At 47.5% G+C, this 71,287-nt stretch overlaps 1 protein-coding gene across 6 annotated transcripts; it reads left to right on the top strand.

Annotated features, from left to right (window-relative positions):
• Nucleotides 1–10,824: 10,824 nt before the first annotated feature.
• On the top strand, nucleotides 10,825–31,608 carry SEC22C (SEC22 homolog C, vesicle trafficking protein). Of its 6 annotated transcripts, none has more exons than XM_084859448.1 (7): nucleotides 10,825–10,929; nucleotides 13,651–13,860; nucleotides 15,211–15,374; nucleotides 17,157–17,336; nucleotides 17,913–18,031; nucleotides 24,966–25,031; nucleotides 25,525–31,608. In XM_084859448.1, exons 2-7 carry the CDS (start codon nucleotides 13,679–13,681, stop codon nucleotides 25,726–25,728), a joined length of 915 nt encoding a protein of 304 aa, XP_084715574.1. In that variant the 5' UTR covers nucleotides 10,825–10,929; nucleotides 13,651–13,678; the 3' UTR covers nucleotides 25,729–31,608. The 6 variants fall into 6 exon arrangements, with proteins under 6 accessions (XP_084715574.1, XP_084715573.1, XP_084715577.1 ...); XM_084859447.1 differs by having other exon boundaries at nucleotides 10,825–10,939; XM_084859446.1 differs by having other exon boundaries at nucleotides 10,826–10,934.
• Nucleotides 31,609–71,287: the final 39,679 nt, after the last annotated feature.

Below are 71,287 nucleotides of genomic sequence, written 5' to 3'. Positions count from 1 at the left end.
AGGCTGAATGGGCCTTAAGAAGCATTGCTAATAACAAAGCAGCAGGAGATGACGGTATCCCAGCTGAACTGTTTAAAATCTTGCAAGATGATGCTGTCAAGGTGATGCATGCCATATGCCAGCAAATTTGGAAAACACAAGAATGACCAACAGATTGGAAAAAATCAACCTATACCCCCATACCAAAAAAGGGAAGCACCAAAGAATGTTCAAACTATTGAACAGTGGCACTTATTTCACATGCCAGTAAGGTAATGCTCAAGATCTTGCAAGGTAGATTCCAGCAATTCATGGAACGAGAATTGCCAGATGTACAAGCTGGGTTTAGAAAAGGCAGAGGAACGAGAGACCAAATTGCCAATATCCGCTGGATAATGGAGAAAGCCAGGGAGTTTCAGAAAAACCTCTATTTCTGTTTTATTGACTATTCTAAAGCCTTTGACTGTGTGGATCATAACAAATTGTGGCAAGTTCTTGGTGGTATGGGGATACCAAGTCCTCTTGTCTGCCTTCTGAGGAATCTGTATAACGACCAAGTAGCAACGGTAAGAACAGACCACGGAACAACGGACTGGTTTAAGATTGGGAAAGGAGTACGGCAGGGTTGTATACTCTCCCCCTACCTATTCAACCTGTACACAGAACACATCATGTGATGTGCTGGGCTTGATGAAGCCAAGGCTGGAGTTAAAATCGCTGGAAGAAACATTAACAATCTAAGATATGCAGATGATACCACTTTGATGGCTGAAAGCGAGGAGGAGCTGAGGAACTTTATGACGAAGGTGAAAGAAGAAAGTGCAAAAGCTGGGTTGCAGTTAAACATCAAAAAAAACAAGATTATGGCAACCAGCTTGATTGAGAACTGGCAAATAGAGGGAGAAAATGTGGAGGCAGTGACAGACTTTGTCTTTCTAGGCGCAAAGATTACTGCAGACGCTGACTGCAGCCAGGAAATCAGATGACGTTTACTTCTTGGGAGGACAGCAATGACAAATCTTGATAAAATAGTGAAGAGCAGAGACATCACACTGACAACAAAGGTCCACATAGTGAAAGCAATGGTCTTCCCCGTAGTAACCTATGGCTGCGAGAGCTGGACCATAAGGAAGGCTGAGCGAAGGAAGATAGATGCTTTTGAACTGTGGTGCTGGAGGAAAATTCTGAGAGTGCCTTGGACTGCAAGAAGATCAAACTCCAGGAAATAAAGCCAGACTGTTCACTTGAGGGAATGATGTTAAAGGCGAAACTGAAGTACTTTGGCCACATCATGAGCAGACAGGATACCCTGGAGAAGATGCTGATGCTAGGGAAAGTGGAAGGCAAAAGGAAGAGGGGCCGACCAAGGGCAAGGTGGATGGATGATATTCTGGAGGTGACGGACTCGACCTTGGGGGAGCTGGGGGTGGCGACGGCCGACAGGAAGCTCTGGCGTGGGCTGGTCCATGAAGTCATGAAGAGTCGGAAGTGACTGACCGAATAAACAACAACAACAAAGTAAAGAATAAGGTTTTTGAGCGGAATCCCCGGACAGTGGACAAATTAAAAGAGTTTATCTCGGAAGCATTTATGGACATTGATGTGGACCGTAATTTGTGTTATACTGAGTGTCACAGTGTTCTGGACAGGCTCGAGAAATGTTGCAACATTGATGGAATACATTTCAAGCACGAGATTAAACAGTGTTAAACAAACGTAAATGTAATAAACAATGTAATAAAATGCAAATAAACTATACTGTATACCTACTTTTGGGCCATTCTGTATATAACCAGCAAAAGGCAATCTTGCCTCCAGCTAGCACTTCCCTTGCTGCGTGGACAATGTTTTCCTGGGCGTCACGGGCCCCAAGCAAATAGTACCTGTAACATCGCTAGCTATAGCTAACACAACTGCCCTCCCCTATGATTGGACCATCTTGTGTACCTTCTAGAAGTTGTATATCATTTTTAAAAAGCTTTTCCTTGTACACATTCAGTGCTAACTCCAGGTTTATGAGGGCCCTTGGGCAAGGCACCCTCGATGGGTCCCCTCCCTCAGTGAGTTTACCTTCTGACTGCCACTGTCACCAGCTTCTATTGCTCCTCATACTTTTCCTCCTTGTTGCTACCACCGGCTTGCTTGACAGGCAGAGAGCCTGTGAGCAAGGAGGCCATGGTATCTGCTGCTCCTCCTTCTCAACACCACCATTGTTTGGGCCAGTGCAAGAGGCAGGTGAACTGACAGGTTGCAATGGGGATGAGGAGCAAGTCCAGGGGGCTCTTGTCAGTGGGCCCCTGCTGGGGAGTAGGGCCTTGGCAGGTGCCCGACCAGGCCTACCCTCGATGCTGGCCCTGCGCACATTGGAGCAAGGCCTCTCCCGTGCCCTACCACTTAAGCAGGGAGCATTCCTCCTCTAACCGTTTAAAGAACAAAGTGGAGCATAGGTGTCCCAGCCAAGTTGTTACTGGAAGAAGTAGCAGCAAGCTTTTTGAAGATTCCCTCTTTACTAGGCTGACCATACATACCGTTTTAAACGGGACAGTACCGTTTTTTTTTTTCATATTTCCCAACTGTCCTGTCATTTTAATATAAATGTCAATTTTGTCCCGTTTTTAATTTTTTGTAAAAAACGGAACGCGCGTATCATAAGGCTCTATGCTAATCAATGTGTGCAGTAAAACTACTAGTGTGACGAAAGAGGAAGTTCCGTTTACTTTATCCAGTCAGGGCCAGGCTTCTTGAGCTAGCGATGATCAGGCGCCACCCCCTGTCTTGTCTGCAGTGGCGGGGAATTCAAGAGGCGGTCGCTAAGCCCCATTCAGCGTGTGGGAGCCAGGAGGGTGAGTCTTACTGTTATTTCTACCATCATTCTGCTCATAGAGATTCTTTCTGCCTTACATTCCATTTGATCTGTCCCGTTTTTGTCATTCCAATATTCCGTTTTTGTCTCAAGAAAATATGGCCAGCCTACTCTTTACATACAGGCATGTCCCCCTCCTGTTCTTGGCACGCATGCAGGTTGCATGTACAAAAGCAGCAAAGGGATTACTTATGAGGAAGCATCTCAGTGTGGACCCACTCTGAGGAAAGGCACTGGCTTGCTGGTTTGCAAAGCAAGGTCTAGTGCTTTATGGCACGTGGATCCTTAGATCAAGGTGCACAAGCTGCGGGCTGCCAAGTAGTTTCATGCGGCCCGCAATGATCCCTTCCCAATGCTGCAGCCCCTGAACCTGTTCTTGATTTGTTGACAGGATTGCTGTTCACCCCAGTAACACCGAAGCAGCCAGGATTGCTGTTTTAGTACTACTGTTAATGGCAGCAATAAAGTGGTAACTGGAGTCACTAGGGCAGGGAGGAGGCTAAAGCCTACCCCAGCGACCCCAAAGCTTTGTGTGTGGGTGTCTGTGTGCATGCACGCATCCCCTGGGCCCCAGCTGACACCTGATGCAACCGAAAAGGTTGTGCACCCCTGCATTTGAGAGGATGGATGAGAAGTGCTTTGGACGTTTGAGATAAGCTACATCAATGCTATGTATTATTACTACCGCTCTGAGAACAGATGGAGAAGGATTAATGTCATATCAAGTGACACTTGGTGGGAGCCAAGAGAAACAATCTTGCAATCCAGGAACAGAGATTAACACGGATTGTTCCCAATGAAGGCTTTCATATATGTTATCTAACAGTGTCACAGGAGACTTTGGAAAGCTTTTGAAGGTCGTTGCCTTCCCCTTTTAATGACTGCATTGTCCTATACAGATAGGAAAGTAAGCAGTTGACTTAAGTCTACGTGGCATCCCCACATCTACCTTACTACTTTGCAGCTGCTCAGTGGGGGCAGGCGGAACAGAGTCAGACAATGGATTTCTTTGGGGAAGACCTAATTCCAAATATCTTTTGAGGTGCATACATTTGGATATTGAAGTATTGTCCAGGAATCTTCTATGAACATTCTTCCATGAAGGCCACTTTACAAACACGGGACCAACACAGGAGAATTCTAATTTCTGGCCCCTCTCGGGTAGAACAGTTCACATTTCATCCCACCTTTATCCTGAAAGTTGAACAGAGCTGCTTTGTACCATGGCTTTCCAATGGTTTTAGTCGATTTGTGGATCTGATAGGAAACGAGTGTTTCAAACCATACGATAAAATTCAAGTGGACAATAATGGGTGTTGGATAACTCTTTTACTTTATTTTTAAAACCCTTTTAAAAAATGTAGCTTCCTTCAGAAGGAGCTTGGAGCAAGTCTCACAATCACTTACATCAGCCTTTGTCAACTGGTGCCTTGCAGATGCATTGGACTGCAGTTCCCACAATTCCCAGCCAGCATGGCCAGTCCCATAATTCCTTGCCAGCATGCTGGCTGGGGAATGCTTGGAGTTGTAGGCCATTTTTCTGTCTAAACAGGCATAGGATTGCGCCCTTATAAGTAGTATTTTCAACTGTTACTAGTCCTGTATCCTAAGGATTCTCAGTTCAGGGCTCCATCTGCATGAGCTGTTTACTTCAGGGCTACTGTGATTTGAGGACCTCTGGGACATACAACGTAGTCGCCACTTCACAGTCAAACCATGGTTTTCACAGGGAAAATCCACAGAGGCGTTTTGCTGTGAATTTTTTTTAGCTTGCTGCAGGTTTATTGTGCTTGCTGAGCTGTCTGTCCCTTCCTTGAACTGACTTCGCAGTTTGCAGTGGGCATGGGGTAGGTGTGCTTAGTGGTTGCGTCAGAGGGATCCATTTTGGAATGATGGGTTGGCATGCACCTCTCACGCAGGCATGCCCCTTTGCATCACTAGAGTGTGGGGCTGGAGGACCGCCATTGTGATTGCGTAGAAACAGTTGGCATGGTAACGAAGGAGCAGACTGCCCACATCTTACCACAGAAGAACAGACAGACGCTAAAAACCCAAAAGTGTCGCACCCCCAACCTCACGTGGCAGTGCAGCTGCGCATTTAAATATAATAGTAAAAAAAAAGAGCAGGGCGACTGCCACAGTTTACTTCGCTTTAACGGCCATGTGTCAGGGCAGAGCGGATTTTTCCATTGGAGAAGTCTGCAGTAAATTGCGCGTGTACTGCCGCAGAAGCCAATTTGCAGCTGCACTGCTGCGCAGTTATGACGGAGTGAATGTTGAAAGCGGTGCCGTGTAGACGGCTCCTGAGACAACTGAGTGGTTTGAGGGACAAAATGTACTGTTGATACACTGACCAGGTTTGCACAATTGACGAAGCCCACCGTGGCTTATTTCAGCCACAGTGGGTTGCGGTGTGCACCGGCAGCCATGTTGAATATGCAACCCCCAGCGGGGGGCTGCAATGGTTTGCCGTGTCGTCCCAACCTGGGTGGCAGGGGTTGACGGAGGGGGAAACAACCCTACAATATCCCGTGGGTGTGATAGCAAGGGAGAAAGTATTTTCTGTTGCAGTGTCCTGAGTGTGGAACACCCTCCCTGTAGAGGTGTGACTGGCAGCGACATCATATTGTTTTGGGCCCAAGGTCAAACCCTATTTGTTTGCACAGGCAGTTCAAACTGGTTTATTAAGCTGGTTGACGAGAGCTGTTGGTTTGAGGCATTTCCTGCCTTTTATTGCTCTAGTTGACGTTTTATTGCTTTTATTTTTGTATATTGTATTAGGATTTTTAAATTGAATGTTGGACTAGCAAATGGACCTGGCTTCATACAGGCTGGGATAGTGGTTAGTTTGATACAGTGAAGCCTTCAAGCAAACCTGCATAGCTGTCAGAGCTGGATGCATTGTGCCCACCTTGTCTTGAGTGAAGCCACACCCTTGAGGGAGGTCTGTCCACTCCCTTCCCCCCCTGGGAGGGGGGCACTGCCCCACAGCAGTGGGGAAGTAGAAGCCATAATGGACTGTAAAACTCTGTGCTCGTTAGGGAAGTCTGCCTCTAGTCTTTGAAGATGTTACTGTAGGCTTCAACCACATGGACACATTTAAATTAATTAGGGCACAATCCTAGAATAATAGGGTTGGAAGGGGCCTACAAGACCATCAAGTCATAGAATCATAGAATAGAATAGAAGGGTTGGAAGGGGCCTACAAGGCCATCGAGTCCAACCCCCTGCTCAATGCAGGAATCCAAGTCAGAGCATCCCTGACAAATGGCTGTCCAGCCTCGTCTTAAAGGCCTCCAGTGTGGGAGAGCCCACCACCTCCCCAGGTAATTGGTTCCATTGCCGTATTGCTCTGACACTCAGGAAGTTTTTCCTGATGTTCAGCCGGAATCTGGCTTCCTGTAACTTGAGCCCATTATTCCGTGTCCTGCACTCTGGGATGATCAAGAAGAGATCCTGGCCTTCTTCTCTGTGACAACCTTTCAAGTACTTGAAGAGTGCTATCCTATCTCCCCTCAGTCTTCTCTTCTCAAGGCTAAACATGCCCAGTTCTTTCAGTCTCTCTTCATAGGGCTTTGTTTCCAGTCCCCTGATCATCTTTGTTGCCCTCCTTTGAACCCTCTCCAGCTTGTCTGCATCCTTCTTAAAGTGTGGTGCCCAGAACTGGACACAGTACTCCAGATGAGGCCTAACCAGTGCTGAGTAGAGGGGAACTAGTACTTCTCGGGATTTGGAAGCGATGCTTCTATTAATGCAGCCCAAAATAGCATTTGCCTTTTTTGCAGCCACATCACATTGTTGGCTCATATTCAGCTTGTGATCGACGACAATTCCAAGATCCTTCTCGCTCGTAGTGTGGTTGAGCCACGTATCCCCCATCTTGTAACTGTGCATTTGGTTTCTTTTTCCTAGGTGCAGAACTTGGCATTTGTCCCTATTAAATGCTATTCTGTTGTTTTCTGCCCAGCACTCCAGTCTATCCAGATCACTTTGAATTTTGTTTCTGTCTTCCAAAGTATTAGCTATCCCTCCCAATTTTGTGTCATCTGCAAATTTGATCAGCATTCCCTGCACCTCCTCCTCCAAGTCATTAATAAAAATGTTGAAGAGCACTGGGCCCAGGACTGAGCCCTGCGGTACCCCACTCGTTACCTCTCCCCAGCTTGAGAAGGTCCCATTGAGAAGCACTCTTTGAGTCCGATTCTGTAGCCAGCTGTGGATCCACCGGATCGTTGTTTCATCTAGCCCACTTCGAGCAAGTTTGCTCATCAGGATATCATGGGGCACTTTGTCGAAAGCTTTGCTGAAGTCGAGGTATATGACGTCTACAGCATTCCCACGGTCTACAAGGGAGGTGACTTGATCAAAAAATGAGATCAGATTTGTCTGGCAGGACTTGTTTTTGACAAATCCATGTTGGCTTCGAGTAATCACGGCATTGTTGTCAAGGTGCTTCCAGATGGATTGCTTTATGATCTGCTCCAGAATTTTCCCAGGGATTGATGTCAGACTGACTGGTCTGTAGTTCCCAGGTTCCTCCTTTTTACCCTTTTTGAAGATAGGGACAACGTTAGCCCTCCTCCAGTCATCTGGCACTTCCCCCGTCCTCCATGATTTCTCAAAGAGAATAGACAGCGGTTCTGAGAGTTCTTCTGCCAGTTCCTTTATGACTCTAGAATGCAGTTCATCTGGCCCTGGAGATTTGAACTCATTCAAAGTAATGAGGTGTTCCTTGACCATATGCCTGTCGATCTCAAGCTGCAATCCTGCCCCTTCAGCCTGTACTTTGCCTTTGCCAGGGGGGTCATAGACCCTCTTTTGGGAGAAGACTGAGCCAAAGTAGGAATTGAGCACCTCTGCCTTTTCTTTGTCATCTGTTATCGTTTTGCCATCCTTATTTAATAGCTGAACAACCATTTCTTTCCTCTGCCTTTTACTATGCACGTAGCTGAAGAAAGCCTTTTTGTTGTTTTTAGCATCCCTCGCTAACCTCACCTCGTTCTCCGCTTTAGCCTTCCTGACGCCATCCCTGCAATTCTGTGCTACCTGCCTGTACTCTTCCTTTGTTACTTGGCCTTCTTTCCACTTCCTATATGTGTCCTTTTTTGTTTTCAGGTCATCCCTAAGCTTTTTGTGAAGCCACATTGGCTTCTTCTGTTGTCTTCCACCTTTTCTTCTTGTTGGAATTGTTTGTGATTGTGCCTTGAGAATTTCCTTTTTTAAAAGTTCCCACCCATCTTGGACTCCTTTTCTCGCTAGCATTGTTTGCCATGGGACCTTACTGATCATTGTTCTGAGTTTATTAAAATCAGCTTTCCTAAAATCCAGGGTACGCGTTTGAGTACACTCGGCTTTTGCTTCCCTTAGAACCAAGAACTCAAGTACAACATGGTCGCTTTCCCCCAGACTTCCTGTAACTGCTACTTTATCCACTAAGTCATCTCTGTTGGTTAGGATCAAGTCAAGGATAGCCGATCCTCTAGTTCCTTCCTCTACTTTCTGTAGGAGGAAGTTATCCGCCACACAAGTCAGGAATTTCCTGGAGGGGCCATGTTTTGCAGAATTTGTCTCCCAACAAATATCGGGGAAATCCCCCATTACTACTACATCATGCTTCCTTAAAACATTGGCTATTTGCTTTTCAAAAGTTTCATCCTTGGCTTCTCCTCGATTGGGTGGCCGGTAGTAGACTCCGACCACCAGGTTCCTTTTATTCTTTGCTCCATTTATTTCAACCCAGATGCTCTCGATGGGGCTACCAAGCTCCTCCTCCTGTATTTCTGTGCAGAGATATGTATTTTTCACATACAGTGCAACCCCGCCTCCCTTTCTGTTCCTCCTGTTCTTTTTGAACAAGTTATATCCTTCAACTGCTGTATTCCAGTCATGAGAGTCATCCCACCAAGTCTCAGTTATACCTATCAAGTCATAATTTCCCTCCTGTATTAAGAGTTCAAGTTCGTTCTGTTTGTTTCCCATACTCTGGGCATTAGTATATAGACATCGAAGACCATGTGCTTCATAGTCTGGCTTTCTTCCTAGTTTCTTCCTTTCTTTCAAGTCCACCCCCTGCTCAATGCAAGAATCCAAGTCTGGATGCAATTCTTGCTCAATGCAAGAATCCAAGTCTGACCCCCGACATGGCTGCTACAAGAGCATCCCTGACAGATGGCTGTCCAGCCTTGCCTTGAATGCCTCCAGTGTGGGAGAGCCCAGTACCTCCTAAGCATGTTTAGACATGCATCCTATGCATGTTTAGACAGAAAAAAGTCCTACAACTCCCGGCATTCCCCAGCCAGCACAGCTGGGAATGCTGGGAGTTGTAGGACTTTTTTTCTGTCTAAACATGCATTGTATTGTGCCCTTAATGTGTTTTTTTTAAAAAATGACCCTGAAATGCACACCCTTAGGATCCCCTTAGTATGCATGTTAAGTTTCTGATGTCTAGGTTTCAGGGTTGTGGCGCTATGGACAAATTACAGACAGACACACATCGTCTTTTATGATGCATACAGCCCTGGTATCTTAAGATGAAAGGTAGTCTAAAATATTTTTAATAAGTAATGTTGTTGTTGTTCAGTTGTTAAGTCGTGTCCGACTCTTCGTGACCCCATGGACCATAGCACGCCAGGCCTTCCTGTCCTCCGCTCTCTCCCGGAGTGTGCTCAAGTTCATGAAACATCTGTGCCAGACCATAAAAAACTATCCAAAGGATAAAACTTTCTTGCAGGTGTCCACCTGCAGAGTTAAGTTGGATGGGTGATGGTTTCTCTGGGGGCTTGCCCAAAAGGCATATGGATCTGTATTCCAAGGCCCCCGAAGGCTTCTCCTTTCCAGTAGCAGCAGCAGCAGCGACTGTCCATGGCAACCAGTGGAAAAGGTGCTTAAGGGTGCAATCCTCTGCATGTGTGAACAGAGAAAAGTCCTATAACTCCCAGCATTCCCCAGCCAGCGTGGCTTGCTGGGAACTGTTGGACTTTTGTCTGAACATGCACAGGCTTGCACCCTAAGAGTGGGATATGCTGGATAGGGAGTAGAGCTCTGTTCCAGGTGTGCTGGTGTCCCTGGAACTCTGCCCATGAGGCAGACGTCAGGTGAGTTTACGACTCAAAACCTGTGAGATAACTAGATGCATGAACCAGTGGGAGGAAGATGTAGGATCAAGAATAGGCTATGCAGACATGGGGGCCTGCACCACTCCTATTCCTCTTTCTGCAGCATATAGGGACCGCACGTTGAAGGTCCTGTCATATTTGGTATTTGATTCCTCAGAGACAAAATGTGCAATCCTATGGAAGTTTAGACAGAAAAAAAAAAGTCCCACATCTGCTGGCTGGGGAATGCTGGGGGTTGTAGGCCTTTTCTCTGTCTAAACATGCATAGGGTTGCACCCTTAAAGACTGTAATCGCACTTGCATAAGATCAAGCCCCATGGGTCCATTGAAATCAGAAGGACTTACATTTGCCTAGACATGTATAGGGCTGCAACGTGGGTCACACTGAAATCAAGGTAAAAAGTTAGTGATGACTAACAAGCCCCGCTGATTTCAATGGACCCAACTGGCCACCTTCGCCCCCATCACAGAAGAACTCCCGCGCCCCTTCGCAGCCTCTCCCGTGTCGCGCCCCTGTAAGAATCCCTTCCCCGCCCATCTGGACCTGGGCAGAGGGGCCCAGTCCCACGGGGGCTCTCGCCTACACTTCCGGCATTAGATTGATACGGCTTCCTCCCTTCTACCGCCTTTCAGCCTAGAGATGCCCCGCCGGCGCGGGTCAGGGCGACGCCCCTCCCGGCTTCTACAGACTCGCCTGCGCGGCGCCAGTGGCGGCCTTCGGTTCAGGACCGGAAGCGGGGGGATGCGAGTGTGACTTCTACCTCTAGGGGAAGCGGCCCGAGGCTTACGCGCTGGGAAGACGCGCGCGCGCGGCGCTCTTTCGGCACCTCTATGGCTGCTGCCTGTGCCGCTCCGGCCGGCCCCGTCTCCGTAGCCGGAAGTGGGCGGGCCAGACGCGTTTGTTGTGGTGGCGGCCGCTTCCTCCGCCGCCTGCCCGGCCGCTGTGACGGGGAGGCCCGGGGGCGAGGCGAGGCGAGGCGAGGCGAGGCCTGGGCGGGCGAAGGGCCGGGGCCTTCGGGGCGGGGCCGGGGGCTGAGGGGCCTGTTGGTCACGCCGTGGAGGTGGCCGCCGCCGGGGGCGGGCGGGCGGGCGGCCGGGCCCGGAGGGAGGGGCGCGGCGCGGCGGCCTTCTGGGCGGGGCTGCTGCGGGGTCTTCGCGGGGCGCCTCCCTAGTTCGGCCCGCGGGGCGTCGCGGCTCGCCCGCCACCCTTGGCCCCGGGTTCAAGCCCCCGCTCAGCCAGGAGGGGCTGTGAGCCAGGCACTCTCCCTCAGCCGTCCCCGGCCTGGTGCCCGCCAAACGTCTTGGGCGACAACCCCAGCATCCCCAGCCGGATGGAGGGCGCCAGGTTGGGGAAGGATGGCCGAGCCTACCTCGAAGGGCTGTTGCGGGGAGAGCCCTGAGCTTCTGGGAGGAGCGAGTGGCGGGGCGGGGGGGGGTCAGCGCAGTTGTCAGCACTGTGCGCGTAGGGAATGCGCCTCCTTGCACAACGCCGAGCACACCAGTCCTCAGGAAATCAGAGGAAGCGTGGAGGGGCAGCAGGGGGAGGCCGCGGGAGGCATCCCTAGTGGAGAGTGAGGCCCATTTCATCAGATGGGAAAGGGGTTATGGGGCTTTCGGCAGAAGGGTCCCCCCCCCCCAGTGGGGAGTTACTGGCTCATTGTCGAGTCTAAATTAGATCTGTGTAACCATGGTCAGGGAAGAATGTTGGGATGGCTGAATAGATGCAGACAGAACAAGGTAGAGTGACTGTCAGGCTCATCTGGCTAAATATTTTTTTAAAGGCTGATGGAAGGGGAATTGTGGATTTGGGGGGAGCTGTGTGAAAAGTGCCAGTTTAACAGGGTAGGCTGGGGAGGCTGCTGAAAGTGAGACTTGGGGCGCAATCATGCGTATTTAGACAGAAAAAAGTCCTGGCTGGCTGGGGAATGCTGGAGATTGGATGCCTTTTTTTTGTATCTAAACATGCATAGGATTGCACCCTTAGAGAAACTTGAGTCTAGTAGTAGCTGAGGAGTAGGGAATTCTTCCAACTTTCTTCTGTCTCTTAACATGTTTTAGTTTATTTGTTTATTTTACTCTTAGGAACATAGAGGTAGAAGGAACCTCAAAGCTCATTTAGTCCAGCTCCCTGCTAATGCAGGAAATTTTGTTTTTGTAAGTCATCCTGAATGCTTTTCTGAAAGGTGGTGTATCATTCTTCTAAATTAATGTATGTGGAGTGGTGAGGTATGAGGACAAAGCTGTGGATAGGGTGTTTAGTTGGACTTGTAGTGCAGATCGGGAAAAGCTTGGTTAAAATGAAATGAAATGGCTTGTTTAAGGTACAGATTAGGTTGTTCTAGATGAGGTGCATGCAGAAAACCAGCTTGATTAGGGAGCTTGTAGACACCCCCCCCCCCATTGGTGCTAAATGGCTGTTGCTTTGGGAGGAGGGGAGGATAGACAGTGGTCTATTACCTGTAAGTCCTAGTGTTAATAATAATGGGCAGAATCCAGTGGGACACTTATGCCCTTGCTGATTCTCTTCCACCCCGCCAGTTCCCTTCCGAAGTAGGGGGTCCCGCTGATTCCATTGTACAAGTGGGATCCATTACTTACACAAGGGAGATTTAGCACTTCCTAGAGGAAGCCCCCAAACAAACGGAAACACTTGTTTCTGGTAGGAGGCAGATAGACAGAACTCCCTTATTAGAGCTCTGTTGACCTGCATTTCCGCTTATTTCAGGTTGTCCTGGAAGTGCTAAATTAACATTGCACCAGTGGTGGGGCTGCTTGTGCAGTTGCTGGATACTGTCTGGTGTGTTCGACACCCATTTATAACAAGCTATATACATGAATCTGCAGGACTTAGATGCATTTCAGGGTCTAAGAATGCTAGATGGTGAAGTTGATAGGAAAGGTGTGCATCTTAGATACAAGGCTGCAAACAACTGAGGTTCATTCAGGAAAGTTTGCGGTTGGAATGATACTTTGGAATGTGGCTGAAGTCTTGTGCAACGTGGTGCATTTTTTATCTTATAGGATTAGATAGGGATGCGGCTATGTTCCAGCTTCGTAGACTTTACAATGTAGGCATTGTAAGGGACAACGATGGGGTTATGTGTGCTGTCGTTCATGCTATCATGTGTTTAAAGGCTGTGGTTTTCTTTTTCCAAGAGATGAAAAACCTCAGCCCTTCCACTCCCCATGTTACCTGTATTCGTAAGCCTTAGGACAGTTGGCAAATGGACTAAGTAGTTCTCATTTAGAGAGCTTAATTGGACACTAAAAACACACACCCGTGCCTGAAGTCAGTATACTTTAGGAGAAGGCAGTCCTTTGCGAACTTGCCAGATTAAGATCTTCCTGTGAGACCATTCTTTGGGTCCTTCTACCTCCTCAAGTGAAGGTGGCAGTGGCCTATAATAGGGTCTTCTCAGTCATGGCACCATGACCCTGGAGAGCTCTCTCCAGAGTGGCTTGCCTGGGGCTGATATTTTGCAGCACTTGATGAAACCTTCTTACTTGCCTGGGCTCTTTAAGATGTGGAACTCTGAGTTTTAATTTGGCTTTATTTTCTTTTCTCCACTGCCTATGCTGGCTTATATTGTGTTTGTGTATTTAACTTTTATTTTTAATTTCATTAACCACTCCTGGAGGTTTTATCCAAAGAGTGGCATAGAAATCTGTTAAATAAATAATATTTATTTCCAGGCTGCCCCCATGAGTTCTCCTGGGGAGGATGTCCATGATCCTCTTTGCCTGCGTGGTGCGGGTGAGGGATGGACTTCCACTCTCTGCCTCCACAGACTTCCACCTAGATCAGGACTTCTTGGAATGCAGGAAGAGACTGAAGGCCTTGTCATCCACTCTACCACGTTATCCAAATCGTGGTACAGCCAAAGAACGTGACCTCAGTATACAGTAAGCTACATTTCAGCTTGAGACAAATGTTGCCTCTACCTGATATTGCCTTAAGTGGTGTCTTCATGAGCATTCCTTTGATAGGAACATGTTCTTGTCCTAGTCTTGACAAGAGACAAATCTGAAGACGACGCCAGTGAAAAAGTCAAGGCAGGATGTGATTGGAGCCTTAACATGGTGGAAGTGTGGCCCACAGTTTAACTTTCATGTAGAAACTTTTTCTATGCTATCATTTAAGTCAGGGTTACTTATTCTCTGTTTAAAAAGATTTTTTTAAAAACCCAGATCTACTCCAAAGTAATTAAGTTCTATACCAAGGAAAGCTGAATTCTATGCTCTAAATAAACCATGAACAGTTGTAAGTATCAGCCTGTTCTGTATAACTGCTGCTAGTCTTTGGGGGAGGTAAGGAGCTATGCTGAGCACAAAAATTACAAGTGGGAAGCTTTGCTAAGGCCTCTCTGACTTTGCATTGTTCCCTGTCCACATATTTACGTTTCCCTTCGCAGCAAAGGACTAGAAATCTTGTTTTTAACATTTTGAATCTTTTGAAAAAAAAATAGGTTCAGGAATTGAAAGTCAAAGGAAAAGGAACAAAGCAATTTTATGTATGTCTACTCAGGAAGTCCTGTTAAATTCAATGGGACTTGCTCCCGGGTAATTGTGTGAAGGATTACAGCCTTCACCATCATATGGTCAATGCAGTGTCCCTTCCACCAAAACACCAGTGCCTGTCATTTCAACTCAAAACCGGGTTAACATGTATTTACAGACAATTAAATTCTTGTACGATCCATACTATAGAGGGAAGGTAGGGGAACCATCTAAGGTGTAAAGGTGAAGTGAGAGTGTTTCTTCATGTTATATCTCTTTAATGCACTCCAGCATCTCTGTCCAGAAGCTGTGAATTCTGGTGCTTGCTTCTCTTACTGAAAATTAGAAGCTCCTTAATGAGAAAGTCAAGTAGGTTGTTGGTCCAAGTCGCTTGGTAACACCTCTCTGCTTATATCCTTATCCCTGGTTGCTCCCCATTTTCTGAGAGTGGCAGTAACAGTCAAGACAGTTTACAACTCTGGAGAGCAGCCTACCTGCTGCGTATTGAGAGGCCTGCTTTAAAAACAGTGAGAGCTAATTTCACAGATTAGCATGTTTCAGGCAAGGTATCCAGTTCAGTGCTCAAGCAGCAAAGAGCCCTGGCCCCTGTAGAGTCAAGATTTCAAGAACAGCTTTGATTGCAGCAGTTGGACTTCTTTCATCAGTGCTCCTTGCTTTGTTCTATTTTGTTCAGTGTGTGGATGCATGTGCGTCTGTGCGTAGCTTTTGATGAATCCTGGATATTTTTCTTCTCAGCTTCCATTCTTCCGGAGACGTTGCCTGCATGGGCATCTGCAGCGGCACTTACCCAGCTGTCATGGCGTTTTGCTTTCTGGACGAGCTCCAGTGGGAATTTGCCACTTCCTATGATGCTACAAGCGTGGGCCTGGCTTCCAGACCGTATGCTTTTCTTGAATTTGGTGTGTAGCATGCTTGCTCTGTCTACCTCTTCCACCTCCTTAGGAACTTTTTAGGCAGTAATGCCATTCAAATAAATTAAGTAGCATGGATAACATTGCTCCTTATACTTCCGTATGTATCTTAATTCCCCTTATTTCCTGATGTTATCTAGCCAGAAGGAAAGTATACAGGGGCTGTAGCTGAGTGGTAGAGTGTATGATCTGCATGCAAAAGGTCCCAGCTTCAATCCCTGGTGTGGCCAGGTAGGACTGGGAAAGACCCTGTCTGAAACCCTTGAGAGCCACTGCCAGTCGGTGTCGAGAATACCGAACTAGATGGACCAGTGGTCTCACTTGGTCCAATGGAGCTTCCTGTGTTTCTAAGCATAGGATTAACAATCCTGCCCAAACTGTGAAATAGCCTCTTACTGGTGAAAATTTGTTTGGTTGCTCTGCTAAAGGTGGAATCCCATGTGTGTTTAGACAGAAAAAAAAGTCCTACAACTCCCAGCATTCCCCAGCCAGCTGGTTGGGAAATGCTCGGAGTTGTAGGACTTTTTTCTGCCTAAACATGCATAGGATTGCCCCCTAAATGTAAAAAATAGGAGGGGTTGAAAATTTTGCTCAGGTCCGAGGTGCTGGAATACTGAACCTGGTCACGTAGAATTTAAGCCAGCTGTTGCCAGAACCAACTGAGGTTGCTTCAACCTGCACCTGTCTGATGTGAGTCAAGCTGCTTTTTCAGTGAAGCATTTCTTTGTAGAAGCATTCTGTGTGTCCTGCCCCACTGCAAACAAACTTCTTCCCCAGGGATTTCTAGTAGGTGTATTTTGTAGCTGAAGTAGCCCATCTGATCTCTATATCAGTAGTTCTGTGGTTTTTCAGCCACTGAGAGAGCACCTTTGTTGCTTTCTCTGTGTTAAAAAGGCATATTCCATGGTAGGGATCATTAGGAAAGGGATCAAAAATAAAACTGCCAATATTGTCATGCCTCTCTACAAAGCTATGGTGCAATTACACTTGGAATACTGTGTACATTTCTGCTGCCATTACTCCCCAAAAATTGTAAAGCTGGAGAAGGTGCAGAAAAGGATAATCAAAATGATTAAGGGGCTGGAGTGACTCCCCTATGAAGAAAGGTTACAATGTTTGGGGCTATTTTGTGCAGAAAAAAGGCAAGTAAGTGGTGATGGGGACATGATAGTGGTGTATAAAGTTATACTTGGTGCATAGAAAATGGATAAGGAGATGATCTTCTTCCTCTTCCATGAACTTGGGATCATCCCATAAAAGTGAATGGTAAGAGATTCAGGACAGCCAATAGGAAGTACATCTTCACGCTGTACATAGTTAACCTATGGAATTTGCTTTCCTAAGATGTGATGGCCACCGACTTAGATGGCATTAAAGGGTTTGGACGGATTTATGGAGGATAAAGCCAGAAGTCATGAAGGCTATATACTACCTGCAGCTTGTCTCTCCACACCACTTGTTAATACAAGCAGAAGGATGCTATGCTATTGCACTCGTGTCTTGTGGGCTTTCCACAGACCCCTGGCTGGCCAGTGTAGAAATGGAAGGCTGGATTAGATAGGCCTTTGGTCTGATCCAGAAGGGTCCGTCTTGCGTTCTTAATTCCCCTGTCGAAGCTGTGGGTCATCTGCTTGTGCTGCTAAATAAAAATTCTGTACAAATTCTGCACTAAGAGAAGCGGAATTCCATGGCTTGTAGATGCTACATAAATGAAGCATATTTGCATATGTCTTACTTTCGGTGATAGCTTTTCTTGCTTCACTGCTGCAGACAATGTCATTCAGAAAGTCAAAAGCCGTTTCAATTACACAAACTGCTCCCAGACGAAGTTCAACCTGGAAAAAATCCAAGAAGAGCTTCGCTTGCAGCCTCCTGCGCTTGTGAAATTGGAAGATGTGGAGCTGATGAACGGGATGGTGAACGGCCACTCAGAGCTCCATGTTGAGTCTGGTAAGCCGCGTTACCCAAAGGTGAATTCTTTGTACCTGGGGTCCGGTTAGACACGCCTAGCGCTGGTTAATTTTAGAACCAATTACTAACACCTTTAACCAAAGGCCATAGCAGTAGCTAAATGCAAGTACAAAATAACATATTAACATGGATGCATAACAATTCTCAAACAAGCATCCCCTTAATACGTGGAGCCTGTTGAAGATACAAGAACAGATAAGAGTTCACAAAGGCATCTTGTTAACATCTACGAACTCCAGCCATATTAATTGGATACTCTAATACGTAGCATTTTATGTAGCACTTAAAACACACTAAAAGTGTTTCGCATACTGTGATCTCTACAGCAGTCCTTGTAAGGATAATATCAGTTATCCCTTTGCCCTGTTCTCTGTGCTCCAAGAAGAACTGTGAGAATAAGTGGTCTGCAAAAGATGATCTACAGAAGCTGTCTAAGCTGGAAAGTAGTTCAGACAGCACAGTATGCAAGAAGCATGAGAAGGCTGTAAAACTCCTAGTGGTGCTCACCAGTCTCTCCCTTGTTTCCTTTCCTTTCCTTCTTGAATTGGCCTGAAGCCCCAGCGTACAGAATGCAACCTGTGTCTGCCTTGGGAATCTTATCTCTTGTCCTCAATATAATGTGTGGGGCGTTGAATCTCATTCGAGGCGTTCATCTTGCAGAGTATTCATTTCAGGTAACTGGGGAGATAACATGGGGGCCAAGGATACTGGGGATGGGAATTCCTTTGGTACCAATGGTTAAGGCTCGACTTCCACAACCGTGTTTGACATTTATTTATTATTATATTTATTATAGTTATTAATTAAATTATTTTATTTATTTATTAAATTTATTAATCGCCCATCTGGCTGGTCACTCAGCCACTCTGGGCGATGTACAAACCATATCGGCCCCAAATAAAATCTCCCTCATCCATGATTTGATTGTGGATGAGCGGGCTGACCTGGCATGTATTACTGAGACCTGGGTGGGGGAACTGGGAGGGGTCACTCTCTCCCAGCTGTGCCCTCCTGGGTACTCGGTGCAGCACCAACACCGACTTGAGGGTCGGGAAGGGGGGGTTGCCGTGGTCTATAGGAATTCAATCTCCCTCTCCAGGCTTCCTGCTCATTCAAGTGCAGATCTTGAGTTTTTGTACCTTGTGTTGGGTACCTGGGACAGATTAGGGATTCTGTTGGTGTACTGCCCACCCCACTGCCCATCAGACTCCCTGCCTGAGCTGACGGAGGTGGTCTCAGACTTGGTGTTGAGGACCCCTAGGATGATGGTCCTGGGGGATCTCAACTTCCATGCCGAGGCCGCTGTATCCGGTGCGGCTCAGGACTTCATGGCCGCCATGACAACCATGGGGCTGTCCCAACATGTCATCGGCCCAACGCATATAAAAGGACACATGCTTGATCTGGTTTTCTCGACTGGGCAGGAGGATGGTGATCTGAAAGTGGAGGAATTAACATCTGTCCCTTTGTCATGGTCAGATTACTTCCTGCTGAGGTTTAGACTCCTGGTGGCCTTTCCCCTCTGCAAGGGTGGGGGACCTATTAAAATGGTCCGCCCCCGGAGATTAATGGATTCCGATGGATTCCAGAGGGCTCTGGGGGATTTTCCTGCTGGTATGGCTGGTGCTCCTGTTGAAGCCCAGGTCGCTTTGTGGAATGCAGAGATGACTCGGGCGGTTGATACGATTGCGTCCAAGCGCCCTCTCCCTCTGAGCAGAGCCCAGCCAGTTCCTTGGTATACACCTGAGCTGAGGGCAATGAAGCAAGAGGGGAGACGGCTAGAACGCAGGTGGAGGAAAACTTGTGCTGAGTCTGACCGAACACAGGTAAGAGCCCACTATTGAGCCTACTCTGTGGCAGTGAGGGTGGCAAAGAGACAGTTCTTTTCCACCAGCATTGCATCTTCTCAGTGTCGTCCAGCGGAGCTTTTCCGAGTGGTTCGCGGCCTGTTACATTCTGGGCCAAGGAGAGAGACGGTGGAACCCTCGGTAGCACGCTGTGACAAGTTTGCACGGCACTTTGAGGATAAGGTCGCTCAGATTTGTCATGAATTGGACACCACCATTAATGCAGTTCCATTGGTAGAGGCGTTCAGAGCACCGTCTGGTCCAGTTTTATTGGATGAGTTTCAGTTACTGAGGCCTGAGGATGCGGACAAGGTGCTTGGCCAAGTCTGATCGACCACTTGTGTGCTTGACCCTTGCCCTTCATGGCTTATTAAATCAAACAAGGAGGGGTTGTCTGGCTGGGTCCAGGAGGTTGTAAATTCCTCCTTGAGAGAGGGAGTAGTGCCTGCCGCTTTAAAAGAGGCAGTAATCGGACCACTCCTGAAAAAGCCTAACCTGGACCCAGAGGATGTTAACAATTATAGGCCAATGGCCAACATCCCCTTCCTGGGCAAGGTGCTTGAGCGGGTGGTTGTAGGACAGCTCCAGGCACTGTTGAATGAAACGGATTATCTAGATCCATTTCAATCGGGCTTCAGGCCTGGTTTTGGAACGGAAACTGCCTTGGTCGCCCTGTGGGATGACCTCTGCCGGGAGAGGGACAGGGGGAGCGCGACCCTGTTGATTCTCCTGGACCTCTCAGCGGCTTTCGATACCATTGACCATGGTATCCTTCTGGATAGGTTGTCTGGGTTAGGAGTTGGAGGCACTGCACTACAGTGGTTCCGCTCCTACTTGGATGACCGATTCCAGAAGGTGGTGCTGGAGGATTATTGCTCTGTGCCATGGCAATTGTGCCATGGGGTTCCACAGGGCTCTATTTTATCCCCCATGCTGTTTAACATCTACATGACACCGCTGGGAGAGGTTATCCGGAGGTGTGGGCTGTGGTGCCATCAATATGCAGATGACACCCAGCTCTACCTCTCTTTCTCATCAAAACCAGGTGAGGCAGTGGCTGTTCTGAATCGGTGCCCGGGCACGGTAATGGACTGGATGAGGGCCAATAAACTGAAACTCAATCCAGACAAGACGGAGGTACTGTTAGTGGGTGGTTCGTCTGCCCGGCTCGGTGATATTCAACCTGTTCTGGAGGGGGTTGCGCTCCCCCTAAAGGATCAGGTTTGTAGTTTGGGGGTGCTCTTGGATCCAGAACTGTCACTTGAGGCACAGGTGAACTCAGTGGCACGGAGCACTTTTTATCAGCTTAGGCTGGTATACCAACTACGCCCTTATCTGGACAGAGATAGCCTAGCTACAGTTCTCCATGCTCTGATAACTTCTCGTCTGGATTACTGCAATGCGTTATACGTGGGGCTGCCTTTGAAAATGGTCCGGAAACTTCAGCTGGTCCAAAATAGGGCAGCAAGATTGTTAACAGGGACTGGCCTGCGAGCTCATATTACGCCAGTACTTTTCCAGCTGCACTGGCTGCCAGTCCGTTTCCGGGCCCAATTCAGAGTGCTGGTGTTAACATTTAAAGCCCTTAACGGCTTGCGGCCAGGTTACCTGAAGGATCGCCTCCTCCCATATGTGCCTGCCCGGACCGTAAGATCATCATCAGTGGCCCTTCTCCATGAGCCCCTGCCAAAGGAAGTGAGGCGGGTAGCTACTAGGAGGACGGCTTTTTCTGCTGTGGCACCCCGGCTGTGGAATGAGCTCCCTAGTGAGGTTCGCCTGGCACCTACATTGTATTCCTTTTGGTGCCAGGTGAAGACCTTTTTATTTTCCCAGGCATTTTAGCATTTTAGCTTTCTAAATTTTTATCTTTGCTGTTTTAAATCTGTATTTTAAACTCCTGCACTGCTGCTAGGTTTTATTGTGGTTGTATTGTTATATTGTGGTTTTAATGTTCTATATATTTTAAATTGTTTTATTGTGTGTTGTTTGGTTTTAATTTTTGTGAACCGCTCAGAGAGCTTTGGCTATTGGGCGGTATAGAAATAAATAAATAAATTATAATAAAACAGTTTAAAACAATAAAATTCTACAATAAAAACATTTTCAAAAATACCCTAACCCACCCCACATACCTGCGTGAACAACCACGTTTTTAATGCACGGCGGAAGCTCATTAAAGAAGGGGCATGACGAAGTTCCCTAGGGAGTGAGTTCCACAGAGTGGGGGCCACCACAGAAAAGGCCCTCTCCCTCGTCCCCACCAGTCTAGCTGTCCTGGCTGAAGAGACAGAGAGAAGGCCATCCAAGGCTGATCTTGTTAAGCAGCCTGTCTGGTGTTGCTGGAGGCGCTCCTTAAGAGAGGCTGGGCCAGAACCATATAGGGTTTTAAAGGTCAAAACCAACACCTTGAATTTGGCCCGGAAAACAACTGGTAACCAGTGCAACTCCTTCAGCTCTGGAGTGATGTGATCTCGCCGGCAGCTGCCTTTAATCGGGCGAGCCACCGCATTCTGTACCAGCTGCAGCTCCCAAACTGTCTTCAAGGGTAACTGCACGTAGAGCACATTACAGTAGTCTAAACGAGAGGAGACCAGGGCATGTACTACTGATGGGGGCAGATGGTCAGGAAGGAAGGGGCGCAGCCACCGTATCAGATGGAGTTGATACAGCGCTGTCCGGCTGACGCCTGATCTTCCATGGATAGCAGGGAGTCCAAAATGACCCCCAGGCTGTGGAACTGGTCTTTCAAGGGTAGGGATGTCAGAGAATTTCGCCACGAATCTCGGGGAGGCTGAATGCCAGCGCATTCGGCCCCCTGAAATCGGTGGCGAAAAGGTCTCTCTTCCCCCCCCCCCCCCCCAGGACGGGACTTACCTTGGGCGAATCTTCCTGGTGGCGGCTGCGGCGGCCGGTCTTCCGACCGGCTGCCGCCACTGCCATTTCCAGTTAAAAACAAAACAAAACAAAACAAAAAAATGTGATAGGCTACGTAAAGATTTACATAGCCTCTCACGGCTAATTTTTAAAAAAACACCGTGATAGGCTACGTAGATGTTTACGTAGCCTATCATGGCTGATTTAAAAAAAAAAAGCGTGTACGCAAGTGGCGGCGCCCATGGGTGCCGCCATTTGCATACGCGTGTTTTTTTTTTTTCTTTTACATCAGCCGTGATAGGCTACGTAAACATTTACGTAGCCTATCACGGCTGACTGCAGGGACGCAAACGCGGCGGCTATGGCTGCCGCCATTTGCGGAGCCGGCTGGCCAGGTTTCGGGGGGGGGGGGGGAGGGACAGAGCGCCTTCCCCCCCCCCCGGCCAGAATTTCAGGGGGGAGGGACAGAGCGCCTCCCCTCCCGGCCAGAATTTCGGGGGGAGGGACGGAGCGCCTCCCCCCCACCGCGAGTGTCACCCTTCGAAAAGGTAAGTGACTTTCGTACATCCCTATTCAAGGGTAGCCGTACGCCATTCAACACCAGGTCAGCATCCCCCAGCCTCCTGTTGTCTCCCACCAAAAGTACCTCCGTCTTGTCAGGGTTCAGCTTCAGCTTATTCCTCCCCATCCAGCCACTCACCATCTCCAGACATTTGGACAGGGATTCTACGGCCAACCTTGGTGAAGATTTGAACGAAAAGTAGAGTTGCGTGTCATCCGCATATTGATGACACCGCACCCCAAACCTCCTGATGATCGCCCCCAGTGGCTTCACGTAGATGTTAAATAGCATTGGGGAGAGGAATAAATATATTTATTTATATCCTGCCTTTTCCCCAATACTGGAACTCAAGGCAGCCTTACAACGTTAAAACTTCTACAGTTAAAACCTATGGATAGAAATATAAATACAACTGTACAAAAGTTAAAAATATAATTAAATCAATATTAAAATTGTAAAAACATTAAAAGACAACCACCACAACAAAAATAATATCCATACGTCACGTTTTCACAGGTCCGGACTAGTTATCCCCAAAGGCCTGCTGGAACAAAAAAGTATTTGCATGCCTACGAAAACATATCAAGGAGGGTGCCTCTCTCACCTCCCTGCGAAGGGAGTTCCAGAGCCTTGAGGCAGCCACCGAGAAGGCCCTCTCCCGCGGTCCCACCAGGCGTGCCTGTGATGATGGCGGGATGGCGAGAAGGGCTTCCCCTGAAGATCTCAGGGCACAAGTAGGCTCATAGGGGAGAATACGGTCTTTCAGATAACCTGGACCCAAGCCGTATAGGGCTTTGTAGGACATATACACCCAAGCTGCGACCCTGTGTCTTCAGGGGGAGCGAAACCCCATCTAGCACAAGCTGTTTCCCTATTCCGTGATCTACCTTTCGATTGACCAGGAGCACCTCTGTCTTGTCTGGATTAAGCTTCAATTTGTTTGCCCTCATGCAGTCCATTACTGCCGACAGACACCGGTTCAGCACCCCAACAGTTTCCTTGGAATTAGATGGAAAGGAAAAGTAGAGTTGGGTGTCATCAGCGTACTGATGACACCGAACCCCAAAACTCCGGACAAACTCCCCTAGTGGTTTCTTGTATATGTTAAATAGCATGGGGGACAAAACATAACCCTGAGGGACTCCACAAGCCAATGGCCAGGGAGTTGAACAGGAGTCCCCCAGCACCACTTTTTGGGTCCACCCCTTCAAGAAGGAATGGAGCCATTGAAAAAAGTGCCTCCAAGTCCCATCCCAGCGAGGCGGCCCAGAAGGATACCATGGTCGATGATATCGAAAGCCACTGAGAGGTCCAGCAGAACCAACAGGGACACACTCCCCCTGTCTAGTTCCCGGCGTTCCATGATTGTACATGGTACAGTCATCACAAGAAAACGTTACCTTGCCAGGTCTATGGGGTGAACTTTGTTAGGGGAGCAGGAGTCGCATATGACATAATTGTGTGATACTGGCAAGATAATGTTGGTGCTTTAAGTTACAGATGACTGAATATAACAAATAACATCTTTGAATTGGCCACTAATTTTGACTGGAAATCTGGAGAAGATTCCTAACTTCTAGAAATGTAACATTCTGGAAGTAACTGTAAAATAATGAAACCAGTAAGGTTTTCTTGTTTCCAAGGCAGAGTTAGATAAATCTATACGCTTATTTTATCTGGCCTCCTCCCCTCCCCAGTCAGAATCTCTTGGACAGTGCTAGAGTAACTTAAAGACAGCACACGGTTCTGTGTAACTTGAAAGCTTGCTTGCTTGTGTGCCAATAAAAATTGGTCCACTAAGTCATAAACAGGTCAAGTGTTCTATCCTGGAATAGCTCTTGTATTTTGGAAGGATTTATCATGCACGCAAGCAGTTTCTCTTTTTCAAAAGGGGATGTAAATTCAGAGCTTTAAAAATGGATTTTTCTACAAACTTTAAAAGTGTTCTAGGATAACATAAAAACTAGATTAATGCTGTAATATTTCACACTACTTTGTTTTGTATCTGGTTCTTCTGTGATATGACTGACTGTGTACACAGTCTCTCCCGATCTTTCTGTTTCTGGTAATTTAAATACTGGTTTAGTTCCTTCTGATTCTGTTTTGGGTGGCAAAGTTTTTTTTTAAAGAAGCGGGGAAAAGACTGTGTATGCCTTCTTAAAAATATTCATTCAGGCTACAATCCTATATTTACTTGCATGTCTTCTGAGTATACAAATATAAGATTACACTGTTAGGTTTGTACATAGTCACAACAGTAAGAGATGAATGGACTTATTTGCACAGGCTGAGTTAATTTGACCTTCAAATATCATCTTCCAACAGGAAGATCACAAAGGAATTGGAAATGTAATAGCATTTCTCCTACCTTTTGTAGCCTGCTTTTTATTGGTAAGTAACTTGCATACTTTTTCTCTCTTTTGGTGGAGCTTGTGTCTCCGTTCCCTGGGTTGTTTTAAAAAGAGCCTGGACACACATGTAAGGCATATTTCAATAAATGGCTTCCAGCCCACACTTGCATGTTATCGTTGTAAGTATAGTTATCAGCATATGCAGTTTTGATGCCTAAAAGCCCCACCATGTGCTTATTATTCTAATGTTACGTTGTATCTGTTCATACCTTTTGATCTTTGTCTTTAGGATACCTGTAAGTAGTTGCTAATACAGTAAATACAGGTTCATGTCAGTTTCATTCTTGGGCAGTGGTTGATTCTAGCAACCTTAGGTATCTCTGGAGTGCCTATGAGGTGAAAGTGACATTTGGAAGTGTATTCTAAAATACACTAATTCTCTCAACTCCATTTTAAATAATGGACATCCATGCCTGTGCTCTGTATTCATAGCTTGATTGTTAAGCTGTTCTTTTATGTTCTCCTTTTTGCAGTGCTATCTTTACCTGATCTACAGTTCAGCCAGGAAGATAAAGGTCTTTGTACTTTTTGTCACTGTCTGTCTATGCAACATCTACTTGTATGGATTAAGGAACATCTGGCAGATACTTTTCCACATAGGAGTGGCTTCCTTGTCTTCCCATCAGATACTATCACGACAAGCTGTGGAGAAACAACAAGACTTTGGAGGAGTATGAAAAAAATCACATGGAATTCCAGATGGGGTATTTTAAAACTTCTGATTTGCCAGGGAGTGTGGAATGCTGGTCAGAACCAGCTTGCGTAATATGGTGGGCGTTGAGGCCTGGCTCTCCCAGGAGAATGGGTTTTAGCATATGTCAGTCATAGATTTGTAGGACTAGACAAACAGGCAGAATCCTCTGCACATCAGTTCTTTACAGATCAACTCACATAACCCAGAGGATGATCTGAATGTCATGTCTGAAGTGAAGCATATCTGGAGACCTTACCATGGGTACTCTGTATGCTGCTCTTGCCTTCTAGAAGAAGGGCAGGCTGCAGTTGCGAACAACCAGGAACAAACAATCTGCACCAGCAACCAAACAGGAACACGCAATCTGGCCCATAATATTCCACAAGCAGAGAGCAGGATACAAGGTGCAGTTGGCTCTAGAAAATCAAACCCCATCTCGCCACAGGAGAAGACAAAGCAAAGCCTCCCTACAGTGATGGCCGTTGTTGCATGTGCACTCGGAAACCCCTAAAACCATGTTCCAGTTGGTTAGACATCCGCTTGTAGCCTCACCCCAGGGCACTGCTGTGGCCAGCCTTCGAACTCCTGGAAGTTTAAGATCCAGGTTTTCTTAATCGGACGGTTTATGTTTTTATGGCAAAGGTGGATTTAAATGATAGGCAGTTTATCATGACTACGGTAGGGGAGTAGCATCTTGTACACAAGTCCTTGAATGATAAGGCGCAGTTTGCGTGCACTAGACTAATAGTAGTGAATGAGTTGAGGACAAATCCTAACATACATATTAGAAGTAGTGGGTGGAAAAGGCAAAGTTAATAGCCCCTTGAGGCGCCATATAGTGTGGAGGAGTCTCTTGAAGCATCCTGGTGGATGTTCCTTCTTCATGTCCTATTCAGCATTTTAGCTCTGGCCTGTATCCTTATAAAGAAAGCCTTGAAGGGGCCGTGGGGCGATGGAGAGTTCCATGCTGACGCTGAACACCAAGTAATGCTTTCTGCAGTTGATGTGCTAGCCTTGTGCCTCCTTTCCACTCACGCTTGCCCACAGCCACTGGTTTGTAGAACAGATGGGTAGGGGACTAGCCTGGACTGAATACTGGGTAATTGTCTTGCAGATGGGGATCACGTACCCCAAATGAGTGCATTTGCTTCCTGGTCAGATACTCCTATCAGTTTAACTGGACAGCTTTAAATAGGGGCTAGGATGTGTGTTCACTGCAAACAGCAGGCCTGGATTATGGTGCCGTATCGTACCCAGTGCATCCATTGGGATTAAGCCTCCCAGTTTTCTCTTAACAAAAGATATTTTCAGGCTTCATGCCTAGGGAGACAAGACTGTACAAGTGAAACCTTTGTTTGGCAGGGTTCAGGGAGCTGGGATAGATTTCAGTCCAGGCTCCTACTGCCTGCCAGTGTCTCATGGTCTGTGCTTCCCCCACCCCCCTTCTTATTTTTTGCAACATTTTTTGCGTGCAACCTGGCTGAAGTCCCCTTCCTTGGAAGTGGCTGGCTTTTCAAGGGGGTTGTATGTGTTCCTGGACAGGTTCATGCATTATGTGAAAGCGCTGAAATAGGAATGAATCCCACTCTGCACTTCTGCAGTCACACGCAAAGGAAAAGCTGCACATCTCCTTGACAACAGGGACTTCAATATAACGTGTAAAGCTGCCCTTACATTGACCACCCTTTCCCAAATTTTTGATACCTGGGCTTTTGTCTTCCCACCCTCCTTCTGTATGAGAAAAGTGGAGGCGCACTTTTCTCTTGGACTCAAATATATGGTTTCTCCCCACAGCCCTGAAAGCATCTTGCAGAACAGTGGGACTTTGTTCCTGTGGGACTGTTAGTTCACCATTGCCTCTGAGGTGTCCCGCATTCCCCTTTGTTTGGTCATCCCGGGCTCATGGATGGGGCAGTGTTTCTAGGATTCCCCCGTGCCTGTCCACCGTAGCATAGGCTACATCCCCAAATGCCAACACATCTTTACTTTTCCTGTGGCTTTGATGATGTTCACATATAGGCAGGGAGATGGGAAATCAGTCCTTATTGCTCTGAGTATAGAGCAGTGGCCAAATCCAGTGCAGTGGCTTAGTTTTTTCAAGGTGCCTTTCAGCCTTTCTCCTGGCGCACAGTTTGGGAATCATTGCTGTGACTGCAAAAAGCACGATAGTGGCACCTGTGGACCGCTCAGAAGCATTACGCCTCATCAAATTTAAAATGTCACCCAAAGAAGAAGGGTGGAAGATGCATATTTAAAAGAGGTCTGCATCCTCAGGTAATCACATGCTACTTGTGTAAAGCACAGGTGACTGATCGGCGGTGCAGGCATCATGCCACAACTGAGAGTTCGTGGCACATTGGAAGAGGCCTGTGAAGACTGGCTATATGGCATAGAGTTCTGCTCCCTGGTTCAATAGACTGTAGGCAACACTGCGCGAAGGTACAGAGAGGCTGTGTTGTCTGGAGCAACACTGGCCTAGTTCTCACTGAGGCAATAAAGCTCTGGTGCAGGCTGTGCTGTTTCAGACTATTCGGGGGCTCACCCGATTTAACGCTCCTCAGTACCAAACAAATAACCATGTCCATTTAATTGTTACTTTTTAATTTTTTTAAAGTTGTTATTGCCTCAAACTCCTAGGAGAAAAGATAGGGTAAAACTAAATAAAAATGAATCCCTTCACATAGAAAAGTAGCATGGTTAGAAGGGCTTCTTGTGTAGCCTCTTTGACGTGCTAGTTTTCTATGTGCAGAGAGTTTTTCTGTAAGGAGCATCATGCAAACTCTCACCTGCAGTCCAAAGTAGTATGGTCCAGACAGAGGTTTTATCTCCTCACTGAGTTCTAGACCACCATCTTGTACTTTAGATTTGACTTGCGGCATGTCTGCCGAAAAGATTGCCCCCTGTTATGTAATTTTTCTTGATGCGTAAAAGAATATGTGCTTTGTCAATAGTAATGAAAGCCATTGCCCCATAAAGGAGAATAGAGCAGGTTCTTTCTCTGATAACCTATTTTGTTGGGGTGTGTTTAAAATTTGTGATCAGAGTTTAATTTAAGAGCATGCACTTTGGAAATAGTAACTAAAACCTGCGCTTCTCTCAAACTCTGCTGCATTGTAGTTCCTGATATTTAATGTGTGGAAATATATGCCAGCATTTACCATTTGTGAACCTTTTTGATAACTTTTGGAACAAGTTGTGTAAAGTTTGATGCAGTTTTCTCGGCGACTGTGTCACATTGAGATGTTCTAGGATCCTCTTTTATACGTGTGATAGTTTGGTGGTAATGTGCAATCTCACCACTATAAAACGCACCCACCCCATATCCATCCTTGTTGCGCGTTATGCAGGATTTATATCCTTTACTCAGGATTTCTGTTTTCTCTCTTGGCTATGAGAGAGAAATGAGGATGGAGAATCAACTTCCTTAGTCTGCAGGCAGCCTGAACCGAGAACTGAAGAAATGAAAAATTCTCTAAAATCTACTGGTAGCTCATACTGAGATTTCATTGCTTATTCAATAGCTGTCATCCACCTCTTCCACAAAAATAGCTCATGCCATCTTCCCACCCTTTAGTGCCGAAATCACTGCCTCTTCTCTGCCCATTTTCTAAAACATGTTTTCTTCCCCTCTAGTTCCAACATCCCACTGACATGTGCTCAGTCATTGTCTCTACCTGTTAAAACTTGGCCTCTAGTTCTCAGGAGGCGTAGAGATTATTCAGACATTCAGAAAAGCAGTTGGTACAATCCTCCTCGGGCTGCACATTTGAATGACCCAACATACAAACTCCTTGCATGTAGAAAACTAGCATGCCAGGGGGAATCTTTCGCTCTGCTAGCTTTTCAGGAGCAGGGGCTTTTTCATCGGTGGAGCATCCAAATGTGCCAGTGTTTTCTTCTCAGAGTTTAAAAATAGCTCTTATCTTGAAAGTAGAGGGTCACTGAAATCAACAGTAGTACTTCTTAAGGCAATGTGTTAAGGGTCCAGGCTATTGTAGCTCCTCGGCAAGTGTGCAATCCCTGGGTGGATTGCTACAAGCCCTTATGATGGAGGGGGGAACCAAATGGTCTAGTACAGGACCAAACTTCGTGCGGCTTGGGCACAACTTGCATGTCTGGTTTAGTCTTGAAGCACAGAACCAGCAGCAGCATGTGATGCTCCTACTTGGGCTCTCCCTCACCTGGGCTTTGCTTAGTCAAGGCCTGACAGCGACTAATCTTCCTTCTGGTGGTCCCTACCCTGTAGAGAAGGCGGATGTCCAATGCGAAGTGGACTTGCAGCCTCGTTTGGCCTTGCAACATCCTCTTAGGTTACTCCTTCCCATTTTACAGGTGGGGAACTGAGGCTGAGAGGATGGCTTGCCTAAAGAGGACCATTCTCTTGACCGGGAGTGCAGAACCCCAGGTCTGGGGGCCAAATCCAGCCCACTGGGGTTCCCCACATGGCCATGCCCCCTTCCCTCAGCTCCACCCCTTTCCTCCAATCGCAGATTGGTGTTTTCCCAGCTTTTGCCCCCTTCCCTCTCCCGTATTCTAAGAGGTTGAAATGCCTCTCCTAATGCTTAGTGCCTGCCAGTAAGAGCCTAAAGCCAAAATAGACTGGTATTGTTGGCCTGCCCCTTTTGCCTTCAGTCCTGCCCACCACTGGAATGCGGCCCCTGAGAGCTTCTCTGAACTGGGATTCAGCCCTAGGACTGAAAGAGGTTCTCCACCCCTGCTCTTGACCATGCAGGCCATTCTTTAGTTTGCTATTACAAGTTTTTACAAAGGAGAACTATATGTTCGAAGCACTGATTTCGAATCTTTTGAAGTTTTTTTTTTTTTTAAGGTAGTGTGTTGCGGTCTAACGGGGCAAATGAATGAGACATGACTGCTGAGAGAAAGTTTGAATGGAAGGGATCTAGGTGGTCTGTGTTTGCATTATACCTCTTCTGCTATAAGTGGGGCTTTCAGGAAGGAATGTTCCTCCAGACAAATAACTCCCTGCTTATAGAAAACCAGCATGTCGGGGAGAAGGCTAGGCTAGAACCCTTCTCCCTGGCAACTTTCTGTGTGAAAGGGTTTTTTGGTGTGGTGAAACATTCTCCATGCAAGCCCCCAGTGTGCAGCCTGAAGTGGTATCACCCAAATGTTGATTCCCCATAGGGATGGGGAACATGTGGGTCGCCAGATCTTGGACTGCAGTTTCCATCATCCTTCACCATTATTTATGCTAGTTAGGGCTGATAGGAGTTGGAGCCCTCCACATGTTGATGGACTGCATGTTCCCCATCCCAGACTTACTACTTTAGTGAAGACTAGGTCTTGGAGCAGGGTTTGTAATTTTTCCTAGCTGGTGCTGTGTCCCCCCCTCCCCTTCCCCCTGCCTCATCCCGCAGTCCACCTACCTACTTACAGTTGATCTGGTATGAATTTTTTTAAAAATCAATAGGAGAGCTTTCTCCACTTTGATGAAAATGGGCAGGGTTGTGGGTATATTGTGAAAGTGGCACCTTGCAAGATGGTGTGTGCTTTAAGTGCCACTTTAGTTTAAAAGAAAGAAATCTCCACTTCCTAATTCTACATGCCAATAAGGGTTTCTGAATAAAAGAACAAATGTTAAATTCTAAACTGTTTGCTCTTTAGGATTAACAGAGAGGTCAGGATCTTCTAAAATTCCCATCCCCTTTTATTTTTAAGCCAAAGATTTTTATTTATTTATTTTTTTTGGCGTGGGAAAAGGCAGCATTTTTTTCTGAAGACATTTTTGCACTGTATTAAAATGACTGACCTTGCGTTAATCTCTGTTTATTTTTTTGCATGACTGTATATATGTATATAACTAATAGACAGCTAGAGTAAAAGAATAAATGACATTTTTGTATTTACTTGTCAACTGTGATTTGTACAGCAGGGGGGAGGGGAGTCACAGGCCTGGCGGACTTCCCCTTCCCCTGTAGCCCCTTGCATCTCTCTAGGATCCAGATGAATTTGGCTGCACACTTTAAGAAGGATGCAGACAAACTGGAGAGGGTTCAGAGGAGGGCAATGAGGATGAACAGGGGCCTGGAAACAAAGCCCTATGAGGAGAGACTGAAAGAACTGGGCATGTTTAGCCTTGAAAAGAGAAGACTGAAGGGAGATAGGATAGCGCTCTTCAAGTACTTGAAAGGTTGTCACAGAGAGGAAGGCCAGGATCTCTTCTCCATCATCCCAGAGTGCAGGACACGGAATAATGGGCTGAAGTTACAGGAAACCCGCTGAACATCAGGAAAAATTCCTGGCTGTTAGAGCAGTATGACAATGGAACCAATTCTCCCACACTGGAGACATTCAAGATGAGGCTGGACAGCCATCTGTCAGGGATGCTGTGACTTGGATTGCTGCACTGAGGAGGGGGTTGGACTCAATGGTCTTACAGGCCCCTTCCAACCCTACTATTCTATTATTCTATGATGCCCCACGTCTCATGGACATAGCCCATGCTTCACATGGCGGCTTCCTATGGATGGTCAAAACAGATGAAGGGCAGCATGGATAACGGGGAGTGTCTCTTTTCCCTGACCCCAAACCTCTTCCAGAAGCAATTCAAAGGGATCTGCCTAATACCAAATCCAATTATCTTTTCACATAGCCACTGTAGTGTTGCCTACTGTGACTAGCAGTGGCTTCCTGGGGTCTCAAGCAGAGGTCTTTTCCCATCAACTGCTACCTGATCAGTGGAAAGGCCAGGGACTGAATGTGGGTCCTCCTGCATACAAAGCATGTGCTCTCCCACTGGGATGGGTGAGAATTTAATTTCAGTTCAGTTTTAATAAGAATTTTCCAACGTTCGTAAAGTTGGCCATATTCAGGACAAAAAGAACTTGAGATTAAAAAAGTTAGAATGTGGATGAAACTGAAACGGACACATTCGTCCATCCGGGCCCAAGGCTTTGAGTGCTTTGCACTTTAAAATCTGGGTTGGAATCCCTGTGCAGCCATCCATGCTAGTCCTGAATCAGGGTTGCCCCCCTCTTTTTCGGACCCACTCCTCATCTCCCAACAGCTGTATGGCAGGCAGGTGTAGCGTGGTCCTCTCCATGCTGGGAGTAGCTGTACTTTCGGAATTTGGCTGGTGCAGATGGGTGAGAAACTAGTTTCAGTTCATTTTTGATGGGCATTCATTGGTATTCTCAAAGTTCTTCATATTCGGGAGAGAAAGAATGTGAGATTTTAAAAATCTGCAACTGGGAGAAGGTGAAATTGACAGACTTGCCTATCCCTAACTCCCACTAAACCACGCAGTCCCTTCCCTAAACGTCCTTTAAAGTCCTGCGTAAGTTGCTTTTCCTTTTCTCAGTCTTTTCAGCTCTTCAGCCCCTTTCTTTCTTTGAGCTCCCCACCCCCCACCCCCAGTTCCCCTAAGTGGAGAGTAGTTCCTCAGTGGACGGTGCTGGATTACTCAAGTAATTGTTCCTCTTTCTTTCCCTACATGTGACACTTCTATTGCTTCTCTTTTGAGATGACTTAAAACCCACAGATGTGCTGTTTGAGATGAGCAGAGAAAGCAATTAGGAGCAACCTTTTCGTTTGAAGATGGTGTTAAAAGGCTCCGGAGGATCTATGCTCTGCCCCAACCATCCAGTAAGGTATATACCCCCTATGGTGATGGAAGCAGGAAGATTAAAAAGGCCCAGGTGGCACCCCTTGTTATTTATGAGAGCATTCAGGAATTTGGACTAGCCCACCAAGAAGCTGACCTATGTTGAAATGGAGTAGGATGTGGGATGAGCTTGGCTACTAAGAACAGAGCTTGCAAGGCCTTGTGGAGTTAAAAATTAACTCTGGCAGAACGCATTGCTACTAGGTGAACTCCAGACAGCAAGGAAGACAACGATGTGTGAAACTTAAATCAGCCAGAGATCAGTGGCAGCTAGGAGCATCTAAATTGCTAGCCAGCTAACTGCCTTCCAATGACTGACTGTCGTCATAGGCAGGAGAGCTGGTTCCCAGCAGCTGCCATTCTGTCCCCCTACTCCCTCCCCAGTCCCCACCCCCCATGCGCAGGACCGATGCAGCCTCCAGGGCATTCAGGGGAAGCAACAGCAAAAAGGCCCCCCAAACAGCAGTAGTAAAAGAAAATATAAGGAAAGAATTAAAACGAATGTAGATTAATGAAATAAATGTAAGTGCAGTGATTAAATGCCCAAATCACTGCAATTGTAACAAATGGCCAAAGAAAGAAAAGAACAGTTTAATAAAAATAACTGCAATAACGCAGGGTGGGGGGGGGGAGCCAACACTTTTCCCCAGGCTTAAAACGAACCAGCCTGCCGCTGTCACCTCTTGCTTGAGCCTGGCCTCGGAGCTACCGAGACAGGCAGTCCGGCTCCATGACGGGAGTGGCGATTAACCTTCCTGACATCCTGATGCCCTCCATATGTGTGTGACTACAACTCCCACCATCTGCAGCCAGCAAGGCCATTGGGGTGGGGGAACCCGTGCAACTCTAGATGACGTCGGGCTGTGATGGCGTCGCCCTGTCTATTTGCCATACTGGCTGCGGATGATGTGTTGGACGACATGTCCCGTCATCCCCCTAGTCAGCAGTGATTGGCCTCAGTGTCTGGAGATGATGTAACACACCTGGAGGGCAACCAGGTTGGCGAAGGCTGATCTAGACCTTTTTGTCTTAGTGCGGACTAATATGGGAACGCGCTTTCCCTCCCTCTTGGACACCAGAGGGCGCCAATGTACCACCCAACACTGCATGGGCAAAATAGGACAGAGAACTGGGGACTGATCTGGTTTGTCCTTCCACTATTAATAAGAGGACAATCTTGCCATGCCTTTTTCTAGTGGTTCAGCGAAACCTCAGTAAAGAAATGCAGAAGCTCTGACGTGGCCCCCCCTGAGCGAGCAGCGCTTTCTCTGTGTGACTGTAGGTTGCCCAGGTGGCCAATACACAGGCCCTTGCCTTCGTCACCCCTGCCATTTCTTCCGCTTTGGAATATCTCACGTTTGATTCCTTTTGTGGTCCATTTCACAAATTTGATGAGCAACTTGCATGCCGTGGAGGCTGGTGGCTCTGATGTCAGTGGGGCGGCAAATTTGCTCTGGGTTCTAGTCAGAACCCATCAGAAGTCTAAAGGAGCTCTCCGAGATGTGAAGCTACTCTTTAGAGTTCTGACTCGTTCTGGCTGAAACCTGGAGCGAAGTCACTGCCCCACGGACATCAGAGCCACCAGCCTCCACTGCTTGCATGTGTGATTTGTCTCTGTGTTATAAGACGATAAAGTTGCATGCATGGGTCCCATTGCAGTCACTCACACGATGTCCACGATTTTGTTGAATGGCCACCGTGACACTAAATTTTCCTGGTTTTTCATCACCGCCACCCCTTCTAATAGCAAACTCAGGCGGTGCGTGCCATGAAGATGGTAGCCAAACTGACTGGCTGGGCGTTGCTGGGAGTTGTAGTCCAACACCTCTGGAGGGCAAGAGGTTGGGGAAGGCTGTTCTAGGCAGTTCACCATTTTCAAAGAACAAACCCACTGAGGCTTTTTTCACATGGAGCTTTTATCCCACAATTGAGAATGCTCCTTCACAGATGTTTGTGGGCTTTTTACATGATGCCATGATCATCCAAGGCATCTCCTGCACTAAATGCCCCTTTGTTCCGTTTTTAAAGAGGTTGCAGATAATGAGCTATCAAATTACCCCGCTGTGTTCCGCTTCAGTTTCCTTTGTGAAAAGAGGAAAAGCGGCAAGAAAAGGAGCGACATCAATGCAAGGTAATAGAAGACTCAGATATGGGGAGAAGAAGGGAGAAGAAGCCCCGTTTTAAATGCAGGATTTTAGGCTGGTGTAAAGATGCCGTGAGACAGACAAGGAGAATACGCTGAAAACTTTATGCGAGCTGGTGCAGCATCATGGATAGCGTTGGCCTTGGATTAGGAAGACCTGAGTTCAAATATTTGCTCATGATGTGACCTAGGGCCAATACCTATCTCCTACCCTACCTCACAAGGTTGTTGTAAGCCTTAAATGGGAGAAAGGGGGGGGGGAACCCCACACATCCTGCCTCTAGCTCTTCAAGGAAGGGCAGGCTGCAAATGTAATCAACCATAACAATGTTATCGGTGCTGGTAAAATAACCACTTTTTGGGAGAAACAGTAATGCAAGGGATTTATATCCTTGCCCTGGATGGCTGCTAGGGATGAACAAGAGGAAGTGTTGGGGCTAATCTGGGTGTGGCACTGATTGTGAGAATCCGGGGAATGTGTCTACATTTTGTAATCTAAAACAGCAGCTGTGGGGAAGTCTGAACAGTCTTGGGAGCCTTGGAGTGGGGAAAGGAGCTTTCACTCAGGGCCAGCACAAAGGGTAGGCATGATCTATTCTTGGAGGCACTGGGGGGGGGGGAAGCAGCATCTCTCCTGAAATAGGGCCAGCATCACGGGTAGGCATGGTTGGGCAGTTGCCAAGGGCCCGTGCCCCATCAGAGGCCCACTGACCAGTGCCCCCTGGAGTTCTTCCTTCCCTGTTGCAACCTGCTTGTTCCCCTGCCTCTCGCTTTGGCTCAGACAGCAGTGGCAGTGAGAAGGAGGATCACAGAATCACAGCATAGCAGGGTTGGAAGGGGCCTACAAGACCATCAAGTCCAGCCCCCTGCTGAAGGCAAGAGTCCAAGACAACGGAGCAGCAGATCACGGTCTACTGGCTCCCTGGCTCTCTACCAGTACAGCGAGCAAGTGGTAGCGAGCAGGAGGAACAGCTGGTGACCGTGGTGGCGAGAAGGTGGACTCGCCGAGGGAGGGGACCATTGTAGTGTCTTGTCCAAGGGCCCTCCAAAGCCTGGAGCCCGCACCGCTTTAACCCTTTATCTCCAAACCACCTCCCCTAAGCTGCTACCTGCATTTCAAGGAAGCTGCTGTTGATACCGATACCCTTGAAATGCAAATGGCAGCTTCGGAGAGGTGAGTTTGGGCAGGACAGCAGCAGGGAGAGAAAGTGTGGAACTTCCCATCCCCACCTTCACAGGGCTGCTGTTGACATAACGAAAAACTCCGCGCGTTAATTGCATTCGTCAGAGTGCTGCATCTTGTTGGAGAGTGAGCCTCCTTTTGAGTCCAGCTGAGATTCGAATGAGCCTCCCTTGTACTTGAAATGGCTTGTGAGTGTTGGAGTGGGTATATTGTGAGTATATTTATCACAGTTCCAAGCCCTGCCCTTCTCGAATGTTCTTGAGGCCATTTAATTGTGCATAACAATAGTTACTATGTGAATGGAGGTACTGAGCTGATTAGAGATACAGAAGCTCCCGATATAGATCTAGATAGTCTGAAAGATGGTGATGGGAGTTAACTGCCCATCTGCCCTCTGCTCCCACTTAAAGAAAGAAACTGTCGAGGGAGGAGGCTGAGATTAAAACAAAAATGTATGCCCGGCAGGCCTCTGAAGCAATATTGCTTTAGTCTGGGGCTCTTGAGAATTTCTGCTTTTATTTGCTGGAAAAGGAAGGGGATTCATTCACCTAGAAATGTGGAGAAAATATTAAAAATCCGTGCTCTAAAAGCCAATAAAACAGATACGCCCCCACACACCAGTTTGTTGATAGTCTTTTGTTAAGTTGCAGCACAATCCTATGCATGTCTACTCAGAAGTCAGCCCCATGCTACAGTTCGTCAGAATTGGGGCCCCACATGGCCAGTGGAGGCTGGTGGCTCCGATGTCAGTGGGGCGGTGAATCTGCTCCAGGTTTCAGACAGAACCACTCAGAACCCTAAGCGAAGCACTTTGGAGAGCTCCTTTAGAGTTCTGACTGGTTCTGACTGAAACCTGGAGTGGATTCACGGCCCCTCTGACATTGGAGCCCCCACTGCACATGGCTGCTTTTTCTTGGAAAAGAAAGTGGCCAGTATTAAGCATGTTTTCTTCTTCCTCTTCCAAAGCATGCTTGGCATAATGTGGGATTCAACCAATAACAACGCTGCTTATGAGAGCAAATTTTCTCTGGTCCCAATTTTCTCTGGTCCTTGCAATGAAGGAAAGAATCATAGACTCATAGACTCATAGGGTTGGAAGGGGCCTACAAGACCATCGAGTCCAACCCCCTGCTCAGTGCAGGAAGCCTTTCCCAGGCGGTCTCCCATCCAAGTACTAGCCAGGGCTGACCTTGCTTAGCTTCCGAGATCAGACGAGATTGGGTGCGTCCAGCCCTTTGCTCGAAATAGGATCCTTCTGTCTTCAGTGAGAGAGAAATAACCCCAATACTTTTCATGGAGATTCTTACATTAACGAGAAGTGCCTGCCAGGCAAATACACATGGCTAGAAAAATGAAAAATGGCTTGGCTGGCTTCCCACTCTTGGATGGATGGCTCTCCTTTGCCTGTTGCTGCCATTATCGCCCAGTGGAAGAAGCAGATCTCTTGTTTTGCTGTAAGAAATATAAAGATTAGGTTTTGAGAGACAGAGCCATCGATCTTTCTCACCACATGTTCATGCGAATCAATCTTTTTCACTGTCGCGTTTTCTTTTTAGCTCTGTTTTATTTTTCCCACCCCATTTCTCCCTCCCCCTCTTTTACAGTACAGAACTGGCATTTAAGTCTCCTTGAAAACTTGTTAAAGTCTTGCCTGAAAGGAATCTTTGGTTCTGCTGCATCCTGCTAGAAAGGCAGTTAGCAGAGAAAAACAAAAAGGCAAAACAGAATGAAAGTTTATCAGCCCAGCATTGCTCATAGGGATAGGCGGATTCCCTACCTGCCGGTCCTCTGGGGAATCCACCCTTGGGGGGAGGCGATCCGTCCCTCCCCCCGGAATCCTTGCCGGCTGGCTCCTCTCTGCAGTGACTCTGCAGAGCTACTGGCCAGCTCCGGAGTACCGGTGATACGGCTGCCATTGCTGTATCGCTGGCTGAGGCTGACTGTCTCTGGATGCAAATGGCGTCCGCTACACCATTTGCGACCTTAAAACCCTTAGTTTAAGCTAAATGCTGCCATTTATGGCTGCATTTAGCTTAATCTAAGACCATTACGGCCGCAAATGGCATAGTGGATGCCATTTGGGGCTGTAAAGCCCTTAGTTTAAGCCAAATGCAGCCATTTACAGCTGCATTTAGCTTAATTTAAGACCTTTACGGCCGCAAATGGCATAGTGGACGCCATTTGCGTTCAGAGTCAGTCAGCCTCAGCCAGCAATACGGCAATGGCGGCTGTATCGCCGGCACTGTGGAGCTGGTGGTGAAGAGGATCCAGCTGGGGAGGATTCCTCAGGGAGGCGGATGTAAGTACTCGGTTCCTCCACGGACTCTAGAGGCTGGAGTCAAAAGAATCCAGCCTCACTGGGGTCCATGGAGGAATTCTCCGCCATCCCTAATTGCTCACAAGGTGATTGTAGGATAACAAAAAAAGGAGACCACACCTTTCTTTACTGAAGAAAGAAAAACAGTTTACTCACAAATATCCTTGCACATAATAGGTGGGCACAGTGCAGAGTTTCAAGAGAGTTCAGTCCATTTTGTGTCCCATTACACAGGCAGGAGCGAGAGAGCAAGCCATGTGCTCCCAGCAATGGAGGAGGTCAGAGAGAGAGCAAGAGAGAGGGAGAAAGGAAGGAAAGTAGCACAGGAAACCACATTGTAGGCTATAGAGATCCTAAGGCTAGCTATGCCCCAAATTCCCATGCATTAACTAGCTAACTGCAACACTGCCCCCTTCCTGTAACTTGTAGATGAGGTTGTAATATCCCCCAAATTGCCAAAGTGATTCTCTCCCCCGCCCCCTAATTTCCAGATTTGCTGCTTCTGTGTTAAATGTTCCTTTAGCTGAAACAGCTGAAGACTTCAGTGATGGAAAGGGCTGTGCAAAGGCCCTCTTCCCTCGGGGATTGTTCCAGCATCAAGGTCCTAATCAGAGAAAGGACCTGAGAATATCCACCTGGCAATGTGTTTGGATTAAACTACATAGCCACAGAAATACAACCTGCCCTTCCAGAGAGCACCGATGTCTCAGCCTCTGACATAGTCAAAACCCTGGTGATCCCCATATCCTTAAAAAAAAAAACCTTGCTTGAACTGTTTCCCTCCCATTCTCTCCCCCCTCCCCCACCATTCTGGGGGCTAGGCCTCTCCCAGCATGCTCAGGAACCCCCCACTGATCTGCCCTCTTTCCATTATGGGCGTTCCACCATCAGAGAGAAGGTTTCTGCAGGGACTGGGGTGGGGGTGCTGAGGTCACATCTCCTCCCCGCTCTGAGGTTGGACCTCTCTTTCTGCCCTGGGAGGGAAGCACTGATCTCTCCTAAGACCCCTGGGATGCTCTCCTCGGGACTGCAGGATTGCACCATAAACGCCTCTTCACCTTTGCCCTAAAATGACACCCCAGCCTCACTTTGCTGTTTGTGTGGATAGGGAGGACAACTCGTCCACTTCTCACTGAGATTGCTTGGAAGTCCCGGGAGTAATAAGTTGCTCAGACCGGGGAGGAAAGGCAAAGTTGGAAGCTTTATAGGACCAGATGGAACCCTACTTGGTCCCTTGTCTTGTGTGATCCTGGCTGAGTTGGAACTGCAATACCACCCTTTGGCCACCCATGGGGGTGGCGCTGAAGGAGGAAGAGAGAAGAAGGTGGCTCCCTCTTTTAGCAAGCAACCACAGAGGGGAGAAGACAGTAAGGGGCTAGAAGTCTGTGCTCCAGGAATTCCTCAGGGGGCCACCAGGCACAGAGCCAGTGTAGTGTAGTGTAGTGTAGTGGTGAGAGTGATGGACTGGGAGCCGGGAGATTTGGATTCTAGTCCCCACTCGGCCATGGAAGCTCACTGGGTGACTTTGGGCCAGTCACAGACTCTCAGCCCATCCTACCTCACAGGGTTGTTGTTGTGAGGCTAAAACGGAGAGAAGCAGGATATTGTAGATGTCAGGGTGGAAACTGAGCCAATAGAGCCCCAGAGCAGTTCTGATTCTGAGGAGGAACAGCAGTCGGTGGGAGAGGAGCTCGCTCATCTCTCACAAGCACAGCAGCTGGCAGAGATTCCTCCTGCCAGCATTCCTGGGAGAGACAGTGACCCTGGCAGTGACAGAGTGCTGGAGGGGGGCTTGCTGGATGCTCGGCGCAGACGCAGGGAGTGACGACAGATGGAGGGCGCAGAAAGGAGGCATAGCGCTCGTTTGGCGTGCAAACAATGGTCGTGTCCTGGGGACCCAAGGGAAAGAGGGAGGATCTCTCCCTAGCCCATAAGTTCAGGGTCTTCCCGTGGTTCTCCTTCAAACGGGGACCAACTGCCTTACCTGGAGCATAGGCTACCCTGCTGTCTTTCCCCAGTGCTGTTCCTTGCTATGTCGCTAGTGATTAGTATCTGAAAGAGTCATAAAGTAATAAAGGAATAAAGTCTCGGAAAGAATCCTTGTCGTCTGTGTCCTGAGTTGGCTATTGGTGGGGACTGCAAGAGGCAGCTAGGGCGCTCCTGACAGTAGCCTTGGGTTCCTTGCAAGAGGAAAAAATGTGGGATATAAATGCAATAAATAAATAAATACATACATACATACATACATAAAATGGTAAGTTGTTTTTAATTATGTAATTTTCTTGGTTATAAGCCACTTTCAGGGCCACTCATCTGGTGGAAAAGTGGCATACAAATGCAACAACAAGGACAGCCGCATGTCAGGGATATGGCTAGGCTAGAACCCTTCTCCCTGACTCGCTAGTTTTCTATGCTCAGGGAATTCTTTTGCACAGAGGAGCAACCCCTCCACAGCACCTGTCACTGCTTCCTTCTTTGTAGCAGACCTTTCTGACAAAGTGCTCACCCATATGGCCCTTGGGGGTCCCCGTCCAGCCAAAGCAAAGTGTTTACAGTCCCAACTAGTTCTGCTGCCATCTGCAGCTTTGACAAGTGAAGGGTTGACTCCTTCAGCCAGGTGATCGCTATCAGTACTGAACAGCACCAGATCCAGAGTTAAGCCCTGCAGAACAGTGCTACGCTGCTCTGCTCTGCCAAGCCTCCCACATGACACGTCTCTGCCATTTTTGCCTTCAAGGGGATTACCTTTGCATTTCTTTGTGCAGACAACTTGCAAAATCTTTTTAGTCTGTGTGTGAGCCCTTTGCTCTCTCTCTCAAATTCCAGCTGTCAACCCAGGTGCAAATGCAAAATTACATCAGGGTGCATGACAGATGGATTGCAAGTGGTGAGGGACGGCAGTTTGCAAAGGAACCCCCCCTTTTCATGGGTTATCGAGGTGGCTTCAGCAATTCACTCCAAGAGATTTCATTCCCAGGTTTGGCTTTTTGGTTGTCTGCTTGCAGAGTTATATGAAAAGGGCATCGTCCAGGGTTTGCTTTGCGTGTTCTGGATTTTGTCTCTCGATCCCAGGCACTGTCAGAAAAGCCTTTGTGTGTAAAGTAAAAAGTCCCTTTTCCCAAATGACAAAACAAGGCCCAACTTAAGGGTAAATGCATTTGCTTCAAAACAGTGGGAAGTTCTCCTTGCTGGCTGGCAGACAAGCTGGAGAGGGTTCAGAGGAGGGCAACGAAGATGATCAGGGGACTGGAAACAAAGCCCTGTGAGGAGAGACTGAAAGAACTGGGCATGTTTAGCCTCGAGAAGACTGAGGGGAGATAGGATAGTGCTCTTCAAGTCCTTGGAAGGTTGTCACAGAGAGGAAGGCCAGGATCTCTTCTCGATCATCCCAGAGTGCAGGACATGGAAGAATGGGCTCAAGTGACAGGAAGCCAGATTCCGGCTGAACATCAGGAAAAACTTCCTGACTGTTAGAGCAATGCAACAATGGAACCAATTCCCTAGGGAGGTGATGGGCTCTCCCATACTGGAGGCGTTCAAGATGAAGCTGGACAGCCACTTGTCAGAGATGCTTTGACTTAGATTCTTGCACTGAGCAGGAGGTTAGACTTGATGGTCTTAGAGGCCCCTTCCAACCCTACTATTCTATGATTCTATGATACCTAAGTCTGGATCCAACACACTGAGTGGTAGCTTTCATTGAAACGAACAGCTTTCCATTGTAAATTAAATCACATTTCCTTTAGTATCTCAAAACAGGAACAACAAAAAACAGCTATGCCGACATGCAAATAATATGCAAATATATTTCAATATCATTAATTATCTGTCATTCCAGCCTGCAAATCAGTCAACTAAATGTTCTTTAGCTGGTTGATATACCTCTAATAGAAAGACAAAATCATCAGCCAAGTCATCTCCAGATGCACGAACAGCCCCCAATCTGTAGTGGGGAGAAAGCGAGAGACTGGCAGGTCTGGACCAGGTGTTTTGGATGCACAACAGTGGGGGCTGGTGGCTCCGATGTCAGTGGGGCCATGAATCCGCCCCAGGTTTCAGCCGGAACCAGTCAGAACTCTAAAGGAGCTCTCCAAGGTGCTCTGCATCTCATCACCCTGCTTCACATCTTGGATAGCTCCTTTAGAGTTCTGACTGGTGCCCCACTGACATCGGAGCCACCCGCCTCCACTGATGCACAACAACCTTGTAAATCCACAGGGGATGGTGAAAGGCACAGGAAGGAGGACTCCCAATGCCGGCTGAGTCCCCCATGGCCTGAGCCAAGGAGGCAATCCTGACCTACTGTGAGTGGCAGTCGCTCTTCCAGGTCTCCTGCAGTGACATCTATCCTGCTACCTGCTACCAGATCCCTTCAAAGGGAGATGCCACAGGTTGAACCATGCAAAGCGTGTGTCCCACCACTGAGCTGTGGTCCTTCCCCATGTTTGAAGACATCGGTACCTCCTTCGGTGCCCTGCAGTGTCAGAAATTCAATATCCCAACCGTCTGGTAAACGCCCAGCTTGGATCAGCTGTGACAGGCTCTGCTGAGAGATTAAAGCCATTTGTCAATCAGCTGTGGCAGAGGAAGGTTTCATCTGCTCAGAAGTGCATGTCTCCAATAAAGGTAAAGGCCATGACATTTCCTTGACTGCATTCGCTCCCTCCCACGTGCAGTGCCGAATATTGTTAACAGGCAGATAGCATTCCCCCTAGGTAATTTACAACTTCTTTGAACACTGCCTTTGCAGTTTTACTGGGCATCCTGATTTCACAGGGAGAGAACCTACTGTATCCAGGATGCAAAATGAGATGCAGGGCTGGCCCAAGACATTTTGCTGCCTGAGCTGAAGGGCAAGGTGGAGCCCCACCAATTCCATGTACAAAAGCTGACCTGACTGGCAACTGAACCTTAGGGATGTCAGAGAATTCCACGATGGATCTCAGTGAGGCCGAATGCAACTGCATTCGGGCCCCCGAAATCCATCGCGGAATGGCCTGCCACCCCCCCGCCCCCCGCGGATCCCCCCCGGGATGAGACATACCTGGGGCGGATGTTTCAGACGGCGGCAGCTGGTCTTCTGACCGGCTGCCGCAGCCACCATTTGCAGTCTGTCCCCCCCCCCCCAATAGACGTGATAGGCTATGTAAAGACTTACATAGCCTATCACGTCTGGGTAAAAAAACACACACAAACAAACTTGTACGCAAATGGCGGCGGCTACGGCCGCCATTTGCGTTCCTTATTTTTCGCCATCTTAGTCTATGTAAATATTTACGTAGACTAAGACGAAGACAAGAAAGGGGAACGCAAATAGCGCCCAGTACGCTATTTGCGTTCCCCTGTCTTTTCTTTGTCTTAGTCTACGTAAATATTTACGTAGACTAAGACAGTGAAAAATAAGGAACGCAAATGGCGGCCGTAGCCGCTGCCATTTGCGTACGCATTTTTTTTTTTTTTACCCAGAGCCCTCCGCAGCCGGAAATCCGGCTGTGGACGGCCCTGGCCTGGGCCTAGCCGGCTGCTCTGCAGAGCCGCCGCAGAGCACAGATGGCAGTCGAGGATTCTGGGGAAGAGGACCGGATAGCCTCCCCCCCCCAGTGAGGATTCCAGGGGGAGGGATGGAACACCTCCCCCCCCATGAACAGAATCCACGAAAAGGTAAGTGACTTTCGTACATCCCTAACCTTTCTTCTACAACTGACCAAGGGAAAGCATTCTACACCACACCTGAAGGCAGCAGGCCAGCTTAGGGGGCATAGGGCCCCCAACTCTTTCCTCCAATACCTTCCTGCTGTCACCTCCCAGCATCTGCTGCCTGAGCTGACTGCCTCACTCTGCCTAATGGTAGGGCCATCCCTAATGCCAGTGAGGTGTAGTGGTGAGAGTGTTGGACTGGGAGCTGGGACATCCGGGTTCTAGTCCCCACTCGGCCATGGAAGCTCACTGGGTGACTGTGGGCCAGTCACAGACTCTCAGCCCAACCTACCTCACAGGGTTGTTGTTGTGAGGCTAAAATGGAAGGATTATGTACGCTGCCTTGGGTTCCTGAAAGAGAAAAAAAGGCGGGATATAATGTAATATTTAAATAAATAAATAAATAAATAAATAAATAATGAGATGGCAGAATTCTGGATGTTCAGCCTGAGACTGCAGGTGGGGGAGTCATGGGGGTAATGGTCATATCTTGAATACCCCCTGTAAAATTTTCTATAGCAGGGGTGTTGAGCCTCTTTCCACCCGATGGCTGAATTCCAATTCAGAGCAGCGCTCTCATTCCAGTGGTGGGTGAGGCTGAAAGCAAAAGGGGTGTGGCCAAAGGTAAAGGGGGCAGGACCAAATTCCAGCATATTTAACTTAAAGCTCTTACTGCTAGGAACTCAGCCTTAGGAGAGGCATTTCAACCTTTTAGAATTGGGGGGAAAAGCTCTACAAAAGCCAAGGAAACCACCAAACCATCAGGTTGAGGGAAAGGGGGCGGAGCCTGGGAAAGGGGCATGGCCATCTGAAGAACCCCAGAGGGCTGGAGGTTTTACAACCATGCTTTATAGATGTATTAAGCCAGCCTTCTCCCAACTGGTACCTTCCAGATGTGTTGGGAATACAAGTGGCCCCACTGGCTGGGAATGATAGGGGTTGTAGTCCCACTCATTGGGGGGGGGCACCAGGTTGAGTTAGGCTGCTCCAGATCTGTAGATGGTCAACCTGGCAGGGGTGACAAAGCTGGCAAACCACACAGTTTTGGCCAATAGTGGGTGATGCATTGGTTTGGTGTCCATGGTGATGAGCAGCAAAAATTGTTCTAACCATCAAGGGCAATGAAGACAGCTACACAGAGGGATGTGGTTCCAAAAATGTTTGGAGAAAACTTGTTATCAAACAGAAATTTTTCCATTAAAACAAATGCAAAACTATACACTCTGGGTTGGATCCAGATTTATGTTGGGTCAATGGTGATGAAGGAAGTGAACTCCCCCACCCCTTCATTCCCACGGTAGCCCCCTCTCCCCCTGAAAAATGCTACACAGAGAGTCAGGAGCCCCTCCTGGATGGGGTCAGCTCTGGTGTGCGTATGTGGGGAAGTGGATCCCCAAAAAACTGGGTGGACAGGCCTTCCTCTCATGGAAGACGGATCCTGGATCCAACTCTCTAAAAGAGAGCATCCAATATAATAAAGTGCGTTAAACCAATACGACAGTATCTGACCATAATAGGCACAGGACATGCTGCTTAAATGCTCTGCATTTCAACGATGTCTAACACCCATTACAGTAAGCGACATGCAAAAATGTAAACCCATCACAGCCTCAAGAGTGAAAGTAAAACATTCATGTGCAAAATTGCACTTAGAAATCACACCCATCTTTGGTGGGTAGACCTCGGGCTTCCATGATCTTCTATCCTCCTCCTCTTCCTCCTTTGGGTCCATCAGTAACCCTCTCCCACTGCTGTCCCACAGGGACTGATATTCAGAGCCATGCTGTCTCTGATCCTGGATGTGGTTTAGTAGCCATCACAACTAGTACCATGGTCTTCACAACTAGTACCATGGTCTTCCATGACTAGTACCATGGTCATCACAACTAGGACCATGGTCTTCCAAATCCCCTGCCACCAAGCAATGCCATCCACCCATGATTCTCAGGCTGCCACAAGCCATCCTAATGCAATCTAGGCTACAACTGTGTTGCAAGCTCGAAACAAGAACTGAAAGTAGAGCAGTTAACTGGAGCAGGGGAGCCCCAGGGCAGGCTACACATCAAGTCACATGAAGAACACGCTGCTGTGAAGCATCTTATTAAGGAATGAAGCATTAAGAAGACATACTAGAAAAGATGGACCCATTTTACAGATGGGAATCACGGAGGGCGAGTCTAGTCTGGATGATGGCCAGGAGCACCATGGCAGAGAACCCAGAGCACATAAAGTCAGAGCAGGTATGTCCTATGACTGCGAGCAAGATTTTGTCCTGTTCCCAGGCAGCTCTTTATTTCTGGCTTTCAAACATCACTGCAGCAGTGAGCTCTGGGACACTTATGAGATGGTTAAAATCAGAACAATTCTGTCTGAATCAATAGTTTCATGTTCTGTCAGTGAAGACTGTGAATGAGCCAAATAGATTTTATTTGGCAGGGAAATAAATATCTCCCTTTGACATGCACTATAGCACTGCAGGCAGTCTTGGCTTGAATCAGAGGAAGAAGCAGGCATAATCATGAGCTGCGTTTGGGAAATGGGATGATGAATTCCATTTTGCAAACCTGCATTGATATTTGGGAGCTAGGCCTCGGGAATTTCAGTACCTGGACTCCAGAGTACTTCATGCCTTTCACATTAGGGAAGAACAGAGCAGGAAGAAACACACATGCAAAAAATCCTTGAGTTTAATATTTGCCAGCATTTGACAGAAATGGACAATTGACATCATGCAGCAGCAGTTAGTATTTGACAGACAACATTTATTTATTTATTACATGTCTATACTGCCCAATAGCTGCAGCTGTCTGGGTGGGTCACAAAAATTAAAACCACAAAATACAACATAAAACAATAAAAATATAAAAGCTTAAAACTACAATATAAAAGTACAACTAGAATAAAACCTAGCAGCAATGCAGAGATTTAAAATACAGATTTAAAACAGCAGGCCTAAAAGACTAGAGTGCTAAAATGCTGGGAAAATAAAAAGGTCTTCCCCTGGCACCGAAAGGAGTACAACATAGGCACCAGGGGAACCTCTCTAGGGACATGCAATAGTATTGGGCATTGAGCAGTCTTTGATAGCTAATATGCAATAGTGTTTTTAGCATCTGACAACTAAATGTGCAATTTTGACAGTATTTGATAGTTTATTTATTTATTTATTACATTTATATCCCACCTTTTTTCCTCTTTGAGGAACCCAAGGTGACATACATAATCCTCCTCCTCTCCATTTTAGCCTCACAACAACCCTGTGAGGTAGGTTGGGCTGAGAGTCTGTGACTGGCCCAAAGTCACCCAGTGAGCTTCCATGGCCAAATGGGAGCTAGAACCCAGATCTCCTGGCTCCCGGACTGGTACTACAACACACTTCCACTACACCACACTGGCTCTCTAGTTGACGGTTTATGGGTTTTTTTTGTTAGTTGACGTCTTGACATTTCATAGCTAGCAGGATTTGATAGGAAACATCTTATACCAAGGCCATGAAACCAAAGGCTCTTTGGATTCCCAATGCTGCCCACAGTACACCTGCCTCAGTCCATGCAAACATACGATTAAATCATGTCCAGGGATAGTATGGACATAGGAAGGACTAAGCTCTTACTTACTAAGTACTTCTTTATTAAGTCATTACTTGTCTCTAGTAAGGCAAATAGGCTGATATACTAATAGCTTTTATTGCATGTTCCAACATCAGCCTCTCAAAAGTTATCTGCTTAACTTGGCAGATAATTTCTCAAGGAGTGTGGGATGCAATTTGCCAGCATTTACAATGGACTGGAAAGGAAAGTGTTATCACAAAATCTCCTAAGGATCAGACCCTGACACTCAGGGGGCAGAGCCTTGGGACAAAGAGGGTGATGCCCCATTGGACAGGGTGGAAGCTGGAGGGAGAGAGGGCCTGGGGCTTAGTAGAGCCAGGTGAGGATAGAGGACAGTACTTGATGGGTCATGCCCCAGGTGCTCCAGGGAGCAGAGTTAACAGCAAATGTTCTTAATCTAAGGCAAAAAATAGCCAGCCCTTTGGTTCTGGCCCCTCACCATGAGATTTTAGTTCTTCCTCTGGGGACTAAACCCCTGGAGACTTCAGGACAAACTCTTATCCCTGACATCCCTATAAAAGGGTATGGAATGAGTGATGACAACAGCCTGTTAGCAGCAGAGATGAAGACCTTAAGGCTGTGTACCATTTTAGGACATGGGTTCTGCTGATGAGCTGCATTGTAGCCTGGGCTGCAGGGGTCTGCTATGGATCAAATCTTGAGCAAGGTTCAGATTAGGTCAGGTTTCTCAGGTAAGGAAGACAGGAAGAGATCAGCACCATGGAAAGCTCCAAGTGGGGCTGAAGGCCAGACAGGATTACCTGCATGTTGCTCCAACCAGAAGCAGGGCAAGACTGAGACTTAAATAGGAGTCTGAGTGCATTTAGGTTGGTTGGCCCCACCTCCACACTGACTGAGGCTTGGTCTCTTAAAGAGGCCTGGCTTGTTTTAGAACTCTCAGGCTGCAACAACATGGTAGTGGTTGGGGTATGCTGCTGTCCTCATGGGCCAAGTCGGAGGATGGTAATGCAAAGGATGCAAAGGACCCAACTCCAGCGTCTTTCTGGAGAACTGGGTCCTGAGGAGGTCTCATGACCCCTTTCCATCCCTGAGTCATCTTCCTGAACCATTAACGATTGAGCCATTAAATGTGGCTGTCAGGTTCCTTTTACCCACACGGTACTTCAAATGCTGAATCAAACACAGACAAGAGGCTTCAATCTACAGCTTTTAATCCATTACCACAAAGAGCCATACAGATGCAAATTCTCAGTGACTCTCAGTCTGCAAAGAAATGCCTTCAGGGGGTTCCAAAGGTAGCTATGAAAGTTGCCCACCATTTGAAAGAAAGGCGGGCTCACTAGCCTAAGTTAAGGGGTGGGGGGAGGTCTCCCTCTCATGAGCGCCGCTGTTCATGCAGGGCCAATCGGGTAGACCTTCTAAGTTCTGCCCTGGCCTTCTCCCTCTCGGCTCTGCATCTGCACCTTGCATCTATTAATTCAGACTCATCAAACACCGCCTCTCCCTGTTCCCTGTCTCTCACGGGGTGGTGGTGGTGGTGGTGGTGAAGAGGGACCTTCCTCCTCCAGCTGGACCTTTGAAACCTGAGGAGCCTGCCTAGCCATGGCTGGGCTAGCCTGGGAATATAGCTCCCCTATGTCTGGCTGTTCTTCTTCAGAATCTGAACTCCTCTCCCACTCCCTGCGCTCAGAAGCACACCTGGCAGTGGAGCCTCTTCTTCTGAGGACAGGGAGCTTGGATCCTCTGAGGAGGAGGGTCCAGAATCCTACCCCAGGACAGGCTGTCAGGAATGGGGTGATGGCGGATGGCACCTTTGAGCGATGGATGATTTTGAAGGACAAGTGAGTGGCACATGAGAAAAGAACGCAGATGGTGGAGGAGGCAGGAACTTCAGGGTTCTCAGACCCAGGTTGCTTGGAACTAGTGATTAGGGTCAATGGTGATACTCATGAAGGGGTGTTGGTAGGGTGACAAATAGGCACTGGGTTTCACGGGGAGTTTTTAAGAGTCAGCCACTGGCCCTCTGCTCCATCAAAACCAGTGCTTGTGTTTTTCCCCACTATGTGGCCACTGGACATCGGCTGATTGGGGACTTCAGTCATCTCCAGCAAATTTCACTTGGATGTCTCTCCCCTAAACAATCCAGTCCTATTACCAATTATCATTCAAAATATCGAGGTCAAATATTGTATTCAAACTCCCGGTTCCGAAATGTTGATAAATGTGGATTTCTCATCCCTTGCCCCTGCAAAACTGATCTTGTTGACAATGGCCAAAGCTGTAACTGAATGATGAATCAATTCCAGAGGGCCATGCCGGTCAATTGCGCCTTGGGGAGCTCCTTTGGAGTTCTGACTGGTTCTGACTGAAGCACCGAGCGGCCTCACCGCCCCACTGACATTGGAGCCACCGGCCTCCAGCGGGCTGTTGGTATGGATGAGATCGCTCTATATTTCTCCACTGCAAACTAAATGAGGGCTTTCATTGTGATTTGATGAATGCTGTTTGTTTCCACATCACCGCCAACATTGGGTTTTATGTCTCCCGAGTGTATATTTGCGGAAACCCAGTGAGGTCTCCATGTTGATCCAAGCCACCAGTGACTAATTGTGCCTCTACCTTTTCCTGCAGCGCTGGGCTTGTGTCCTAATTGCAAGTTGCCAAAATAATTGGGTAGAGCCATTGTTGAAAAGAAGATACACTGTGAGGTTTTTTTTTGGGGGGGGTGTTGTTTTGCAAATTCGTCCTTGAGAAGAGGCTCCCTTTCTTTCCAATGGAAGAGGGATAGAATCCAAGGTTGACCAGAGATAGCTGCATTGAATGAGGGGTGTTTCAGCTCCTACAGCCATTGATTCCAATTACAGCAGAATGCTTTACACACTCAAAGAAACCATCGGTGCTATACAGCCACCAATGGATATGATGCACGATGTTCCATTCAGCGGGTGGTGATCCTAGTGTCGCAGCTGGAAGAATCCTTTCAATAGAATAGAATACTCCTGAAGGGGCTGGAGGAAAAAGGGATGTTTCTCCTTAAACAGGGCAGGTGCCAAGGGTCAGCATGGCTTGGCACCTGCCAAAGGCCCTTGCTCCAGCAGGGGCCCACTGACAAGAGCCCCTGGACTTGCTCCTCTTCACCTTTGGAACTCACTTGCATCCTGCTCTGGCCCAGAGCCATGATGAGGAGGAGGAGGAGGAGGGAGAGCAGCTGTGACAATGGTGGTGAGAACGTGGACCCACTGATGGGGGGTCATTGAGGTTGTCTTGCCGAACAGCCCGCAGAAACCTGGAGCTGGCACTGTCCTGAACCCAGAGGTCCAGCTGCTGCAGGGCGGCCTTCCCCATCTGGCGGTTAGTCATTTGTTTTAGACATCAGCTTCCAGCTGTCCCAGCCAGCATGACCAATGGTCAGGAACAGTGCAGGCTGGTGGCTCCGATGTCAGTGGGGCAGTGATGCTGCTCCGGGGTTCAGTCAGCACCAGTCAGAACTCTGAAGGAGCTATCCAAGGTGCTCCAGGTTTCAGCCAGAACCAGTCAGAACTCTAACGGAGCTATCCAAGGTGCAGACTGAAACCTGGAGCGGATACACTGCCCCACTGACCTCGGAGCTACTAGCCTCCACTGGTCAGGCATGCTAGGAGTTGTGCTCCAAAACATCTGCACGGCACCACATTGGGGAAGGCGGGCATAGGGAGTAGGAAATGGATCCTTCTGAGCTGCCTACAAAGGGCTTCAGGCAGCCTACACGGCCCTCTACTGCCCCCTATCCCACTAGCACCCGTTCCCAGCAGCCTCAGCTAAAGGAAGCAGGAAGAGACTGTTCCTTTGTAGAAAGCCCAATTGTGCCATGCTGTGAGAGCCTCTCCCCCCAGCTTGCCATCAGGTCTCAGCCCTGTCTGTCAGCTTATATGGCATGCTCTTAAACATCTGGAGGGCTCAGGATCGCCCTCAGCTTGTATGGAGTGAGCCCCACTAAAATGCCCCTGCAAATTCTCAGCCAACAAGCCCTTCAGAGCTCTCCTACATGTCCGAGAAATGTTGCTCTTTCTCCAGGATCTTCACAGTAGTTCACAGAATTCTGTGTGCGACAGGGACGTGTTTGGAATTGCCAGTAGTGTGGGGAGGGTAATAAACCCGCTTCCTGCCCATGGTGTCTTCGACCACTGGGAACCAAGCCTGCTTTTGTCAACGTAGCCCAACTTGAATTCTGCTTCTGTCACACTTTAGGTCAGGGGTGTCAAACCTCGGGCCTGTGGCCCAAATCCAGCCCTCTCTGTTTCCTCCAACTACCGATCATTGGGAGGTTTCCTGCTTTTTCTGCAGTTCCCCCTCCTCCATTCTAAAAGACTGAGATGCCTCCCCTCAGGCTGAGTCCCTGGCAGCAAGAGCTTTAAGCTCAATGAAGATGCCAACCCAGTGTGCGGCCACGGTAAAAAAGGCAAGCTCCATGTTAGGCTTAATTAGAAAAGGAATTGAGAGTAAAACTGCCAACATCAGACTGCCCCTATGCAAATCTATGGTATGGCCACACCTGGAATGCTGTGTACAATTCTGGTCACCACACCTAAAGAAGGATATTGTAGAGCTGGAAAAGGTGCAGAAAAGGGCAACTGCGATGATCAAGGGTCTGGAGCATCTCCCCTATGAGGGAAGGTTACAGCAGCTGGGATTGTTTCGCTCGGAAAAAAGGTGTGTAAGGGGAGACATGATAGAGGTGTACAAAATTATGCCCGGTGTGGAGAATGTGGATAGGTAGATGTGGACACCTTCTATTTTCTTTCCCTCTCTCAAAATACTAGAATGCAATGGGGTCATCCTATGAAGCTGGTTGCTGGGAGATTCAGGGCAGATCAAAGGAAGGGCTTCTTCACACAACACATAGTCAAACTCTGGAATTTGCTGTCACAGGATGTAGCGATGGCCACCCATTTGGATGGCTTTAAAAGGGGGTTGGACAAATTCCTGGAGGAAAAGGCTATCAATGGCTACTAGTCATGATGGCTATGTGCTATCTCCAGGACCAGAGGCAGTGAGCCTATGTACACCAGTTGCCGGGGAACATGGGTGGGAAGGTGCTGTTGTGCTCATGCCCTGCTTGTGGGTTCCCAGTTGACAACTGGTTGGACACTGTGTGAACAGAGTGCTGGACTAGATGGACCCTTGGTCTGATCCAGCAGGGCTCTTTTCATGTTCTTATTTCAAGCTACAATAGGTGGTATTTTTGGCCTCTCCCCTTTTGTCTTCAGCCCTGCCCACCAGTAGAATGCGGTCCCGAAAGCGTCTCTGAAATGAAATTCAGACACTTGGTCACATAGGGTGTGGCCAAGAATATTGGGAACTGGCTTATTGGTTTGGCTTGAAATCACCTCCCCACTTTTATAGCCCAATTTTGTGGTTGTTCAGTCGTTTAGTCGTGTCCAGCTCTTCATGACCCCATGGACCACAGCACGCCAGGCCTTCCTGTCCTGCGCTCTCTCCCGGAGTGTGCTCAAGTTCATATTCATTGCATCGGTGATGCTATCTAGCCATCTCATCCTCTGCCGTCCCCTTCTCCTTTTGCCTTCAGTCTTTCCCAGCATCAGGGTCTTTTCCAGAGAGTTTTCTCTTCGCATTAGGTGGCCAAAATATTGGAGCTTCAGCATCAGTATCTGTCCTTCCCATGAGCACTCAGGGTTGATTTCCTTTAGTATGGACTGATTTGACCTCCTTGCAGTCCAGGGGACTCGTAAGAGTCTTCTCCAGCACCACAGTTCGAAAGCATCAATTCTTTGGCGCTCAGCCTTCCTTATAGTCCAGCTCTCACAGCCATACATTACTACTGGGAAAACCATAGCTTTGATTAGACGGACCTTTGTCGGCAAGGTGATGTCTCTGCTTCTTACTATGCTGTCTAGGTTGGCTATAGCTTTCCTCCCAAGGAGCAAGCGTCTTTTAATTTCATGGCTACAGTCACCGTCTGCGGTGATCTTGGAGCCCAAGAAAGTAAAATCTGTCACTGCTTCCATTTCTTCCCCTTCAAAGGAGGGGCTATTTTGGGGACCAGGGGCAACATTTAGACTAGGCACAAAACTCACCATTTCCTCTTGCGGTGGTCCCCCTAGGAGCCACCAGGCACTATTTCCCCCCTCAAAAGCCCCCATGAATTATACTACATGATGACATAGCATTTCTCTGGCTTCTAAGTAATAATATGGTGCCTCTCAGCACTGGCTAGGAGGCCACCTTTTTTTTTTTACCCCGAAACTCCCGCCAGAAGAACACTACAGAATCACATGGCACCATTCCTGGAGGCATTAGGGGAAGTAAATGGTGGCCACCAGGAGGAGCAGTATCCTGAAAGGTAGCAAGTCTCTCCTCACTCCAATTTCACACTCTTCTGCCCCTGAAAATTGACAGCGGTTCACCTCCTCTGTGGTTTCATTTCAACCCCCACACCCCAAATTTAGCCAAACATTTTCCTTTAAGTATTCCAACACCCATATAGGAGCTTTCAGTCATGGAAAGTTTGACGCCTGTCATAATAACAGAAAAAAAAAAATTACTAGTATCTCAACCAGCCGCTGTCTAAGCTCTCTCGCTGGATAAGAAAGGATCTTGATAGACGCCACATAATGAAGGGTTGATGTCAAAATAAACTCAGATTTCTTCCTCTGCACACCATGGCCTAGAATGCTGATGAAAAGATTTGGGCTGCCAGCCAATAGGTGCAGTGTGCTCTGCACCCAAAGGAAACTTTGCTAGAGGTTCTTAATGAGAAACGCTATAGAGGGCCCAGACAAAGATCAAGGTTACATTAGTAAAGAAGGGAGGCTTGGGATGCAATCCTGTACTCCCTTACCTAGGGGTAAACTGCACTGAAGTCAGTGGGAGTTACTCCTGAGTAGACATGTGTAGGATTGCGCTGCTGGTCATTGAAAGTCAGGGTATGAGATGGATGGGCAGTAGGTTTATGCAGAGGGACAGATGATGGTGTGGGATTTTGGTGGTTCAATGTTTATGGTCACACAGAGCCAGTGTAGTGTAGTGTAGTGGTGAGAGTGTTGGACTGGGAGACGAGATCTGGGTTCTAGTCTCCACTCGGCCATGGAAGCTCACTGGGTGACCTTGGGCCAGTCACAGACTCTCAGCCCAACCTACCTCACAGGGTTGTTGTTGTGATGATAAAATGGAGAGGAGGAGGGCCATGTAAGCCGCCTTGGGTTCCTTGGAGGAAAAAAGGTGGGATATAAATGCAATAGATAGATAGATAGATAGATAGATAGATTCTCTGGCCACCACCCTCTGCCTACCATTAGTAATCCTACAAAATCAACCCCACACAAGTGGGCAAGTCATCACTTTGAGCGGGGTTTATTTATTTATTTATTTATTTCTATACCGCCCAATAGCCAAAGCTCTCTGGGTTGTCCTGGGAAAGACTGCTGGGGCATTTTGGAAGCTCTCACTGGAGTCCCCAGTGGTGCAGTCAGGCTTGGCTTTTCATGTAAAGGTTAAAGAATCAGAATTTTAAAAGACGGGCTTCTTCCTATTTTTTTTTCCCAACTTGCAAAATGGCACAATGGTGGAATTGTACCTTTTCGTGATTTCACCATTGCACTTTGTATAATTCTGCATTATTATTATTTTAAAGGGAACAAATGTTTAAGCATTCCAGTTTCCACTGGAAAAATTCCAAAACACTCCTCTGGAATTTAAGCCAATTTTCCCTTATCAAATTCCCATCCAGAAATCATTCTGGAAGTATGGATCTGAAATAGAGTCCTGCTGAAGGTGATTCCTTTCTCATCCCGTCTGAGTGAGTGGTGGGCACAGTGTCAAGAACAAGGAGACAGAACAGCAGTGGTACTGAATGGACCTAGAGGGAGACAGCAAGTGAATAAATGCCTAGCAGCCACAGCAGTGAGAAGGAAACCAATTAACTCTAAAGAGGGGGTCCTAGTGATGCATCTTGCTCAAGGGCTAGAGTGGCCACTTGTGAATAAGAGTGCATAAATCTGCATAAATTTACATATGCCAATTCATAGGTATAGATGCACATTTAGACATGATGGGTTCTAGCCAATCTTAGTCCTACTTAGAGTAGACCTATTGAAATTAATGGCACTTAAGTCAGACTAAGATTGGATACCACCCATTGGATTCAACCTGATCACTGCAATTTAAGGAGAAGTAAAGTACATCTCTCCATAGTGTGCAAGACTGTTCCAGGTGAGCTGTGCACCTTGCTTAGTCTGCTGTCCAGGTGCTGGAATGCGGCCCCCAAGAGGTTCTCCAAAAGGGAATTCAGCTCTTGTGCTGAAAGAGGTTCTGCATCCTGGTTTTAGCGGATGCTTCCTAACGGAATGAAGGATCATGAAAGATTCCCATTCTGGGTGCTTAGAGCTTCGCCTGTGGTGATCAATGTTTTCTGACGGGACTGGATCTCTGAGGGAGCGGGGGAGCAGCATGGGAGGAGAGGAAAAAGTGAGAGGTGATCCGACTTAGTGACACACAACTGAACTGAAATAACTGAGTTAAAAATGAGCAGAGAGATGGAAAACGCTTATGCTTCTGACCTAATTGTCAGGTGGACTGGAAACAGTGGAAGATCAGTGGAACTGTGAGTGCACACATATGAATATTTAAAAACAGCTGTATTAGAGAGACAGAGAGAGATAAAGGGAAATAAGTCCTCGTTTGCTTGAGATTGTCTGTGTGTGCTCAAGGCTTGAGGCCAGTTTCCATAACAAGCCAAGGAAAAATACTGCTGGTCTGGGGAGGGAGAGAAGAATAAATTCACCCCTAGGCTTGGCATTCTAACAAAACTTGGTCAAGTGTGTGGTCACATAAGAGGGAAGTATTTAAACATTAATGTATTTGAACAGTGACAAGTGACAGGTGGGATCATGCAATGGAATGATTGAGGATAGGTCTATGAATTTGTTGAATTCTTTTTAAAAGCCAGTTAATGTAGGTTTTATATAACCATCATTGGGCACCAGACCCTACTCCCCCCGCCCCCGAAAGGAATGCCATCACCCCTGTTCCCTCGATCTCTTCCCCATAATTCCTGAGAGTCCTGCCCTTTAATGCAATAGGATGGGGATGGGCAGAAGGTAGACTGGGATTCTCTAGTAGATCTCTGGGTGATTTGCAGTAGACCAGCAGAAAGGTGCTCCAACTCCCAATGGTTTATCAATAGCAATTTTAGGTCTAAATTAGGTGGTTAGAATCTGCTAGCTTCTACTCAGACATAGAATTGTTTTCATGTAATCAGATCATCCCAGTTTATGGCTCATGGGGTTGAATAGGTGATTGGCTCTTCTACTTGAGCCACCATTTTGCATCTGGCTCCAGTTGGTGGACCTGGGCAGTTCTAGAAAAATCTAGACATCCTGCAAACCTGAAATCTGCCGTCTTCTGCAATAGGTAGTGACAGCTCTTCTTCTTCTTCTTCTTCTTCTTCTTCTTCTTCTTCTTCTTCTTCTTCTTCTTCTTCTGTTTTAAGGTTGGATTTAAGCCTAGTGCAGCCTTCCCCAAACTAGTGTCCTCCAGATGTGTTGGACTGCAACTCCCATGATTCCCAATCAGCATGGCCAACTCATGGGAACTGCAGTCAAACACATCTGGAGGGCATCAGGGTGGGGAAGGCCGCTCCAGTGGAGCAACTGGACACCCATCTAATTACACTTACCTACTAAAGAGAAGAGTAAATACCACACAGAAGACCCTAGGGATGGAAGTCACACTTGATATTTACATTGCTATCAAACTGGTGGATGTTCGTAGGGCAGTGATGTCTTCAGGGTGTACTCCTTACCTTCAATTGTCAGGCTACTTTAGCAGTAGCAGAACTACTCCCAGTTTGCTCTGGAAACCACTACCAGTTTGCTCTGGAATGGATGCAGCAAGAATAAATCTTTGGGATTGGACCATAAGCCTAAAATATATAGGAGGCATGCCATGTGAATATCTCTGATTAAGCAGAGGACATCTAGTTTTCTTTTCTACAACCTTCAGATAAAGCACTTTCAGTCTGCCAGGCTGGAGAAATGTGTATTTTCCCCAAACATCTACAGACTGTGTTGAAAGCAGCTGGGCATTTGGGTAACGTGGACAAAGCAGACTGGAAAACCTATTATACGTAGAGCAGAGAGACTGATTTGAGCAGCTGTTCTTGCTAACAACGTTCTTTATGTCCATGGCACAATCTCTGGAGTTTGGTTAGGGTGTTCCCTTGTAGGGATTACCTCTCAGTGGCATCAATCACTTGGACATTTATGAGATGGTAAAGCAACAACGAAGGCAATTCTGAAATGGGGGACCATTTACAGTATGTCTGCCAAAGGAACAGAGAGATAGATTTGGCAGGGAAATAAATGTCTTTCTTTCTCAAATTTAGCACTGTGGGCAGTTCGGTCTTAAATTAGAGAAAGAACCAGGCCTACTTGTGAATAGCATCTCTGTGGGATGAAGAGATGGATTCAGTTTTTTACACCTGTGTTTGCAAACCTGGAAGCAATTCTTGGGAACAGGGCCAGTCAGTGTCAAGGGTCGGCATGGTTGGGCACCTGCGAGGACCCACAGCGCAGCAGGGGCCCACTGACACGAGCCCCCTGGACTTGCTCCTCCTCTTCACCGCTGCGACCTTCTTGCTCACCTGCCTCTTGCTCGGGCCCAGACAGCGGTGGTGCTGAGGAGGAGGAGTTGCCACGGCCTACTTGTTTACCAGCTATCAAGTGGTGGCAACGATGAGCAAGGGGAGGGGGAGCAAGAGCGACCATGGTGGTGAGAAGGCAGCCTCACTGAGGGAGGGCGCCCACTGAGTGCGTCTTGCCCAAGGGCCCCCCAAAACCTGGAGCCCGCACTGCTTCAGCCACTTCTGCCAGTGTTGGTCCCAAGCTGCCAAGGAGAAGTTCTGGCAGGATAGGGATTGACCGTGGCTACAGCAGAAATTCTGGAGCGGAAGTGGACTCAGCTACAAGGCCAAGCAGGGTACAAGTGTTGGGGGGGGGGAGGGAGGGAGGGTACACTTTACCTATTGGTCCCAGAGGCCCCTGAGGGAAAAACAGAGGCTAAGTTGTAGATCATGCTGCGGAGGCTTATGCACGCTTATTTCCCTCTGCTTGTATGCAGTGTCCAGGTCATGCAAGAACGTCTGAGACGGAGGGTCAAATTAATTACATGTGACGTTGATTGCATAGCATGTAGCTGAGGAGCTTTTTGCTTGTTAACTCTAGAGTGCATGCACATGGCCCTGATTTGGATCAGGACCACCATGCAGCCAGAGGGGAGGATTAGATCACTGAGCTACAAACCCTCCCCCTGCAACTTCATTGTACCAAGATCTTCCATAGGCCTAAATCATCACATGAAGGTGATATTCTCAACACAGACCATAGCAGGTCTACTGCAGAAAGCAGCTCGAAATATTTATCCCCCTCCTCCAAGCCTCCAGCCTCATGTCGTACACAAGACCAAGGAACTCCAGTGTTATGCATAAGTATCAGGGCTGCAACACTTACTTCTGAATAGACACGCGTAGAATTGTACTTGGGCAGAACAATCCTATGGAAAGGGAGAGGGAGAAACTGTGGCGAAGCCTAAGCCTCTCCTGGCATCCCCCCGAACACCTCCTTTTTGCCATCTCCTGTCATGGACCAGGACCCTGAACCCTTGTCCTCAGAGAATCCTGACCCTCCTTGTCTTCAGTAGAAGAGGCTCCAGTGGTTCAGGGAGAGGACTTGAACATGGAAAGGCATCATGAGGCTTCCACCTCCTCAAAACTCGGTTACCCAGAAAGACCCCAGAGGTCAGTTCCTCTGCATCAAGAGAAGATTGCATTACCATCCTCAGACTCTGAGGACTTGGGTCATGAAGAAACTAGAATGCCACAGCCACTCCCATGTTGTAGCAGCCTGAGATTGCTAAAATAGGCCAGGCCCCTTTAAGGGACATAGCCTCCATTGCTATGCAGGCAGGGCCAACCAGCCTAAATGCACCCAGACTCTTATTTAAGGCACAGTCTTGCTCTGCTCCTTGTTGGATCAACATACAGATAACCCTGTCTGACTTTTAGCTCCAGCACTATTCAGAGCTTTCCATGGTTCTGATTTATTTCCATCTGGCTTCTCTGTGAAACCTGATCCACACAGATCTCTGCTCAAGACCTGACCCTTATTAGAACCTGGCAACCCCAGCTACAGCAATGCCCAGCAACATTAAATCCTCACCACCACTGAGTTAATGCAGGGCCTTGACAGGACCCTTGGCCTGAAAAGTTGCATCTCCAAAGTCAGTCTTCCAGTGCTGGAGGAGCACTTTTCTGAAGGTGGACCTCTCTTTGTCCTTAAAACATTATGGCCCCTTGGAGACCCTCCCAGGGACCATAAAATCACACCTTTAATTGATTAAAAACTTGATTAAAATTTTCCCTCTGATTAAGCAGGCAACAAGGTTTTTTTTAACAGTAACTTAAATAAATAAATAAATGCAAGCACTGCTAAAAACTTCAGGTGGTAAACTCCATCTTTAGAAAAGGCATTCCTTCCTGTGTGTGAGTGAGAGAAAGGGGAATGTCTGCTGTGACATGTGAGTGCTTCATCTAAAAACAAAGTATGCGTTCTTCAGAAATAGTTGACATGCATATGCAAATCTCTGCAGTTTTAATCAGTTAATTGGATCATCAATTTAAATCCATACACTTCCCTGTCCTCTTTAAACTGGGCAAGAAGCAGCCTTAATAAATATGATGGGGCCATACTGATGATTAAGCAGTGTTTAAAAGTTGATGCATGGTGTGGTGAAAATGGGGAGATTTTTAAAGGCAGTTTAACGGATGTCCAGTTGTGTCTGCTATGGTACCATCAGAAATGCTGGTGGCATTTCAGTGGAACTAAACACAACCACAAATGAATAGACTTGTCTTCATCCAGAGAAAGAAACTGAACTAGAGCAGCTGCTCTGTTGTACTAAAGGGTTGGGGAACCTCTTTCAGCTCAAGGGCCAAATCTCAGTTCAGAGACCCCCTTGGGGGCTGCATTCCAGCAAGGCTGGAAGGCAAAAGGGGTGGAGCCAAAGACAAAAGGGGTGGGATCAACATTTAAAAAAATACTAGCATCTTTTAGCTTAATGTTTTACTGCCAGCATCTAGGCCTTAGGAGAGGCATTTCAACTTTTTTGAATGGGGAAAAATTGCATAGAAGTGGAGAAATTGCCAAACCATCAGTGGTCAAGGAAAAGCAGGTGGAGCCAAGGGAAGGGAGCGTGGCCATCTGTGGAAACCTAGAGGGCCCCTGGGCTACAGTAAGATCTCCGTTGCACTCCCAATCCAGGACCCTCTAAATTCCAACAGTCGCAATCATGCAGGCATCACTATGGTGGACTGGGGCTGCCTTAAAGTAAAAACACACAGCCCTACCATTGTGGAGCCTTTCCACGTTTCTAGCGGGCTCCCAGATGGCAACCAGGTGATTGCTGAGAGGGGAAGCTTTTAATTTTCAAGGTTCCATAGAGATCAATGAAACAGCGCCATCTGGTGGCTGTTTTAATAGCGCTACTTTCCTGTTTTCAAAAAATAGTTCATTAGTTCTGGATCTTTTTGAGACGGACTAAGCAGGAAATATCTCTGGACATGCCCTGGAGGTTAACGACCTCATGAAAAGGACCCGCAAACTTCTGTGCATGAGCAATCTCAATAGTAGGATAAAAGCTCCGTGTGAAGGAGCCCTGGGTGAATCCCATACATTAATATACCAAAGTGAGCTGTGGCAGCAGTCAAAATGTCATGATGCCGCATCTGGTTGCCAAGACCTGCAAGTTAGCTTGTGAGGCTGGCATTTCCTAAAGAACAGCCTTGCCTTCGAAAGCTTCAGGCTTCTGGTGCACTTTAATAATCCACATTGATATGTATCATTGATGCAGTGCCTTTCATCCGTTAGGATTTTACGAGCCAAGATATAAAATAATGGCAAAGTGGTATGATAATAGGAACATTAGATCTGCCAAGATGACAGGCTATGCCAGCTGTGGGAATTCTCCATCAAAGTCATTATTTAAACTCCGATTTTGGTGGGGCTGTGAATCCATTCTGAGTTTTTGTCAGAATCAGCCAGAACTCTGCAGGATCTATCCAAGGTGATGAACTGATTTTGGGGGACTGGGTTCAGTATCTTGGATAGCTCTTTTAGAGTTCTGGCTGGTTGTGACTAAAACCCAGAATAGATTCACTCCCCACCCAAATTGGTGCCACCAGCTTCCTCTGTTTCAACTGCATTTTGCAGGGTACAGCCCAGCAAAAAACACAGGACATTAAGTGTTACATCATGTGTTTTGGGTTGGCTGGGTGGCCTGAACTTTCCCCACCCTGCTATACTGCAGTAATTTGTGTTCCATTAATTTTTACAAGGTGGCAAGAGTTTCTCCCTCCCTTCCCCCTTAAAAAAAAATCACCTGAAATTGAAAACCAAGGCTTGGTGCAAAGAACCCAGCAGCCCATCTGCCTTTCCTCTGCAAATGAGCCAGAATAACCCATGGGAAAAATGCTCTTCCAGCCTTCAAAATCAGAGAGTGAACCTTTTCCTGCATTATACCACTTAAGGCTGCAGGTGTTGGTGGTAATGTGCTGTTCAAACAGGTTTAAATGGTCCCTGAGGGGGGAAAAATACATTAAAAAATAAATCCAACTCTGTGCATGAGAAAACTAGCCTATTAGGAAGACGAATTTCTAGATTTCTGTTTACATTTCTCCCTGATGCTTTTGAATGGTACTGTGCAGGGAACATTTCACCACCCAGTCCCAGCAACTGCATAAACATGCTTTGAATGGGAGATGGATCACATGATCCCTCATGAGGTTTCTGTCTTGCTGGGCTGTACCACTTCAGACTGAAGATATGTGTGCACATATTTGAATGCTTCCCTCAATTATCTATTTTAAAATCTCTGTGAACATACAAAACTAAATGGCCAGAACTGCAGAGTTCTGGACTAGTTTCCTCCTCGATGGGCTACATTTTGAACACATGGAAGCAGGGCTGGCCTTAAGGGTAGGTGTGACTGGGCACCTACCGGGGGCCCACATGCCTTGATGAGTTGCAAAGGAATGAATTACATCAACCCTTCCTCTGTCCAAGGAAACCTGTTGGCTTGGAGTGACCACATTTATTTATTTATTTAAAATATTTCTTGGCCGCCTTTCATGGCAGAAGCCCTCCCAACATGGCATACAGCAATAAGCTCCTCCCATACTTTCCTGCCCATGCACTAAAATCTTTAGATGAGGTCCTTCTCTGAACGCCATCAGCATTTACAGAGGAAAGGTCTTGTCTGTGGTGGTGCCTTGATTTTGAAATGTCCTCCCAAAGGAGATATGATCAATGCAGACTTTATTTTCTTTTCAGAACCAAATTAAAATGCTTTTTTTATTGCCCAGACTTTTAAATATATTTGGATTTTATCATGTGAAAGTTCCTTTCTTAAAAACAAAAAAAACCCCGGAATTGATCTGTTTTGGTTTGGCTTGCTGGTTGAAGAGCTGGATTTGTTTGTTTTCATACTGTGTACCCCATCCTGGGATCCCTTGTGGATGAAGGGTGGTTCATAACTTTTAGAAACGAATAAATAAAATCTGCAGATAGGCTGGAAATCTCCCATAAGCTGATTGCGAAACAGGGCACTCAAGTTAGGACTTGCAAATCTGAGCTCGTCTTGAGACTTAAGGTCATCACATCAAACCAGATTAAACAGAACAGAGTTGACTCCTCTAACGAATTCTGCCATGGTGACTGCAGGTGAGTGGTGTGTTCCTCAGAATCAAAGGCCACTTGCATTTGCTCCTGCAGATGTGCTTAAAGAGTTGCTACTTCTCTCTCTCTCTCTCTCTCCCCCTCCCCCTCTCCCTCTCCCCCACTCCCCCCGGGTGGCCTAGTACATGACAGCTTTAATAGGTGTGGAAGGAGTTTATGGTTTCCTGCAGCAAGAGTGGCTTTGCATAGCAGACAGAAAAGGCAAGTGAAGAATTGCTGGTAATTTCCACAGACCCAATTTGCATTGCTGAAATGATGTATAGCTCAGTTTTCCATACCGAAAGTCTCAAGTTCGATTCCCAGCAATTCCAGTCAAAAGGCTCTTGGGTAAAAGATCTTTTGGAGTCCTTAAACCAGACCTCCCTAGCTTGGTGCCCTCCATATGTGTTGGACTACAACTCCCAGCATCCCCCAGCAAGCTCTGTGTTTCCTGTGTTCAGGTGGCTGAAGTCCATGGCGTGCACAGGATTACAGGGAAGGGCCTGGTTAGCCAAGATGGCCAGTGTTCCTGAGCCATGTGCCAGATGTGTAACATCAGAAAGTCAAAACAACATTTTGGGCACCAAAATGGCAAAAGCAGTTCAATGTAACCAAGTGTAAAGTGATGCGTGCTGGGGCAAAAAATCCCAGATTCATGTATACACCGATGCGATCTGAGCTAGTGGTGACTGACAAAGAAAGAGATCTTGGGGTTGTGGTGGACAGCTTGATGAAAATTTTGACCCAGTGTGCGGCTTCTGTGAAAAAAACAATTTCTATGCTAGGTATAATTAGAAAAGGAATTGAAAAAAATCCCTGCCAATATTATACTGCCCTTCGTCAAATCTATGGTGCGACCACACTTGGAATATTGTGTACAGTTCTGGTTACTGTACCTAAAAAGGATATTGTAGCATTGGAAAAATAGCAGAAAAGGGCAACTAAAATTACGAAGGGGCTGGCGCATCTCCCCTATGAGGAAAAGTTACAACATCTGGGGTTGCTTTACTTAGAAAAGAGGTAAGTGAGGGGAGCTATGATACAAAATGGTACAAAATTATGCATGGCATGGAGAAAACAGATAGGGAGAAAAATCTCCCTCTCTCATAATACTAGATGCCAACGGGGTCATCCCATGAAGCTGATTGGTGGGAGATTCAGGACAGATAAAAGGGAGGCCTTCTTCACACAGCGCAGAGTTAAACTATGGAACTCGCTTCCACAAGATGTAGTGATGGCCACCAATTTGATATCAAGGCTCTTAGTCCTGCTGGCTGTATGCTACCTCCAGTGTCAGAAATGGTATGCCTATGTATCGCAATTGCTGGGGAACATGGGCAGGAGGGTGCTGTTGCACTCATGTCCTGGTTGTAGATTGCCTGTAGGCAGCTGCGTGGCCACTGTGTGAACAGAATGCTGGACTAGATGGACCCTTACATAAGAACATGGAAACAGCTCTCCTGGATCAGGCCAAGGGTCCATCTAGTCCAGCATTCTGTTCACACAGTGGCCACCCAGCTGTTGACCAGGAACCCACAAGCAGGACATGAGTGCAAGAGCACCCTCCTGACCATGTTCCCCAGCAACTGGCGTACATAGGCTCACTGTGTGTGGTACTGGAGGAGACCCTTGGTCTGATCCAGCATGGCTCGTCTTCTGACCTTAACAAAGAGGGAAATGAAATGCAGAAAGTACAGACAGTGACAATTACATTATTAACAGTAGCCATTCACAATGCATTTGTTGCTGATTATAAAAACATTCTGGCACTGGGCAAGCCAGCCTTCTCCAACCTGTTGCCTACCAGATGTTTTGGACTACAGCTCCCAGCAGCCCCAGCCAGCATGGTCAATTGTCAGGGATGATGGGAGTTGAAGTCCAAAACATCTGAAGGGTACCAGATTGAGGAAGGCTGGGGAAAGCCAATGAACAGAGGTAGTGTGATTATTTTTTTAAAAGAACCTTTTATTCTGAGCTCTACGCATTTGAAATGGAAGCATCTCATAGGGGCAAAGAGGCATGGAGTTTCCCTTTCAGCGGGGGTGCAGAACCCATGGCCTGTATGCAGCACAAAGCTGCTTTTAATGGGGTCTTCAGAGCTGTGGGTACCATATCTAGTTTCCCTTATTAGCAGTAGCACTAGATAGGGAAAGCCTCAGAATTCTTGCCAGCGCTAGGGGAAATCCTTCCCTTATCTCTGATCTCTTGTGATCTAGCCCATCTCCTCTTACTTAACTTGCCCCTCGCAAACAAAGTCTTCATTCTAAATGGCCTCTTTTCTTGTGCATTTCATATATTTCCTTGGGGTGCACATCTCCCCTTCACACGTGACTGGCAGCATGTTCAGGGGAGATAAAAAGAAGTCCTTCTTCACCCAACACATGATTAATGAGATTTGAAGCAAGGACTTCATTCTCTTAGTCACTACATCACACTAGCTCTCATTAAGCACTTTCCTGGCACAGATGCTTTGATGTGTCATGCTACTGCCTGCAGGAGTTTCTGAGTCCCAGTGGAGGCTGAGTGAAAGGGATTCTGCTCCTATGATAATTAGAGACATTCTCAGCAGGGTATTACCCCACAGCAAGGAAAACAGGGGAGTGGGAAACTTCCTCCTCTGTCTCTGTGAATCATGTTGGGCTGTGATGCCACAAATCTCAAGGCAAGCAGAGAACTGAAGGAATGTTGATGGAACGCAGAGTGGCTTCTGATGAATTATTCCGACGCGGCAAGAATTGAAAACAGACTGGAAATGCCACGCCGGAGTGGTGAATCTGCATTTATTGCGGCCCTCCTGAATGGACTGCTGCAGCAGAGCTGAAGCTAGAATGATAGGCCTGCCAGAGGGAGGAAGCAGCTGTCATCTGTTCGGTGGGCCCAAGAGCACGATCCCCCGAGCTGCTGCTCTGGCAAAGGTGCGTGGATTTATTGCTAGGAAGGAGATTTGACCCAGGGGCTCCGGTCTCTTGGCTGCTACAATGCGCTCGCTCTCGTTAACCACACCGTGCACTGTAATAATGAAGTTATTCCTCAACCTGACACCCTTCAGATGTGATGGACTACAACTCCTATTATCCCCAGCTGCCTGGCCCTGCCTATAATTCCCATGCTGGCTGGGAATTGTGGGAGTTGCAGACCAACACAACAAATCCAGCTTGCCTGGGGTTCCAATCTGGCCCCCCTTTCCTGGCTCCACCCCTTTCCCTGGCCTTGCCCCCTTTCCCTGACCACCAATTGTTTGGTGGTTTCCCAGCTTTTGCGCAGTTTTCTCCCCATTCTCAGTGGTTGAAATGCCTCTCCTAAGGCTTCCTTACTGGCAGGAAGAGTTTTAGGCTAAAATGTGACCCTGCCCTTTGGCCTTTGCCCACTCCAAGAATGCAGCCCCCACGAACTTCTCTGAAATGGAGTTCAGCCCTCCAGATGAAAGAGGTTCAACACCCCTGCTTTATTGCCTTGGGGAGATGCTCCATCCTGTAGCCCCAGGCGCTCGTCATGTGGGGCAGCTGTACACAGAGCAGAGAAAATGTGATACTAGCTCCTGCGCTGGCCTGCACAACCTCGCAAAGTGCAGAAGCCGTGCTGCCTCCTTTTCTCTCTAGGATGACCAAATGCAAAGGAGAACAATGTCTATATGAAGCAGCTCAATTTATTTCTTTTGAGTGCTTTCATTAAACCTTATATTGCAATGATTTGTTCCAAAACTCAAGAAATTAATTGAAACCGGGTTCCTATGCTGCTGCCTGCTGGGATTTGAGGTAGCTCCTTCTGAGTCTGGTAGGGCTGAACATCACCGCCCTTGAGCGCTTATTGCATGCCTAATATTCTTATTAAATGCTCTCTCTCTTTTTTTTAAGGACAATATGAGTTAGGTCATCTTTCACCAACCTGGCGCCCTCCAGGTGTGTTGGACTACAACACCCATCACACCAGCCAGCAGGTCCATAGTCATGCTGGCTGGGGTTGATGGGAATTGTAGTCTGACACATCTGGAGGGCGCCAGGTTGGGGGAAGCTGAGTTAGGTTAAACGTTTTGCGTGTGCCTCTCCCCACATCAAACTTGCTACACTCTTGGCCATGACGCTTCTTCCAACCTAGCTTTTTGCCATGATTTGAGTCAGCGTAAGTCAGCTTCCTCTGTCCTCATGCTTGCTTCCACAATGGCCACCTGATGCTGAGCGTGACAGTCCCTATGGCCACATCCCCAAGGGCAGCCCCAAAATGCAAGGCGCTGTGTTGTTCCATATCAACACAACACTTCTGGCAGTTTTCAGCTCCATCAGGAGCAGGACTTTGGTGACGCTAATGGGTTTTCATTGCCCATTCAAGACCAAGTCCCTCCAAAATACTTTGCATTACAGCAAGGAACAATATACTGTTGTTGGGAAAATGCATTTAAGCTCAGAAGAAACAAGTAATTCTGAGGGGTTTGGCAGATGACCACCGTGTCCTGCTAATCAAAATGTCCTGGTGCTGCATCCCTTTCTCCTTCTCCCTGCTTGCAATGAGAAGCTCCCCTAAACCCAAAAGATTGTTACTGAGATAAAGTGGAGAAGGGACTTTACATAACAACAGAGAAACTACAGAACATCAAAGAAGCACAACATTGCAACAGGGATTTAAGAGAGCATGGGGGAAGTGAAAGAGCACTTTAGGTCAAGTTACTAAAGTTAGCCTTTAACTGATTCACTGCAGGGGAGGTAGATTTATTTCTTACTTCTGAGTAAACATGCACAGAAGGGGGGATATGTTAAAGATTAAAAGCAGGCAAGCTAAGGTGAATGAATGTCCCCGCTACTGCGGTAATGTCAGGGGTCGCTGCTGCGCTCCTGCGGATTTTCTCAATGGGAATGGGAAAAACTACTTCTATTGGGGTAACAAGAGGGAATGGAGTGCCCTACCCCCTTGACCACATCACTGCCAGGTCACAGAGGTACGGATTTAATGCGGGAGGGACGTGGCACACTGTGGTAAAACTGCCAGGGGGCTGCTTTCAGTAAAGAAGTCAGAGTAAAAGGCGTTTCAGAAGGTGTGGCTTTTCAAGAGGGAAGTGGCTGGGTGATGACATCATCTGTTGCAAAGGAACCCAAACGGTTCTAACTTCACACTAAATCCCTCATGAAGACAGTCCCCTGGTTCTGTTGTACCGCCGGCAGTCGTACAGCTTCCATAACATCTCCTTTTAGTCCAGGCACTGTGGTTTGTGTGTTTCCCCACCCCAAAAGGTTTTTCTTCTGCAGATATATCCATTTTCTTCATGCTTCAAACAAAGGAGGGACGGAAGAAAGGAACAAGTTATTTTTAAACGTGGCTGAGGGAGAAAAGAAAAATCTCTTGACAATGTCCCTTTAATCTAAACACCCTCCAAGAACCACTGGAAAACTTACTGCATCATGAGGAGGAGACATTTTTATAAACCAGCTTGTCTTTGACAAAGGGCAGCAATGAAAGTTTTCCAAATCTCGTTATAATTCTAAAAGAAGAACGCCAATAAAATGAAACTTGACATGCACAGGCATTCACAAATGCTACAGCTCAAAGCCTTAAAAACTGTGCATTATTGGCATCAGAGGTGCCAATATTTTATTTAATTCTGATTTATTTAGGTTACAGTTCCTATGTTTACCATCATTAAAAGCACAATCCGCTCCCCTTCTCCTAAAACAATCTGGGATTCTCATTTGTAAACATTGTTCTCACACTTGGTATTCCGGTTCTGTTCCGATGTCTTCCTGGAGGGAAATTTGGCGACATTAAATCAGCAATAACCATTAAGGGCAGGGCATCACCAGGAAATGGATGATTTACTTAGAAGCTGCCACAAGCTTGAATCCCAGCCAGAACCTATTAACAAAACCTTTGGGCGGCCACCGCAATATTCTTTACTGCTGTATTTATGGACTTTCGGTGCAGAAACAGAAAAATGAAATAATGGTTTCCTCCGCTTGGATTCCTTTCCTTTCCTTGGGGAATGAGGCAGTGACATCCTGCTAGACTCAGGGGCTGGATCCAGATTTAGGCATGGGAAGTGGGCTGGCGGAAGCAGACCCCCTTGCCGTCCCCAGAGCTGACCCTCCAGGCCCCTGGAAATGCTACTGTGCACATGTTCTCCAGAAGGGGTACATTAAACCCACCCTCTTCCATTGCCTCCATAATTATGAGAGCCCACCAGTAAGTGCAGGCAGCTTCTATCTGTAAGTCTTTGCCTCCAGTTACAGCACTGAGGCCAAGCCGGCATATAGACCTCCAACTCAGGGAAATAAATTCTGCCGCCTTCCCCTGCTCCCTGGCTTTAAATTACAAAATTGCCCACCTCTCCCATTCTGAAGTACTGGCCTTCCAGGTGGCAACCCTTCGTAGTGTTTCTTCACTAGCGGTTGTCCTAGGGAAGTAGCTCTCCTGACCGAGCTGTGGGTGTGGAGCTTCAGGATGCTAAGCCTTAGGCCTGGATATGCCTGAGGATTTCCTGGGGATGCCAGCTGGCCAGTTCCAGGTCTCCCAGCTGCAGATGCCCTGGGTAGTAGTGGCAGGTGAAGCCCTCGTCCAATATCTGCCTTGGCAGAAAGCATCTGTCTGCCCTCTTGCAAGCCACTCTTGCCCGCTCGCCTGCCCGCCTGCCCACCCACCTGCCCCCCTTTCCAGGAGCTTTATAGCAGCATCGAGATGAGGCTCAGCTGTTGCCGCTGAGGATTTACCCCCCCCCAGCTGTACTGGGCGACCCTTGGCAGCTCCGGCCATCCCCAGGCAGTGCTCCCTGTTAACTTTATACTCAGGCCTAGCTGCTTGCTGCCCTCTGCCTGGGCATTTTCAGCAAAAGCAGGATGACTTGGTCCAGTCAGTCCTGGCGGGCTGTTGCAACTGCACAGAAGGTGGGGGGCGGGCATCCCTGCCAAGTGGGCTAAGCTGTGTTGAAGAAGGGAAGGGGGGACCCCTGGAAATCAGGCAGAGACACATTCCGTGAGTGGAACTCTCCCATCAAGGGAAGGCAGATCCTGGATTCAACGCAAGGATTCTTGGGGCACACCCATAACTTCTACCCCTCGCTCCCAGTTCTAAGGTTCGGGTTTCCCCAGTGGAGGCTGGTGGCTCTGATGTCAGCAGGGCTGTAAATCCACTCTAGGTTTCAGTCAGAACCAAGTGTATGTACTGAAAAGGAAAATAGCTCTAAATATCTTGTTGGAGAATCAACTTTTCAGATGTTTAGGAATTGTGCATGTTAATTTTACCGTACAACAAAAATTTGTA

The sequence above is a fragment of the Heloderma suspectum genome, chromosome 5, assembly GCF_057233095.1.
Source record: "Heloderma suspectum isolate Gila_16-S chromosome 5, 16-S_ref, whole genome shotgun sequence".
Lineage (NCBI taxonomy): Eukaryota > Metazoa > Chordata > Lepidosauria > Squamata > Helodermatidae > Heloderma > Heloderma suspectum.
The sequence above is the reverse complement of the archived record's forward strand: the minus strand, read 5'-3'. Positions and strand labels throughout refer to the sequence as shown.

Excerpts from the sequence above, each read along its gene's own strand:
- SEC22C (XM_084859448.1), top strand. The coding sequence starts at position 13,679 with ATGTCCATGATCCTCTTTGCCTGCGTGGTGCGGGTGAGGGATGGACTT. Across the intron at positions 15,375-17,156 it reads GTATGCTTTTCTTGAATTTG|ACAATGTCATTCAGAAAGTC; the intron begins GTGTGTAGCATG and ends TCACTGCTGCAG. Across the intron at positions 18,032-24,965 it reads TTGCAGAGTATTCATTTCAG|GAAGATCACAAAGGAATTGG; the intron begins GTAACTGGGGAG and ends ATCTTCCAACAG.